A 71,181-nucleotide genomic window follows, 5' to 3' on the forward strand; every position below is an offset into this window, starting at 1 on the left:
TGATGACTTCATGGAGATGCTGTACAACCCCTGAACCACATACTCTAGACTTTATATTACATGAGGAAAATAAACCTTAGTAGGTTACACCACTGTTGTCAGGATGCAGTCACACGCAGCCGATGCAGTCCTGAGTGAATACACTACTGTACAGGGTTCCTGTGAGGATTCAGACAAGATAATGTATGTCAGGCACATAGCCCAGTGCCTGGAACAGAGGCATAACTTAATAAATATTTGTTGATGAGTTCCAATTTTCTTCCTAGTGAGAGGGAATTAGGAATTGAAAATCTGTAACAGAGCATGGACTGTAACAACAATGTTAGAAACTTTATTTATTCATTCATTGTAAAGTTCTTAGAATCATGCCCAGCACACAAGCACTTTACTATCTGATAAATAAATATAATCCTAACACATGTTTACTGAAGGCCTACAATGTGCCAGGCGCTCTTCTAGATGCTTGGGAATACAGTAGTAAAGAAGACAGGGTTCCTGCTCTTACAGTACTTTCATTTTAGAAAGAGCAGGAGGAGATGGACAAAAAGGAAATAAATGAATAAACGAGAAATTGTCATGAAAATTAAAGAGGATGGTGTGATAGAGACCCCAGAACTCCTTAGACTGAGTATACAGGGAAGGCCTCTTGGAGGCAATGACACTGAAGGTAAGACCTGATCCCTAAGAAGGAGCCAACTCTGCAAAGGTCTGGGGGAGAAACCTTGCAGGTAGAGGAGACTCGCCAAAGGCCCTAACGTTGCCGTGAGTTTGGTGTTATGGAGGACGAGCCTTCCTGAAATCACCCAACCTTTGCAACTACAGAGAGGAAAGCATACACAGGGCAAATCCACATTTTATGTGGTCTGAAACTTATACAATTTGGGGCACCCTCTTTAAGAAAAAGAAAACAAAAGTACTGGGGCCAGCCCCATGGCCAAGTGGTTAAGTTTGCATGCTCTACGTTGGCAGCCCAGGGGTTCACCAGTTTGGATCCCTGGCACAGACCTAGTACTGCTCATCAAGCCAGGCTGAGGCAGTGTCCCACATAGAAGAACTAGAATCACTTACAACTAGGATGTACAACTATGCACTGGGGCTTTGGGGAGGAAAAAAAAAGAGGAAGATTAGCAACAGATGTTAGCTCAGGGCCAATCTTAAAACAAAAAAAGTACAAATACAAAATGGGGCTTTGGAAGGGGCCTTTGTGAGTGAGAAACTCTGAAACTTAAGCTTCATGAACTTCATGGAAAATCTATTTCTGCTTAGACCTGAGGTGATAGAAGTAGATTTGAAGTACAAATTATTCAGACTCTTTTGGTAGTCAGAAACACATTTGAGTTAGATGGAGTGAAAAAAGTTGACATTTATGATAAGGATCCAGGATATCTCACAGGACCCAAGGACGGGACTTTAACTGGGGCAAATATGTATTGCAACCAGAAACTCAAACCCCAGCAGGACTCTCCGTGTTTCAGCTCTTCTGCTCTAAGCCTACACATGTGCTTCGTTCTTATCTTTCGCTTTGCAGATCAGCTCCATCTGCTTTTCTGACCCACAGAGCAGAACACCATGGCCACCCATGGTACAGGTTCCATGTTAGAGCTCCAATCATCAGTTCCTGGTCCAACTTCCCAGGGAAGCACTCTGATTGATAGGCTTGAGTCAGGTCTCCATCCTTGGGTCAAAAAACAGCACCATGACAACTGGGAGGCCACTCAACCCTGAGATCGAGACAAAGGCAGTAGTGACCTGAAAAAGAGGAATCATTGTGAGCCAGGGAGCAAACCCAAGAGGAGTGTGCCTCCCCTGTTTGTCTCTGACAGTAGAGCAGCCCTGTCCAATAGAAATATAATGCAAGGCACAAATGGAAACCACATACATCATTTAAAATTTTCTAACAGACACTTTAAGAAGTATAAATAAACAAATGAAGTTAATTTTAATATTTTATTTAACCCAACATATTCAAAATATTATTACTTTAAGATGTACTCAATACAAAAATATTTTACGTTCTTCTTTACATACTGAGCCTTTGAAATCCAGCGTGTGTTTTACACTTCCGGCACATCTCAGTTGGGACTAGCCACATGTGGCTAGTGGCTATCATAGTGGACCATGCAGGTCAGACTTCTTGGCTGAGATCTGGTTGATGCTGCTCCACATGTCCATTGCAGCTGGCCCAAGTCTGCAGTGATCAAACACAATGGTCTCTTTCTTGATGCTGGTCATTATTGTGTGTCTGTTCTTGGGCTCAAATAAATGTGCAGGATCCATCATTACTGGCTTTCAGAGTGCACACAGCACCAGTACATTTACTGCCAAACTGCAATTACAGAGTTCTTTCTTTGATGGATTCAGAGTTAATGTCTTTGTACTTCCTTTATTCCAGAAATGAAATTAAAGCCACTCACACACACACACACACACAAAAGGCCCACAGAAACCTGCCGTTCCATCAGCAAATCGTTCAGCCTCGGTAGGAAGGTCATTAGACTGGTTTTATATAGAGCCCATAAAGCATCGGGAAAACAGATAAATGTCAAAATCCTGGCTGCTCAGCTGCACTTCAGCTCAGCCTCCCAAAGGTAATAAATGCCTCTCTCCAAAGTGTGTCTGCTTTCTCTTCAATTTGCTGCAGCCAGGTAAATAAGTTCTACAAGGCATATTCCTTTTTCAGTACATATACATTTTCCCTCGAGTTTTAGCCAACATAGATGTATACAGGTCAGATCTGCTCCATCTCACTTTGAGAGGCTGGTTTCTATTCTGGCTATAGAATTTTCAGATGAGTTTAGTTGAAAAGACCAGATGAGACTGGTTTAGAAGTCTCTTATTTTTCTGTCTGGAGGCAATTTGTAATGGCCGTCTAATAATTTGATAGCCACTGCCCATCAAGCTCTTATTATGTGCTAGTCAACATGTTAAGCGCTTACAGACATTATGACATTTAATATTTGCAACAACGCCATAGGTAAGTACTATTATTAACACTCCCATCTTACAGAAGAGGAAACTGAGGTTTGAGAAAGATTAAGTGACTTGCCCGAGGTCACGCCATTACTAGGCAATAAAACCAAGATTTGAACCCAAGTTGCCTGACTCCAAAGCTTTAGTTGCTGAGGTCTGCAAAACAATTTTGGACAATTTCTGAAATAGAGGGCCATTAAGTCCCTTCCAGGGGCCAGCACTTTTACCAGAGGGCTTCTTGGGGCAGAGTGTCTAAGAAGAGGGGACAGTCGGAATGAGGTCTCCAGTGGGCAGGTCTGGAAGGCGGCAAAATGGAGCTCTTCTCATAGGGTAGAAATAAGGACAGATGTGCACACCCCTGGGGAGGAGGCAGTTGACAATCTTGGCAAAGAAGGGCTGGATCCCAGTGTGCCACCATCGTAAAGGAGCTCTGACCTTACTCAGCAGCCTCGAACAAGCCACCTGGCTTTCAGTAATGTAAAGATAATGGCTCTGCCAGGCCTCCCTGAGGGCCTATTTGAATTAACTAGTTAATGGTTATATACTAGTTTGAATAGGCAAAGAGCCCAATAAAATCTCTACCCAGGTCTTTTTAGTACAGCACTGAGCCCCTGTTGATGATAAATGTTAAAGGGAGATCAAGCCCTCTTCAGTTTTATTGCCTTAATTGGGCCATTTGGCAGTACTAGGCCAGACAAGAAAATAATAGCATGCCCACACAAAGAGCCAACTTGACTGTGAGAGACAACACCAGTAATGTCCTTAGAACCTGAATTTAATGTTAGTAACCTCAGGTGGGAGGCAGGCATTGGATAAACATTTGTTGAATGATGAAATGCAAGAATTTGACGTTTACTCAAGCACCTACTATGTGCCAGACAGTGGATTACAAATGTCAGGCTTTAAAAAGCCATCTCTCCGATGTCAACCTTCTGCCTGGAGATGAGGAATGTTACCACATCACTCTGAATGTGGATTTCTCCACCAGTGAGCGCACAGCCAGCAGTAAAGCGAACGACCAAACTATCGGACAATCCTGCTGGAGAGCAAACTATCAGTTTCTCCTAGCAAAGAGCAACTGAAAATCCGACAGTAGCTTTTTTGGCAGGATGGCCGTGAAAGACAGAAATCTTCATTTGCCAAACACAGCATAAATAACAGAATTTTCAGGAGCTATTTTTTTCTTCAGGAGCTATTTTGATAACAAACATAAATGGAAAAATATGCAGACCATGTTCATCCTTAAAGGCCCACATCTACTCAGATTTCCACAAGGCAAGAGGAAGGAAATTCCCAGTTAGAACTGAAAGTCCATAACCGCCCCTTCTCCCCCCCCAACTCTGAACTGTGTGGAAAAATGTGAAATGTACAAGTTTTCATAGAAATAACCAGAAATTGTCCAACTGGCTTCAAAAATGGCTAGACCCTGTTCATTATTTAACACTTACTCCATGTGAGATAAACACAAGAAAAGCCATTGCCGAGCTACAGTATTTTCTCAAGCTATAATTTATTCATTCATTCTTTTATTTATTCAAATAAAATAAATTGAGGGATTACTGTACACCAGGCACTGTTCTAGCATCAGGAAGCAGGAACAAAACAGAGACTACCTGGGCCGGCCCCGTGGCTGAGTGGTTGTTTGCGCACTCTGCTTCAACAGCCTGGGGTTTCTCCGGTTTGAATCCTGGCTGCAGACACAGCACTGCTCGTCTGGCCACGCTGGGGTGGCATCCCACATGCCACAACTAGAAGGACCCACAACTAAAAATACACAACTATGTACCGGGGGGCTTTGGGGAGAAAAAAGAAAAAAAAGATCTTTAAAAACAAAACAAAAACAAAAACAGAGATTACCTGTCCTCCTAGAAGTCACATTTTAGCAACTGCTTTCAGTTCCCCAATAGAACCCTTCAGTTTGTAGTTTAACAAAATGAAATAGCTTTTCGGGCTAGTACTCGGATCTTCTTGTGTTGATTCATTCTTTCAGCAAATATTTACTGAGCAACTACTGGGCTTCTCTGGAGCAATACAAATGAGTATGAAGATGGGGACTATGCTTTCACAAAGCTCACTGTCTAGACAGAAATATAAAGCACTTATAGAAAAAACAAGGGGCCGGCCTGGTGGCACAGTGGTTGGGTTCGTGCGCTCTGCTTCTGCGGCCTGGAGTTTGCAGGTTCAGATCCTGAATGTAGACCTACACACTGCTTGTCAAGCCATGCTGCAGTGGCATTCCACATATTAAAAAGAAAAAAAAAAAAAGAGGAAGATTGGCATAGATGTTAGCTCAGGGCCAATCTTCTTCACAAAAAAAAAAAAAAGAAAGAAAAAGAAAAACCAATACTACAAGGCATTAAATGCCATGAGCAAAGCAGATAGAATGCTGTGAAAATTCAGAGAAGAAAACTCAGCTTTACAGAGGAGGTAACTGGGTGGTGTATGAATTAGGATTTAAAGGATGAGCATGATTCACAGGTGTAAAATGAGAGGAGGGCGGGGCATACCAGGATGAAGGATGGTCTGTAACTGATCAAAAGTAACATCTTATTTTCTAATATACATGTTGGTAAAACAAGGCTATAAAAGCTGCTATGGACTGACCGTGTCTCCCCCAAATTCATATGCTGAAGCAAGCTTGAATCCCCAGTGAGATGGTATTTGGTGGTAGGGGCTTTGGGAAGTAATTAGGTCATGAGGGTGGAGCCCTGGCGATGGGATTAGTGCCCTTATAAGAAGAGTCTGAGAGACACATCTCTCTCTGCCATGTGAGGACACATAAGAAGGTAAACCAAGAAGAGGGCTCTTAGAGGAAGCTGACCATGGCGCCACCCTCATCTCAGACTTGCAGCCTCCAGAACTGTGAGAAATAAATGCTTGTTGTTTAAGCCTCCCCGTCTGTGGCATTTGTTATAGCAGCCTGAACTAAGACAAGAGCCAAGACTTCAGCCTTGCTTTAAAACTTCTTTGTCCAAATGAAGTTTTAGAGCAGATATTGCCCTCAATTTAACTGAACACTCAAGGTCAACCTACAATGAAAAGTCAAAAGAGTGGAAAATCGGTTTCACCTCACAGGCGTACTGAGGAACAGGCTGCTAGAAGTGTTGCAATTCTGAGGCTTTATTAAAGTTTTGGTAGGAAATGGCCCATGATGGATTAGTGATGTCTGCCACAGGCACAGGATGCAGATGTGGGGTTGATTTATTTGCCATCCCTGGGTTCCAGTCAAATATCTGAATTGCCCAGTGAAGATTGCTCTGTCATAGAGGTTTTTAAACTGTCTTAGCAGCAGAACCCTTTGTTCAAATGAAATCTTACTCAACATTCCTAAATTTTAAAGAATGAGCTATCCTCATTGAAACAGGAAAGTGAAGGGGCCTGCCTGGTGGTGTAGTGGTTAAGTTTGTGGGCTTTACTTCAGCAGCCCAGGTTTGTGGGCCTAGATCCCAGGCAGGGATCTACACACCACTAATCAAGCCATGCTGTGGTGACGTCTCACATACAAAACAGAGGAACATTGGCACAGATGTTAGCTCAGGGACAATCTTCCTCACCAAAAAAAGAAAAAAGAAAAGAAAAAGAAACAGGAAAGTGAGAAGTCTAGAGTCCCACCTACTCACCCTCTTCCTTACTCATCATATTGGTACCCAGAGCACAGCCTGAAAAGTCAATGCTTTATGACACTGCTGTTTTCCACATTACAAGAAAAACAGCAGTTAATAATTTGTTCATATTAAATTCCCCTAGAGGGATGACAATCACCATTTTACAGATGCAGAAACTGAGGTCCAAAGAGGTTAAGTGATAAGCCCCAGGCTCATGACAGGTGGTCAGTGATGAAGTCAAGAGCTAGAAGCCAGGCCTCCTCCCTCCTTCTTGGGCCGGGGTGTCCCATGTCTCTAGCTCTGCAGCCCCATCTGAGCTTGTCATGGGCTGAACAGCAGGGACTTCCAAAGAAGAGAGCTAGGCTGAGTTGAAATAAACGCAAGGACAAAAAGCGGGTAGCCCTGCCCCTCTGTCTGAAGTTGTGCCTCACTCTGCCTTCACCAACATATCACTTCCACAAGCCCCTTTGTCAGTGACACCTTAGAGGCCTGCATCCTGAGCAGCTTGTGGCTCCAGCAGACTCAAGTTTCCTCACTTCCTGCAACTTGCAGAAGCTGCGGCAACCTGAGCATGCCCCCGCCTCCTCTTTCATCAGCTGGTACTTCTCAGGAGAGCCTGTCATCTCTGCCGGGGCTGGAGCCTGGGGTGGAGCTGCAAAGGGCCGATACAGGGTGGTCACAGTGAGTCCCCACGTAAGGCGTTCTACAAATTACAAAGCACTTTTATTGTCACCAAGCCCACCACACACATCATCACTACCCTCCCTTCTAGCCTGGACCCCTGTGGCAGCCTCTTCTCCCCGCTCTTCTCCCCTCATCTACTCTGGCCTCACCACAATCCCTTCCATTTTGCACACTGCAGGCAGAGATCTTTCAATAATGCAAATCTGATTGGGTCACTCTTCTGCTTAAAACCCTTCAACAGCTTCCCGTTGTTCACAGTACCCAGCGGGAAGAGCAGTTACTTGTGAGAAGGTATGTGTGTGTGTGCATGTGTGCACGTACACTCTCGCAAAGGAGGGTGGTTTATGATATTTACACTGCAACATGACATTAGTATAGGCTCCATTTGATACACAGCAGGGTAGATTTATTTATTCATGTATATTTATTTAGGTCCTGCCTCATTCCACAAAGGAATTGGAGTGGCTGGGTATTTAATGTTTCCTGGGCAGGCAAAGACAGGAAGCTTTCTCAGCTATGTTTTAGGAACTTCAATCCTGTGGTATGAACCAACTACAGTGTAAAATAATAATAAATTGCACTTTATTGTCCTAAAAACGCTGAAAGGAAACTAAGGGATGAGATGCCTGCAGTGGTTCTCCGTCACAGCATTGCAGGATGATTTCTGGATCACCGAAAAGGCATTCCGAGGCACATTAGGAGAAACTGAGTCATTACCCAAGACATGCGTGTTAATATCATCTTGGCAGTGGCCCCCAAGTCCCTAAGCCAAGGGGCCTTCTTCCAACCATGTCCTCACAATTTAGAAAAGAGCCCTTTCTGATAGTGTTTCCTTGGTGGCCCAAGATTTTTTTTATTTAAAAAATTGTACGTATTTTAAATTAGGCAACATACAACATTTCAAAATTCCAAAGGTACAAGAGTGCCTATAATAAAGGTTCCTTCCCACCTGTCTTTCAGCCACGCTGTTGCCCTTTCCGGAAGCAATCACTGTTACTAGTTTCTAGAATAGTCTATGCATACATGTCTAAGCCTGCATGTTCACAGTTCTTTTTTTTTTAAGATTGGCACCTGAGCTAACATCTGTTGCCAATCTTCTTTTTTATTCTTTTCCCCAAAGCCACCCCAGCACATAGTTGTATATTTCTAGTTGTGAGTGCCCCTGGTTGTGCTGTGTGGGACGCCACCTCAGCATGGCCTGATGAGTGGTGCTAGGTCTGCGCCCAGGATCCAAACCGGTGAAACCCTGGGCCACTGACTCAGAGTGCACAAACTTAACCACTCGGCCATGGGGCCAGCCCCGGCAGTTCTTATTTTCATTCCAAGAGCAGGAGTCTACTTAAATGTCCCATGCCTGTTTTTTTTCCCCACCTTGGCTTCTCACTCAACAATTCATCTTGAGGCCCAGCCTTCAGTACATGGGACTGTATAAACTGTGATAGACCTGTGTGTTTGGGATTCTTCACGGGCATGAGGGATTTGGTTCCAGTGAAACTGAAACTGTCCAACTCAGGGCTGGGGAGTTTGGCCCATACTTACTCAGAATGACCCTGGAGCTCATCATCTGGAGAAGGGCAGCTCCGGGGCCACAGGGCAGTGCGGGCTGACCTGGAGTCAGACAGTCGGCACCAGCCTTCCTCTGCACATCATTGAGGGACCTTTTTAATCGTTTTAAATTACACGGGAAATATATGAATGTATTCCTGCTGGAAAAAAGGTCAAACAATACAGTAGAAGTAAAAGCCCCTTAGACGCCAAACCCAAGTCCACTCTCTCCCCGGAAGTATCCGTTGCAGCCAATTTGTTATTTTGTGTGTTTTGAGCCTCTTGTTTTGTGGGGAAGGTTGTTTTTGTTCTGTTTTCCTGCATGGGATCATATCTGTGTACTCTACAACGTGCTTTTCTCATGTAACATTTTGTCTTGGCCTTATTTCCATTTCAGGGCATGTAGATCCACTTCACGCTTTGTACCCACCGCATCACGATTCCATCGTATGGGCATACCATAGTATGTAAGAATTGTCCTCCCAATGGACATCTGGGTTGTTCCTAATTTTTTGTTAGTAACCCAATGCTTATGTGAAAACTATGCACAGGTAAAAATAATTTCTCTAAAATAGAGAAGAGGAATTTCTGAGGTAAGGGGTATGCACATTTAAAATGTTAACAGATGCTCCCAAGTGACCCTTCCCAAAGGAGGTGCAGGGGTTTGCCCTGGCAGTGACATGGTAAGTTGTACAGGACTGATGTTTACCCTTGGAAGTTGTGATCTGAAATGGATGCAGTGTTCACAAGGAAAAAGAGGCATGCAAACCCACAGGATAGCGGAAACCCTACACAATAAGTACAGCACCGTTCGCACTGTCACCAAGGATTGGGAGCAGAGAATAGCGAGCATAAAGGACTTGTCAGGGGAGCAGCGCCCTCCTCACTCTTCCCTTCTGCTCTCTGGTTTAATAAAGCAACATGGAAACATCCAAGGGGGAGAGCAGGGCTTCAGACAGAGCGATGTGGAGCAAAAATGGAGATCCGCTCTAACCCAGACCTCAGGAGGAGGCCACTGACAGACCCTTGAGCAAACTGCTGGTGGCCAATTGTACGGACCCAGATGGAAGTTTTCATTCCACTGGGCCTCTTTCTGGAAATGCTCTGCTCCTAGGTTTGGGATGTAATAAAATCACGGGCAGTCTGATTTCCCCAAGTCCTCCAACCTGCAGGCATTACCCTTTGCTTCAGTATCCAAATAAAATGGCTTCCCTCTCTATTTCACAACCTATGGCAAGGCCAGCTCCCTCCCCAGGACTTTTGCGGAGTCCGGGGTTGCTGATGTTTTCCCGGTCACTTCCTGTCCCTGTCCTGCTCTTGAGTGTGCTGTCGGCCTCTCTGTCCTCACCTCTCTGCCATGCCCATCATCACCACTATTCCTTCTTTATTCTCCCAAAGACTGATGACTTTATTGAGGTCTGTGGATAAAGGAGATGGGTCACAGCCCAGTGCTGAACAGGAAACACATTACAGCAGATACCAGGCATGACTCTTCTGGAAAACTCCTTGATCACTGTACCCTGGGAGGAGCTGCTGGCTGACCTTCTCAGGCCCTGGCCTCATGGCAACTTGTCAGGTCACCTCCCATCCTCCAAGGGCCCTCTGCCATCTCCCCAAATCTCATACAATTCCACGGTCCAGGGAACAGCTCTCCAATTCTTACCACTTTACTCTTATTTGGCCCCGCAATGAGCTCCCTTGGCCTTGCAGAGTGGTTATCAGGCTCCCTCTATTCAAATCCAGGCTCTGCTACTTGCCTCCTATGTGACCTTCAGCAAGATACTTGGCCTTTCTCAGCTCCAGTTTCTTCATATGAAGCAGGGGTTACATTAGAATGTATTTAAAGCATTTAGTGCAATGCCTGGTAACTTCTTTCCTATCATGTCCATGAGGATATCACTGTTCAAGCTGGGAAATGACCCATCGAGGTGTTTACCTCTCAGAAGAGCAGTTATTGCTCTAAGTGAGTTCTGCCACCACCCTAAGACATCTAGCAGTTGGCTTTTAAAATAATTATTTTCTTCCTCCTTAGTGTGTTGTAAGGAAGCTTCCTTTCAGCTTAACGCCTTGGAAACGCCACTTACGCAATGCTCTAGTTCTCAGGGGTTTCATGGTGAATACGAAGAGACTCTGGGGCAACTTGAATGGGCTTCATCCAGGCCACAGGGTCGAGATTCAGTGCCACCGCTCCCCTTCACACTCTGCTAACACCCCTCCCTTCACGGATGGCACCTCCACCCGCCAGGGGTTCAGCTCAGATGCTTGAGAGTCATCCTTTAGTCCATCTTTCCCTACCCCCCACCCTCAGATCCCCAGCAAGCCCTGGTGGGGTTACCTGTAAATTCTCTATTTGCCCCCACTCCAGGCCAGGCCAGCATCAGCTCCCAGCTGGGTCTCTGCAGCCATCTCCTCACTGGTCGCCCTGCTTCCACACTTGCTTCCTACGATCGTCAACCTGGTTGGCAGAGTCATTTGAAAACATAAACCATACATCATAAAGTATTGGATACCTGAGTGTACCACCCAAATCCCCCTTCAGGACTGGGACACTCATTCGGCTGCCAGAGCGTCCACTGCTGACGTTCTCTGCTGAGCCCTCCCCAGGTGTTGTCCTTAGGTAAAGGGAGCTGTCTTACCCAAGATTGCATCCTCAACCCAGGGCAGCCCACAAACGATCACTAGTCAAGGCAAGGGTGTGGGGGGGCAATAATAATAAATAAATAAAAAGAGAAATCAGATCACTTCCTTCTTCTGCTTAAAACCTGTCAGTGCTTCCTGTTGCCTTCACAGTAAAACCCAGGCCTCAAGGCAAGGCTGACAAGGCTCTGCCTGACCCTTGCTGCCCCTCTAGCTCCACCTCTGTGGGCCTCACAACTGCCTCCTTTCCCCTCCTCTAAACACCATGCCCTACCCGTCTTCAGCCTTCGCATGGCCTCTTCCCTGGAACCCTTCTCACCCCCTCAACTCCAATGGCTGCTTCTCAGCTTGCCAATTTCAGCACAGAAAGACCCTCCTTGACCAGCCACTCTAAATCGGCCCACTCTCTCCAATTTCTCTGGATCATACTTCCCTGTTTATCACCTGAGTCTATTCATTTGTTTACTGTCTGCTCCCCACAAAATGGTGAGCTCTATGCGGGCAGGTGCCTTGTCCATCTTGCTGCCTTTTCTGCTCCTAGCACCTTGCACAGTAGGAGCACAGTATATCCTTGTGGAATGAATGAACAAATAAGTGAATGAATCCATCAATGAGGAAAATGAAGAGGAAACCTCCCAGGGAAGGTGCGATCTGAGGAGACACTCCAAGGGAGGGATCCCACGGGAGCTGCCTCTTCATACAGGAGCCTGGCTCCTCCCGGTGAGACAGAGGGAGAGGGAGGCAGGAGTGACATCCCTGAAGTCCCAGGGGTCTCCTGTGACCTCCTGAGACAGGAGAGGGAATGTCTCCCCATCACTGAGAAATGCCTCAACTGCCGCAGCAAGAGGGTAGAGCTGCTGGCCCCAATGCTGATTTCCACGCAGCCACTGCCTTCTTCCACCCGCCGGAGCCCTCCGAGTTGCCATGGCAACAGGACTGCCAGAGTCCAAATAGGGATGTCTGCATCTCCCAGCACTTCTTCTGGGGAGGGCGAGCAGAAAGGGGGTCAGCCCACATTGTGGCCTTGCTCTGTCTGCCTCTGGCCAGTCCTGGTCTCTAAGTAAAGCGTCCTCCTCTTCCCCTCCCCCCTCCTCACTCGAAAATCTGAGGAAGCACTCCCCTCAGAGTCTTCTCCTCTGTTTTCTGTCTCCCGCTGGGGAAGGAGAAGGGAGGGACAGCCTCATCTTTGTATCCTGTCCAGGCCCACAGATTGGCCAGAAGAACAAAGGAGAAGGATTCTCTGATAGCTCACAGCTCTCAGGACAGCTTTAAGAATGTTTTCTTTTTAAATACCACTTTGTTAGTCTAACCAGTGACGTCCTGGAGTTTTTGAGTCTCTGTTGGCTGCCTTTTTGGTCCCCCTCAAGAAGCAAAACATGGCTTTTACTCCCCAGAAGCTAAGAGCCCTTTGGGGAAGCTGCTGTGAGGTAGTTTGTGTCATTTGTCAAAAACAATGACCATAGTATCTACCACTCACGAAGTGAACGCGTGACACGATCACGTCTCCCAATCCTTATGACAGCCCTGCTTAAAAGGTATCAGTAGTCCCTCCTCATATGTGAGGAAACAGGCTCTATCATTCCTGGGGTCACACAGCTGCTGAGAACCCAAGCTGCGATCTGAACCTTGTACTCTCAGACTCCGAAATTCAAGCCCTGGGCCACTGCTCTATGTTGGGAGGCATAAACTGTTACAGGGAATGACACTTTTAGCTTCCCTGGCCCCAGCCAGCCCCTTGGGTCCTCACGTGGCCGCCTCCTGGCCACGGTGTCCAGCAGTCGCTGGCTCTGGCCCCAAGCCGCATCACCCCTGCAGAGATCTGACAGCAACTCCCTCAGAGTAAGAACAAAGGCAGCTTTTTTCGCCCCTTCTTTAGAAACCTTGACTCCTTGCCACACAAGCAGCCCCACGGATTGGCTGCTACCATGGCAACGGGTTGCCGATCTCTGTCCAATTATGTCAGCCCAGAGCTGCAGAGCCTGTGCATGTCCATTTCCTGACCAAGCTCCCCAGCCTGCCAGTCCTCTGACCTCCAGGCTGCTTTGAATGCCTACACTTTCTAATTACAGCTGCCTTTCAATTCCTGGGTCCTACAGGAACCTGCATTGAACTGCTCTTCCCAGCAGCCCATTTGTCACACTCGGGGCCCCTGGCTCTTTTTCTGTGATTTATGAAGCACTGATTGTGTATCTAGCCTTGCCCTCAGCAGACTCATGCACTCCGAAGGGCAGATAGCTCGGACACACAAATTTCAAACACCCTGGATTTAGTGTCTGGCAGTGAGATCTTTCTGCTGCAGTTGTGACCTTGTAGAGGGTCTGCAGTGCCCTGATTTCAAGCCTGCTTTCTACATTCATTCATTTATTCGTTCAACAATTCATGAGCACCCACTATGTTCCTGGCACAAGGGATACCATGTTAAACCAGACAGAATGGAACTCTACCCTTTCCTGGGGGAGAGGGGTGATAAAAGTCAACAGGTAAATGACAAATAAATATAATTTTGGATAATGGTAAATATGGTGAAGATAAAGGAGCTGAGGAGCTCCAATCGTAGGACGGACGTTTTCCTCTGTCCTCATCTAAGCTCCCCACTTCCAGAGGAGGGTACACCAGATGAAGGGGATGAGGAGATGGTGCTTGGCGTCCAGTGGGCACTTTGGGATGCAAGTGGCAAAGACCAAATTTAGGAAGAAGGCTTCTTTAGGCAGTGATGCAGCTGGGAGTCTGGGGCCGAAAGTCAGCAGGACTCCATCACCGTCTCTTCCCTCTCTTGGGCCGACAGCTTCCTTCTCCACTTCTCCTGCAGTGGCTTTTCTCACAAGACAGGAAGTGTGGCTGCTGACAGATCCTGTGAGTTTTACTTTTCGCAGCCTCAGGCACGGAAGACAGCCTGACCTCAAGCATTGTCCCATTCTACGACCAAAACTCCAAGGGAAGAGACTCATTGGCCCTGGTCAGAGGTTCCCAGGCCTGGACTTATCAGCAAAGGCCAAGGATGGGATCAGATCACTAACAGGGAGGTTCCCTGGTTCCAGATAGCCTTCTGTGGTTGGGGGAGGCAGACAATCCCAGGGTCCTGATCAGCCTCACAAAGTGAGACCCATCTGGGTGTGTGCCCCTCCACTCCCTCACCGTTACCTCACCCCACCCACCCCACGTCTACTCCTGCGCTTTCTTACTTTTATGGTCTATCTTCTGTTCCTGAGAGGCAACGTTGTCGCCTCTGCCCCAGTTCAGTCCCAACTCTTAAGGTCATCCTCTGCTCTAGGGGCTTCTCTGTCTACCTCACCTGTGTCACCCTCATGTGGAGTCACACCCACTCCATGCATGACCCCAAGTCACTACCAACACCAGCTGTGGTGTATGGCAGGTTTTACTAAAGGTCTGGGGGTGAGAGATAGGGAATACCCCACGGCTTAGAACAAGACCAACTCCCGCTCTACCCACAGAATTGATCCTCATTGTCTGCTTTCCTTAGGGCTCGTTGTCTCCCTCCCTCTCTGAGCTGTCCCCAGAGCTCCCAGCAGGCACCCTGAAATTCCTTGTTACTTTTAATGCAGAGGTATTCAGCTTTCTGTTTTGACTGAAATCACGTTCCTGAGCCCAGCCTGGCACATCCTAAAAACACATTAAGGTGCATTGCTAAACAAAACAATCTTCAATCTGACCCTACAAAGGACAGAAGAACCTTTGGAACTGTAGTTACTGGTTTAACTTATCCACTGTCAAATTCTTAGGGTTCAAACTCCCACCAAGCAGAGCAAGGACAGGAGGTGTGGGTGGAAGGGTTCACATACAGACTCCATTTCGGCCCCAGGATAAAGTGCTGTCCACTTCAATACTGAGCTCCTGTAGGGCTGGCTGGGAACACTGTAGTGGTATATCCCACTATGTCTCCTTTGAGGTTAGATGGGGTTGCATGCTCAGATCCCTGAGACTTCCTTTGAGGGATGGGCTCAGCAGGTCACACACTAGCCCAACACTTTGAGGGTGACACAGAGGAAGAATGAAGGGCTCCCAGATTGTAGAGGTCAGGGATATCTCAGCAAGGGACATAAGGTCCCATTCAGAGAAGAAAAAGAGTAACACAGACCCTCTCTCCCACTGTCAGTTATGTTTTCCAGCTGGAAAAGTTCAAGTGCCTGTTGCATTTCCAATGCCTGCCCTTTTCACTCTCAGTGCTGCGGGGATCAGCAAATGCTAGAATTCTAACTGAATTGCCTCCTGTACATCTCCCTGTGGGATTTGTGAAGACTCAAAGATGACAGCCATCTGGGAAGCTGAGCCCTTACATGTTTCCAGCTGCCTAAAGCTGTTTCTGTAAACAAGCAGGGCCCTCTCTGTGGCCTTGAAAAACCTTTGCAGGAGTAGACTGCCCACATAGGGCACTCATGCACAGTTTTAGTGCCTCGTCTTAGAGGCCATTTTTAATCTTCTGGAGGGAGGAGACGCAGGGATGGGAGGGCGAGCTGCCCATTCCACTTCTGTCCTCTTCTCCCCCAATTATTTCATATGAGGAGAGTTACCAAGATCTTGGTTATCTGGTTCCTTCTCATTAACTCAGATTTCCTGGAGTCTGGACCTATTAATGGACTCCTGACTTTGTGGTCTGAGCAAACGGTAGGCTGTTTCTGCAAATGCATTTGACTTTGAATCTAGGGGCTAGGCTATAAGGTTGTTGAGATGCCTTCCCCTTCTTACAAGAGGGAAGTAACAGGTGGAGTGGAATGAGCCCTGGCCAGGAACCAGGTAACTCTGGGGATCTGGGCCTAGCTCTGGTGAAGTCTAACTTTGAAGAAATGACTCATGTCTCGGGGCCTTGGTTTCCTCATCTGTTAAATGCATGGTTTGACGGGGCAGTTTTCTAAACCCCAGTCACTCATCTCCACCTTCATAACTTTTGTCACACCTGCGTATCACCTGTACTATTACATACTTAATATTTTTCTGAAAATTGATTATCTTTTTAAACTGGCTCCCTACTGAGCAATACATCCATGAAATCACATATTTAATGTGCTAGTTTTATTTTTTCTACGTGTTAAAACAAATACTTATTTTTTTTCAACTGTTGCCAATCTTTTTTTTTTTTTCTGCTTTATCTCCCCAAACTCCCCCTGTACACAGTTGTATATCTTAGTTGCAGGTCCTTCTAGTTGTGGGATGTAGGACGCCACCTCAACATGGCCTGACAAGCGGTGCCATGTCCACGCCCAGGATCCGAACCCTGGGCGGCTGCAGCAGAGCATACAAACTTAACCACTCGGCCACGGAGCCCAGCCCCACAAATACTTATTTTTAATTATACTCATCTGTGTAAGCCCTGAAACCATCCTGAGTACCATACGCATGTACCACCCTTTGGGAAACACTAGATTAGAACATCACTTCAGCTCCCAAATATCTTCACCCGTTTTGTGAAATTCTAATAATCTCAAAAAGGAAAAGCAATTTCAGAAAGAAAAAATATATAATTCCTGGAGCTGGCCTGATGGTGTAGTGGTTAAGTTCATGCACTCCACTTTGGCAGCCAGGGGTTCACGGATTCGGATCCCAGGTGTGGACCTACACATCGCTCATCAAGCCATGCTATGGCGGCATCCCACATACAAAACAGAGGAAGACTGGCATGGATGTTAGCTCAGTGACAATCTTTCTCAAGCGAAAACAGGAAGATTGGCAACAGATGCTAGCTTAGGGCCAATCTTCCTCACCAAAAAAAAAAAAATTATATGCATATTATATTATAAATATAATACATATATATATACACACACACATATATATATATATATAATTCCTGAGTCAACAGCTAGCACGACCCTTAGAACAAAAAATGATTGTGTTTTGACAACTTTTTTTCTTGCCTCACAGATTACAGAACCCAACTCTGACTCCAATTTCCTGACCCTGAGGAGTCTACGGGGCCCTGCCCACTGCTCTTCCCCCAGAGTTCCATGTGTTCTACTGTTGGCCTTAGTCCCAAACCACACCACGCCTGTGCCTGTGTCAGGGGGTGTGATTGCTGTGGCCCAGTGGGAAAGGGCTAAGCCCTCCCCACCCACCTCAGTGACTGGAGGGTTGGCCTTTCATCCTAAGCAAGCAATTCCGAGGTTAGAGCAAGTGTTGCTGGGTTGGCAGCCTCATCTGGTTCCTTCACCCCCCACTGCTTCCTGGAACTCTCTGGATGACATAATCCAAGAGACTCATGGGGATCCTTGGCCGGGAACTCTCTTCTCTGGTAAGAAGTTGACAAGCGAGAGAGGAGTGTTGGGCTCCTCAGCTGAGAGAGAGGGGACAGAAGATGTTTCCCTGGTGAAGGAAGTCGTCTCTGACACCTGCACAATGAAACAAAAACTCAACAAATCATCAGTCGAATCATCAAGGTTGGTTTTTCGCTATCTCAGGGATTCCCAAATCTGCCTGACTATCAGAATCATTTGAAGCATTTAAAAAAATAAAGTTAAACATATCCCTATGTTATTACACAGCAATTCCACTCCTAGGTGTTGCCTTGTGATAAATGAAAACATATTTATAGCAGCTTTATTCATCATAGTGGAAAACAACCCTAAAAAGCCCCTTGACATGTGCAGAGAGAAACAAACTGAGGCACAGCCACATGGTGGTGTGATAGATGACGTGAGTGGAACCAGATTAAAACAGAGCCAGAGCAGCCATTTCAGAGGAATTGCTTTGCACTTCTTGTTTTCTTTATCTTCCAAACTGGACCGAAATGCCAACATTCAAGAAGCCAGTAAAGACAAGAATGTCCTGTTTGTAAGGACTGATTAAATTGGACTTTGCTGTGACTCAATCACTAACCAACAAATGAAATATAAACCCAGCCTTGCCTCATCTAGCACCAATGAACTCTTCTTTAATACAATTTACCTCATCTTCCTCCCTTTTTCCCATAAAAATCCTGAGCCCCTCTCCTGTAATCAGGACACTATTTGGATTTCTACCTGAGTCTGTGCTCCCCGAATTGCAATTCTTTGACCTCAAACTAAACGCCTCTCTGCCTCTCATTTTGGTTCTTTATTTATTTTATTTTATTTTATTTTTAAAGATTGGCACCTGAGCTAACAACTGTTGCCAATCTTCTTTTTTTTTTTCTTCCCAAAGCCCCCCAGTACATAGTTGTATATTCTAGTTGTGAGTGCCTCTGGCTGTGCTATGTGGGACCCGCCTCAGCATGGCCTGATGGGAGGTGCCATGTCCGTGCCCAGGATGTGAACCGGCAAAACTCTGGGCCACTGAAGTGCAGCGCGTGGGCTTAAACACTCGGCCACAGGGCCGGCACTGGCTCTTTATTTTTAGGTTAACAGTGGAATACTACTTAGCAATCAAAAGGAATGAACTGCTGATATGATATGTGCCACAACATGGATGAAGCTCAAAACATTACAAGAAGCAAAAGAAACCAGACACAAAAAAGTGAATCCTGTGTGATTCTATTGACAGGACATTCAAGAACAGGCAAAGTTCATTATGGTGATGGAAATCCGAACAGCGGTGGTCTATGCAGGATGGGGGTTGACGTAACTTTCTGGGGCCATGGAGATGTTCCATATCTATAAATTAGTCAAAAGTCACACAATTACACTCTGAAGACCTGTGTATTTCACTGTAGATAAATTTTACCTTAGTTTAAAAAACAAAACTAAAAAGTATGTCCTCTGGCTCTTCTCATTGCTACTGAATCAGAATCTCCAGAGGTAGAATCTGGAAAGTTATATTTTAAAAAATCTCCCCAGGTGATTCTGATACACAGCCAGGTTTGGTTTGGGGAACCTTTGGCCCCTAAGGAAGCTTTGGCTGACTCATAGTTTGCCAGATTTGGGGGAAGTTATTGGGCTGCTACTGGAAAGAAAGACTATGATAAAAGCTATTGCTTACTGAGCACTTATGTTCTCAGATTCTCCCAGTAACCCAGCAAGGCAGGTAAGATTGTCTCCATATTACAGATAAAGAAACTGAGGGCAATACACTTGCCCACATTACACAACTGGTAAGTCGCAAAACTACTTAGCCCATCTTCCTTATACCTCATCTTTCCACAATTCACTCACTCACTCACTCATTCATTCAAACAATCAGAAACAAGTAAGTACTGTGTCCCTTCTGGGAGCCAGGCACTCTGTTGGGCATTATGCCACACCAACCTCCCTGAGCCAACTGTCAGGAGGAGTGACTGGTAAGCGGGAAGAAGTCTGCAAGGCAGCACTGACCTTTGCTTTGTAGACTTGAGGAGGAAAAAGGATCCCAGGCCTCTTTTGATGTTAATGATTCAGGTGGTTTGGGGAAAGGCAGGAGGTTTATGGTTATATAAGCATAACTAAAGGGAGCCTCTGTGTTGCTTACTTTGGGAACTTTCCAGAAGTTAACACCAATAGCAGGTCATGTTAAAAATTGGGTTAAAACCATTATCAAATTATGAATAATTCACAAGGTAGCCCCTGTTACCCATTACATTTTGTTCTACATAATTGCTTCCTGGAAATCTGTTCCCAGTGTGGGGAATTGGGAGTATCCATGAAATTGAATATTTCTGCCTTTGACAAGTAAATTTAAGCAAAATTGGAAATTAGTTTTGGTCCACTGCTGCCTATCTCCTTTGAGTTGATAAGACTGGTCCTTTCCCCCAGCAAAATAACCAAGCAAGCACAAAAGGGTCTAGGTCCTTGGAAAGGGGAGTCGGCCCCTGTTCCTACTCACCCCTGGCAGTGTCCCAAGGGCTCTAAATATTGAGGAGGATTTGGGATGGGATGGGAGGCTGGAGGAGGGATGTCTGGGGGAGAATCAGAGTCAAACCACAAAATGTATTCTGGATGGTGTGATCTAATGATGGGAATGACCAGAATAACAAGAGTAATCTTTTTTAAAATTGAAATGTAATTTACATACCAAAAATTCACCCTTTTACAAGTCACTTTACCCCAGCCCCTGGGGACCATTAACCTACTTTCTGTGTTTATAGGTTTGCCTGTTCTGAACATTTCATAGAAGCGGAATCATACAATATGTGGCCTTTGTGACTGGCTCCTTTCACTTAGCATAACATTTTCAAAGTTCATCCATGTTGTAGCATGTATCAGAACTTCATTCCTTTTTATTGCTAAATAATATTCTACTGTATGGACATATCACATTTTGTTTATCCATTCATTAGTTAATTGAAATTGGGTTGTTTCTCCTTTGTGGCTACTATTAATAATGCTACTACGAACACTCATCTTCAGGTTTCTGTGTGAATATACGTCTTCAGTTCTCTTGGGTATGCACCTAGGAGTAGGATTACTGGGACATAAGGTAACATCTGTTCTTTTTTTTTGAGGAAGTCACTGTTTTCCACAGTGGCTGCACCATTTTATATTCCTACCAGCCACGTACAAGAGTTTTGCCCCTTTCTAGCAATACCTCCTTTCTCTAGCAATACCCTTGTTTTATCTTCCTTGTCAAAATTTATCTGATCTATGTACCAGTTAGCTTACTTGAAAATCTAATCTACATTCCTCATCTCATGTGTTTTCCCTCTGGATAACACATCCACAATTTAAGAAGAGCTTCCTGGAGATATAATAATACATTATTTAGGACACATCCAAATTCAAACTTACTGAAGCACAAAGAGGATTTATTTGCTTATGTGGCCAAGAAGATAGCGGAACAGCTTACAGACTCTAAGGGGGAGTTACAGGAACCAAGGCTTCAGCTTCAAGGTGAATCTCTCTCTTTCTAGCTCTTATCATCCCCACCCTTCCGAATCTCCCTCTTGTTTCTTGTTGCTTTGGTGCCCTCTTTCCATGATACTGTCTCCATCTCTTATCCCTATAGCCTCTGCTTGGCCCCATTCCACATCAGGCTCTCTCCACGTGCAAGAATGATGGCCACCAGCAGCTCAGACTTACATCCTCTCAGCGTAGAGGCCCGGGATAGTTTTAGAGGTAGCGACAGGGACTCTCTCTCTCCCAGCATCATTATGTCATGCCCATCCTTGGATCAATCATGTGTCCAGGAAAATGAAGTCTAATGTTTGGCCCCCACTGGCTCCCACACCCACATCTGTGGCCAGATCAGAAGAAGGGGGATAGATGTATGAGGGTAGGTGGTGGGAGGGACATGCTGGGTAACCAGAAAGAATTGCTGCCAAAGACCTTAATTCAAAGGGGAAATGCGAGTGTTAGAAATTTCCAATATCATAGACAGATAGAAGGATATTGTGGGGCAGGAAGGACCTGAAAACAAACTCATAGCTTATTCTGTCTGTGTCTGGAGCCAGCCCTGGTCTGGATAGTGCCCTGGGGTAACAGAGGATACTGAGTCCCTAGAAACCCAACTGGCACTCTTCAAATTATAGGGCAACATGCATCGCCACAGCACTCATGGAGACCAGGGCAGCCCCGTCACCTAATCTGATTACTGCCTCTTTAGTCATTTCACTCTGTTGCAATTTTACTTTTTCCAAGTGAGTGGAATGAAATCTTTTTTAGAAAATGGAGGAACAACTTCAGTAATTGAAAGCACTTTCTATTCTACTCTCAGTGGGTTCCAAAATCCAAGAAGGACTCTCAAAGGATTTCCAAAACTTGTCAAATAAGGTTAAATGGCTATTAAAGCCCACACATTAAAAAGAAAAAGTGAGCTGAATCCTCAGATGTTAGAGCTGGAGGACCCTGGGGGGACCACCTAGCCCCCGACGGGTTTTATAGAGGGAAAAACTAAACCCAGAGGGGGAAGGGGTGTGTCTGGTCAGCAGATGAAAAGCAGCAGAGCTAGCACTAAATCCAGACCTCCCAGCCCAGGCCCTTTCTTCTTGACCAGGCCTCTTCTTATCTGCACTCTCCCTTAGGAGCACAAACTTAGCTTTAAGAAATACGGCCCCAGATACATACTAAGGGCATAAGAAGGAGGTGCTGAACGGATGCAAGGACTTTCTAGTTTTAATTCACTCTTCGGGCACTGCAGGAACGCAGTCTACGCCTTGGGGACTATTTCTTGCTGAAATCAGCAGTGCTTGTGCCATAATCTAGCTCTGAGTCACACACTGCACAGGAAGCATCTTAATGAGATTCCTCTGCGTGAGAGAGAAGAGCACTTGAGGGTGAGGAACAGAAAGAGGTGCAGACATTTTTGGAACTGCAATAAAGAGCTGAAATCAACAGACGTGATCTGAGCACTGACGATGTATAATGTTCTGTGGGCAGTACAAAGACGATTCGGACAATCCTCACCTTGAACATTTACAATCCAGTCACTCAGGAGAGGAGACACGTTTCTGGGACATATTTTGCGTGTGTGTGTGTGTGTGTGTGCATGAATTTGTAAGAACTCTTTATAATAAGAGTTTAGTTCTTGTCTGTCTTACAAGTTGAAAATATTTCTCTCTAGCTTTCATTTGTCTTTTAACTTGTTTTCCTCTTCTGAAGTATTCAATATTCATATGTGATCATATCTATCAATCATTTCTTTTTCTTTTTAAGATTTTTTTTTTTAATTTTCCTTTTTCTCCCAAAGCCCCCTGGTACACAGTTGTGTATTTTTAGTTGTGGGTCTTTCTAGTTGTGGCATGTGGGATGCCACCTCAGCATGGCCTAACGAGTGATGCCATGTCCTCGCCCAGGATTCGAACCAGTGAAACACTGGGCCGCCAAAGCAGAGCGCACAAACTTAACCACCCAGCCATGGAGCCAGCCCCAATCATTTCTTTTGTGTTGCCTAAGCTTTGGTGTCATAATTCAATATCCTTCTTTTTTTTTTTTTTTTAAAGATTTTATTTTTTCTTTCTCTCCCCAAAGCCCCCCGGTACACCATTGTATATTTTTAGTTGTGGGTCCTTCTAGTCATGGCATGTGGGATGCCGCCTCAGCATTGCTTGATGAGTGGTGCCATGTCCACACCCGGGATCCAAATTGGTGAAAGCCTGGGCCGCCAAAGCGAAGTGTACGAACTTAACCACTTGGGCAGGGGGCCGGCCCCTCAATATCCTTCTTGACTTCAATTTTCTTTATCTGAATTTTCTTCCAATACTTTTGTACACTTAAATATTTAAACTATCTGGAATTTATTTAATGTGGTGTAAAATGTCAGGTAGGGATCCAAGTTTTTGTTGCTGTCTTTCTCCCAAATGGTTAATCGGTTATCACTTACACATCAATAACACTTATTAACTATTAATTCTCTTTACTCCCAGTAATGTTTTATAGAGGTCCCGACTGGGAGGATGTATACTTGCTTGTTGTTTTCAAATACATGTGCAAATCCATGATACTTTTCCCTTCAAAAGTTGGAGTTCGATTTCCCTCCCCTTGAGTGTCCAGTGGCCTTCATAACTTCTAGTGAGTAAAGTACCTTTCTTTTTAATCTTTGACCCCACTTCTTCAGGCGTCTGACCCCTGAACCCCCTTGCAGGAGCATCGTCTCTGCGCGAACCATCATGAGGGGTCGGTAGCTCTTCCTAGCCCCAGAGCAGAGTGTTTCCTGGGGGTGGAATAGCTGCTTCTGAGCTATATCAGGTCACCTGGGCCCTCAGGCAGCTCTGATTTGCCCTGAATCTTGGGAAGTCCATTTTGAATAGTTCCATCAGCGTCTTGCTATAAGCCCCCCTCTCTGTAAAGTGCTCAAGTCCAGTTCAAAGAAGGGGAAGGGGGCACAAGTCCTTCTGTCTACTTCCAGTCCTTGCTTCACCCTCTCACAGAGTAAACATCCCACATCAATGGATGGAGACCAGTGGGGCTGTTGGGGATATGGATTATCAGCACTAATACCAGCCAAGTCACAATGCTCTGCTCTTCCCCCATCCCTTTTTATAGACCCCACCTGAGGCCCCCTCTGGTCTCTCTGGCTCATCCAGTTAGCACTTGCCCTCTCACAGATACACTTTTCCCTTTCTTGTTCTAAATATCTCCTTGGGAAACCCAACAGCTCCCTCTCTGCCCCAGAGGAACATGACCTGCCTGTGCTTTTGGATTATAGATGACCTAGCATTCTCATGGAGCTAGTGTCTCCTGCACTTTAGATCTAGGAAGGAGAAACTCTGTGTTCTAGAGAGAATTCTCTTTCGCTCTTGGCTTCCAATCGGCATTCATTGATAAGAGAGAGGTTTTTGTTGTCAAAGGTGGGAAGGGAACCGCTCAGCAGGAGAGCTTGGCAGCCTTAAATCATGCGTATCATCCTTTTAACTAGCAACTCCACCACTAGAAAAATCGTAAGGATCTAAGCAAAGATTTAACGGCTAGAGTGCTCATTATAACATTGTTTAAATAGTGAAAAATTGTCAATAGCCTAAATGCTCAAGAAGGGAGTTGATTAAATCATAGCACATCCATAAAATGGAACATTATTTAGCTTTTGAAAACTGCTCTAGATGAATACTCTTAGACATGGACAGATGGTCATGATAAATTGTTAGAAAAAATATTATTGTAGCAGGATGCCATTTTTATCAGTATATAGACTGATAAATGTATGTATGGATACATATCAAATGTTAACAGTAGCTGATTTGAGAAGATGGGTATTTTTATCGTCTTCATTTTGCCTATGTGTATGTTTTACACATTGTCTAGGTGGGTGTTATTACCTTGCAAAGAGAATAAAATGGTAAGAATTATTTTCACATCAAAACTCGACTGCCTCTCTACCACACTGGCTAAAAACAAAAGGACTGACATTACCAAGCATTGGTGACGATGTGGAGCAACTGGGACTCTCCTCCACGGCTGATGGGAATGTAAATAGTCACAAACACTTTGGAAAACTGTTTGGGAGTATTACTAAAGCAAAATATACATCTACCCCATGGCCCAGTTCCTTTCCTGGCTATACACCAATAGCAATGAGTGTTTATGTACACCAAAGTGCATGTACAGAATCATTCATTATAGCTTTATTAACAATAGCCCAGGGCCAGCCCGTTTATTAACAATAGCCCGTGGCCAAGTGGTTAAGTTCACGCGCTCTGCTTCGGTGGCCCAGGGTTTCGCAGGTTCTGATCCTGGGTGCGGACGTGGCACCGCTCATCAAGCCATGCTGAGGCGGTGTCCCACATGCCACAACTAGAAGGACCCACAACTAAAAATATACAACTATGTACCAGGGGGCTTTGGGGAGAAAAAGGAAAAATAAAATCTTAAAAAAAAAAAACCACACACAATAGCCCAGTACTGGGACACCACCAACGTGCATCAGCAATAGAATGGGTAAAATAAATTGCTGCCAACTCTACCACAGAACACGACAGAACAGTGAAAAGAACATACTACTTTAACACACAACATGGATGAATTTCACAGATTTAATGTTGAGTGAAAAAAGCCCGGTACTAAAAAGTACATACCATATTATTCCATTGACATAAAGGTCAAGAACAGGCCAAACAAATCTATGATGACAGAGATCAGAATAGGGGTCACCTTTAGGATGGTCTTGATGGGAAGGGAACATGAGGGAGCCTTCTAGGGTGCTGGGAATGTTCCATATCAGTGCTGTCCATAAAAAATATAACGCAAGCTGTATATGTAAGTTAAAATTTTCTACTAGCCATATTAAAAAAGCTAAAAATAAACAGGTGAAATTAATTTTAATGATATATTTTTATACAAAATATTGTCCTTTGGACATTTCATCACTATGTAAAAGTTCTCAATGATATATGTTCCCTTTTTTTGTACTAAGTTGTCAAAAGTGGCACATCTCAGTTCCCACTGGCCACACTTCAACTGCCCCACGGCCGCAGTGGCTGCTAGCTACAGCATTGAAAGCACAAGACTATATCTCCATCCAAGTGGGGGCTTCATGGCTGTATCCTTATATAAAAATTCATCAAGCTGTTTAAGATTAAAAAGTTATACCTCAATAAAATACATAAATAATTTAAAAATAAGCCTTTAAAAAAAGAGGGTTAGGAGACACATCAAGCAAAGAAAAGCTGTGGCTAACCAGCCCCCTCTGGGACGGAGGATACTGTTCAGAGTTCCAAGGCAGGGCCTCAAGTCAGCTGATTTGCCTGCCCAACAGCGGCTGGACCCAGGGTGTGGTGGAGCAGGGTGAAAGCAGCTCCATTAAAAGAAGGAAGAACAGGAACTTGGGGAGAATGCCTTAATGCTACCAGGAGTGTTTCTACACAGCACCTTCTAATTGTTTGCCCCCAGAGTTGAAGAGAATGCTCTGGGTCTCATGCAGGAGAGAAGCAGGTGAGATCCTAACCCACTGGCCAGGAAGATCCCCCCCTGGCCACAGCTGATCCTTGTTCCCTTCAAGCCTGAGAGGACCCACCTCCCACATCTACTTTTAGTACCGTAGTTTAGGCCGGGGCTCCCAAGGTAAGGCACATATAACCGATGATTTTAGTGGTATACCAGTAATTTTTTTTACTGTTTATTTATTTAAAAGTGTGTGTGTGTAAATATGTGTATGTATACAATGAAACATAAAATCCATGACTTCATAGATAATAACTGATTAGGGTAATGCCAAAGTTTAAAAGCTGACTGTAAAGAAAAATATTAAGTAAGTAATACAGAGGGTACATAGATACAGCAACCAAAAAATCATGCAGTGGTATGCAAATTTTTAAATGTTAGAAAACAGTAGTTTATACACCACCCTCCCTCCGTGAAATGATCCTGCAGACCTAGGCTTTTTGGAGTGGGGAAGGCGGAGGTACTCCAGGGACTGATCCACGTGGGTGAAATAGGAAAAAAAGAAGATCAGCAATTTGTTTAGAATCTCTCCAAGAGGCATCAGAAACTGGCTGGTTGGAAAAAAATTATCTATTTGCTGAAAAAACCAAGACCTTAGAGAAAACGAACGGTACAGTTCTCTCCAAAGGAGCTTCTATTGTAGTCACAATAGAGACTCTTCTTTGCTCTCCTGGGGCAAAGGGAAAAGGCCCCCACTCCTCACCCAGGGGACACCCCAGAGCCATGCACTTCCCGGGTTGGCAGACCTCCCCATGTGGGCACTTCCTGTTTGTGAGGCCAAAGACAAAACGACTGCCTACAGGACTGAGCACAGGCGGGGCCATCTGACAGGCTGAAGGACGGACAGAGAGGAAAGCCATGGGGAAGTGCACACCCATGAACACTGCATTGGAGGAACAAATAAAGATGTGGAGCAGCACCCTAACTTTGAGTGGCCGCCCTCTTTCTTAAGTGTATTAGTAGATCATTTGGGGAATTTGTCTTTCCTATCAATATTCCACAAGTCCTTTCTTTTCTTTTTTCCTGTTTCTGACCAGAATGCTTCCCAACTTGCATAGAATTACCTTCGGATACCACAGCTAACCATCAGGGTGTTGCAGACGAAGCAGGAAGTAAGGGCTTTGCCTGGGCGTGAGTTCCTTGGGGCCCACTGTGCCCTCTGGGAAGAGAAGCCCCCGAGTTCAGAAAGCACACGGAGTTTCCCCACTATTCCTCCAGTGCCCTTTAAGCCCAGAGCCCGGTGTGTGGCCGGTGTAGACGGGGACACAAAAACGTCACCTCCTTGTTCTTAATGAAGCTTAGTCCAACCGGGAACAGAGGAACAAAAGCACTAAAATGGCAAAAGGAAGCCAAGAGGGAGGGGAGGCTAGGGGTGGGCTGCGGAAGGAACAAGCCACTCTGATGGCCCACCCTGGCTCACAGGACAGCCTTGGGGGATGCATTTGATATCCCTCCTCAGAGCTCCCCACCATATGGATGGGCCATAATGGTAATGAGAAGTGTTGCTATTTATTGACAATGTACTGTGTGCCAGGCACGATGCTGGGTGCTCTCCATGCATGATCTCATTTGGCAGAGAGGTTGAGAGCACAGGCTCCGGAGTTACTCACTCAGTCAGCATGTTTTATTAAAAGCCTACTACGTGCCAGGTGCTGTTCTAGGCACTGGGAAACAGCAGTGCCAAGATAAGTCCCTACTCTAAGGAGTCACGCCTGAGGCTTCACTTGGACCAGGTTTGGGTTTCAAACCTGTGTCTGCCTTTCACTAGGTGATTGGCCATTAGCCCCTCTGGGCCTCAGTCTCTACATCTATGAAATGGAAAAAAAAAAAAAGAAGAAGAAAAGAAAAAATTTGTCTTCAAAGTTTGTGTGAGGATTACATGAAACATACGTGTTAAAGTTCTTAGAGCAGAGCCCAGCACACAGTAAAGGCTCAGTAAATACTGGCTGTTATTTACAACGCTTAAGGTAGGTACTCTATGGCCTCCATTTTTTAAAATTGTGGTAAAATATACATTTTACCACATTTTAAAGTATTTTAACTGTTTTTAAGTATACAGGTCAGTGGCAGTAAGTACCCTCACATTGCTGTGCAACCATCACAACCGCCCATCTCCAGAACTTTTTCCATCTTCCCAAACTGAAACTTGGTATCCATTAAAAACAACTTTCCATTTTTCCCTTCCTCCAACCCCTGGCAATCACCATTCTATTTTCTGTCTCTATGAATTTGACTACTCTAACTACCTAAGATAAATGGAATCTTACAGTATTTATCCTTTTGTGACTGGCTTATTTCACTTGGCATAATGTCCTCAAGGTTCATCCATATTGCAGCATGTGTCAGAATTTCCTTGCTTTTAAAGGCTGAATAATATTCTATCATATGTATAGACCATATTTGTGTATGCATTCATCTGTCAGTGGACACTTGGGTAGTTTCTACCTTTTGACCATCGTGAACAATGCTGCTATGAACATGCATATACAAATATCTTTTTGAGTCCCTGCTTTTAATTCTTTTGGGTATATACTTAGAAGTGGAATTGTAGGTTCATATGATAAATCCATTTTTAATTTTTTGAGCAAATGCCATACTGTTTCCCATAGCAATGCACCATTTTACATTCCTACCTGTAGTGCTCAAGTGTTCCCATTTCTCCACATCCTTGCCAACACTTATTTTCTGGTTTTTGATAATAGCCATCCTAATGTGCAAAGTGAGATCTCCTTGTGGTTTTGATTTGCATTTCCCTACTGGTTAGCAATGTTGAGCATCTTTTCATGTGCTTATTGGCCTTTTGTATATCTTCCTTGGAGAAATGTGTATCCAAGTCCTTTGCCCATTTTCAAATTTGAGTTGTTTGTTTTTGTTGTTGTTGAGTTGTAGCAAGGTATTTTACATGCATTTATTCCTTTCTTCCCACAACGCCCCTAAAGCCTCCTCTTAATCCCCCTGCCAGGCACAGACTCAGCCCTGCCTCCTATGTCGGCATCACCAAGGCAGACCAGACTGATAAATGAAATCTGCAATGGGAGCTAGAGACAAGAGAGAAACAAATGCAGAAAGGAGGGAGGGGAAGGCCAGGCAAGAGGATAAACACACAAGCTCCAATTCTCTCAATCCAGTCCATGCTAAATTAGGTACAAACCGTCTGTGCCTCAACTGCAAACATGAAGTGATTCACATGAATTTCATCTCTGAACTTCACAAAGGGAATAGGGTCTTCACACATTCTAGGAGCACCAACAATGGAAGAGCAATAGCAAAGACCAGAAGAAATACGAAAAAGAGGGGAGGACCTGGAAAGGTGTTAGGGTCTGTGCAAGCAGCCTTCTAGGAGCAGAAACGTGTCTGGGGAGAGAAGCAGGAAGAGTGATTGCTCCCCCATCACATTCTCCAGACGTGGAGTCTTAGAACAGCAGTGTAATAAGTTGATGTTCATAAGGCAAGCGCTGCATGATGAAAACTGCTGTGAAGACATGTGAGAGCAAAATCAGGAGACTCCTAAAAAGGCAGCCATCCATGAGGCACTATTTAAACATACTTGCTCCCCTGACTGGGACCCCAGCCTTCCCCAGCCTCTTTCCCCTTGATATTAAAGTAAGACTGTAGCTCTTCACCAGGAAACATGCTAAATGCAGGCTCATGGGCACCATATCCAGAGGTAGGGCCTCGGCGGGCCTGGGGTGGGGGTCAGAACCTGCATTTTCACCCAGCTGCCCACCACACGATGTCAATGGCTGGAGCCCACACTTTCAGCCCCTCTGGCTACTCTCAGCGGCAGAGACTCCTCTGCGCTTTCCCCCGTCTGCAGTACAGCCATCACAGTCTCTGTTCCCCTCTCCTTCCCCCAGTCCTGGCGGGGACTCCTGAGATTATGAGCAGAACAATTAGGGGGTGATGACTCATTTATTCCATGAGAACAGGATTCCTCCCTTCCCAAAAGAATTTCCTAAGGGACACTTTTATTTTTTAGGCGCTTGCCCGTAAGTGTTTGTTTGCCACATTAAGAGTGTGAGGGAAAAGTTTGGCAGATGGCATTCAGGGGAGAGATGGAGAGCATTTAAGAGCCACGGCAAACCAAACACCACTGAGCAATAAAGACAAAATGAGAATCATAAGCCAAACCTATAAAGAGAATAGGATTCGGTTCATATACTTGTCAAGAAAACATCCATTTGTAACTGTAATAATAATGACGCATGAGTCTCATCAGCCAGGCACTGTGCTTTATTCATTAATTCATTAAAAGCATATTCACATAGGAACAAGCGCATAAATAAACAAGGACAAAAATATAAACAGAGGCCGCATTTACAGATGGTCGCAGGTCTGTCAAGCCATGTAGCCTTGTGGTTTAGCACAGGAGCTCTAGACAGCCTCAGGTTCAAGTCCTGCTCTGTCGTTCATCAGCTGTGTGACCCTAGTAAGAAACGTCTCCAGGCCTTAGTTTCCTCATCTGTCAAATGAGGAAGCACGTCCCTCACAGGACTGCTCTGAGTAAGTGAGATAATAACATGCAAAGCTCTTAGCATAGGCCCTGGCACGTAGTAAAGCAGCTTACGAGTGTCCTTCATGGTCGTTTTCCTTATCGTTGCTGCCAGAGTAGAGTGAGCCCTCTGTCCTGAAGTAGGGCCAGTTGAGTCTGTAGCCACCTCTGACTTTGCACATCCCCAGGAAGATCCATAGGGATCCAGGGGTGCTGCCAGGCCAGCGTAATCGCTGAGGGAGCACCCAGAGCTGGAAGCGACCTGCGTCCAGCATTTACGCTAGATGACTCTCTCTGCACAGAGAGCATGTCCTAGAAACTGCAGAGACCTATAAAATATTGCTTTAAGAATAAATGAAAAATTGAAAAAAAAGAAACAGAGTAATTCAAAAAAGAATAATGAGATTGTAGACAGACAGTGCCTGCCACACAGCAAATATACAATCATTATTGGGCTTTTTTTTTTTTTTTTATTTAGGAAGATTAGCCCTGAGCTAACATCTGCCACCAATCCTCCTCTTTTTTGCTGAGGAAGATTGGCCCTGAGCTAACATCCGTGCCCATCTTCCTCTATTTTTATATGTGGGATGCCTGCCACAGCATGGCTTGACAAGTCGTGCGTATGTCTGCACCCTGGATACAACTGGCGAACCCTGGGCCACCGAACTGGAACGTGCAAACTTAACTGCTGTGACACTAGGGTCAGCCCCAGGTATTATTATCATCTATAATTTTATAAAATATTTGCTGCAGTGTCTCTAAAAACATGACCTCATTAATAATAATTAGCATTAATTGAGCACCTACTCCTGGAGCCACCTCTTGGGTCCGGATAGCCAAGACTTTCACCTTTTCGTGATGACAGCATTCCATTTTCCTTTGGGGGACCTTCTCCCCTCCATCCCACGGTCCTGGCGGGGCTGCCAATAACAGTCGTCTAATCCAGCCCCTGATAGTCCCCTGAAAGCCTAATTAGCCCAAGGCCACCAGGAAGGAGCCTGCAGGTGGATGCAGTGAGGTGTGGCATTCGAGAGGACCCATGAAAGGAGGGCAGCCCCTTTGTAAGTTTTGGGTTCAGCTCAAGGATTCCAAGGAGGGTGAAAGGGAAGCAGGAATCAGTTCTGACTGGTTGCTCTTCGGACTCAGGACTGAGAGAAGCAGAGATTAACTAGGGACGGAATGCGGTCATGGGGCAGGGTGGCTGAGCGGTTGAGCATTCCCAGAAATAGATGAGAATAGCAAAGCAGGCCTTGCTTTTGCCTTTTATCGTAGGTCAGAAACCGGAGGGGACCCAAAGAGGAGTCCTTTAGCCACCTCACAGCTGCTGCATGACTCTGGGAGCAGCATTTTTTCCTGTTGGCTTTGCAGCTGGCTTTATCTTCTCTGTCCTCCCAGCCGGCTATTTCTTTTTCAGTCTAAGCTGATTTTTACTCAGTCCCAAACGAGGTTTTGCTCTTTTAGCCCCAACTGTGACTTTGTACAAAGACACTCTTCCTCAAAACACCTGACTGTTATTTGCTAGAAAATGGTCACAATGAGAATTCAAACCTCTGATGACTGTGACGTGAAGGAACCCTTTGGAGCTGTGCAAAGCCCAACCTTCAGTTACAAGCAGCACCGTGCCACACACGCCCTGAGCTGGGGCAGTGAGGCCTTGGGAGCTCAGCAGGGAGCTCTCAGGTGGGAGCAGGGTCATGGAAGGCAGAGCCCCAGGGGAGCCAGAGCCACAAGCCGCTGGTGCTGAGATGCATGTCGCTGCCTGGCCTCTTCCTGGCCTCCCAGAGGACTGGCTGTCAGTTTTTCTTTCATCCATTCTGGGTGCTCTCTCAATCTTCTTCCAGTAATCCTTGTTAAACCAAGCCGCTCAGTTTCTGCTGCTTGCCATCCCGGAACCCACAAGGACATATCTCTTTCTGTAGGTCCATGTTGGCTGCTGGGGATGGACAGGAATAAGATGCAGGCCCACCTGGATGAATTCACGGCCTACTCGTGATTAGGGGGTGATTATTCTCATGACAAGAAGATTCTTCCCCTTGTAAAAATAATTTGCTCCTAGGTCTTCCTTTTCTCTCCTTATTCCTCCTTCTGTAAACTCCACGGTGGCTCCTTCTATCCCCAGTGCCTGGCCCACAAGCCCTCAACAGATTCATTGAATGAATGGATGGATGGTGTGATCATCTCCATGTCTACAGATAAGGAAACTGAACTTTAAAGAGGCTTATAACACATGCTATCAACAAATGACAGAGCAGAGATTCAAAACCAGGTCAGGCTGCATCTTCTCTCCACCACACCATGCTGTTTCTCTTATTCACCCTAGAAAGGAGCTCTCTGCTTTTCTTGGATAGGAGAAAGTCAAGGTACTGAGGAAAGACTCTAATATCAAAATATCACATTCTGATTTGGCGGTTCCTTAAAAAGTTAAACACAGAATTATCATATGACCCAGAAATTTCACTCCTAGGTATACTGAAGACAGGCAGACCTGAAAACAGGTACTCAAACGTGTACACAAGTACACACATGTTCACAGCAGCACTATCTGCAACGGCCAAAAGGCAGAAACAGCCCACAGCTCCATCACTGAATGAATGGATAAACAAATTGTGGTATATGCATAAAATGGAACATTATTAACCAGAAAAAGGAATGAAGGGACCGGCAGGTGCCGGGTGTAGCATTTACATTAGCGCTTTGCTTTGGTGGCCTGGGGTTCGCTGGTTCAGATTCTGGGTACAGACCTACCTACCGCTTGTCACGCCATGCCACGGCAGGCGTCCCACATATAAAATAGAGGAAGATGGGCACAGATGTTAACTCAGCGCCAATCTTCCTCAAAAAAAAAAAAAAGGAATGAAGTACTGATACATGTTACAGCATGGGTAAACCTCAAAAACATTATGTTAAGTGAAAGAAGCCAGACACAAAATGGAAATGATTCCTTTTATATGAAATATCCAGAATAGGTAAATCCACAGAGGTGGAATACAGATTTGGTGGTTATCAGGGGTGAGGGGAGGGGAAAATGGAGAGACACTGCTGAATGGGTAGGGGGTTTCTTTTCGGGGTGATGAAAGTTTTGGAGCTAAATAGAAGTGATGGTTATACATCATTGTGAGTGTACTAAATGCCACTGAATTGTTCACTTTAAGATGGTTAATTTTATGTTATGTGAATTTCATCTCAATTTAAAAAATCACATTCCAGGAGCTATGCTGGTACTCAGGAACACCAAATGTTTCCCATGGCACCTTTCTCAGCCCCAGGCATACAGTAGGCGCTCAACGAATGCTTGATGCTTTTAATTGGTGTTTTGGCTGTGCTGAAGAAGCCCTCTTTTGGAGGCAGTATGCTCGAATGGCTAGGAGTACAGACGGCCTGGATTCAAATCAGATCAGCCACTTATGTGACCTTGGGTCAATTTCTAAACCTCTGTATAGTTTTCTCATCAGTAAAACTGGAATAATTGTGCCTACCTCATAGGGTTGTTCGAAGGACTACACAAGATTATAATGCATACAAAACAGTCCCTAGGACATAACAAATGCTCAGTAAATATTAGCTGAAATGATGATGGTGATTATCTGCCACAGTAGGTTCCATTTCTCCCAATCCCTCTATTTTCAAATGTTTTCAGGCTGGCCTAGTGGCGTAGTGGTTAAGTTCGTGCACTCCACTTTGGCAGCCTGGAGTTTGCAGGTTTGGATCCTGGGTGCAGACCCACACACCACTCACCAAGCTGTGCTGTTGCAGCATCCCACATACAAAACAGAGGAAGATTGGCAACAGATGTTAGCTCAGGGCCAATCTTCCTCACCAAAAAAAAAAAGTTTTCGTCATACTATCTGTCATACATTTTGTGCGGCAGAGATCTGGTTTTGCCAGGAAAGCAGCTATTATCCTCAAGGCAGACTGACTCCCAAACGAGAAGCCAGCCAGCGATGAAATTCCAAGGACCTTGCTTGGTTTTTATTTCCATCAGCAGCAGAGAGCTCCCAGGAAATGAACTCTACACAGAATGATTAGAGGGTTCCTGTTCCCTTTGGCCACCTGTGCAATTTAGTGCATTTACTGTGAGCTCTGTTTCTCTGTCATTTACTATGTGGGATGACATCACTTCCCTCCCAGCCCCAGGCTATTTCCTGTGCTCTGTGATGTGGGGAGACTTGCAGACATGGGAAACATCCCACACAGCTGGTCAGCCAGCCTCAGAAGTCCACCCTGGTGCAGAAGGGTCACCAGGCTCAGAAAACATCCTGTCCCATCCCAAACATGTGAAACCTGTGCCTCTTGTTTATGCCCAGGTCATACATTGGATGTTTTAAAAATCATTGTTTTAAAAGTAATTAAAATTGTTTACTAAAGGTAATGCATTCACAAAGGCTAAAGAAATCACAGAGTACCAAAAGGACATGCCATGAAAAGGAAGACTCTTTCTGCTCTCTGCCCTTCAGCCTCTCAGCCTTTCAGTTCCCCTCCCCTGAGGACATCATCACAACTGTTTCTTGAACATCATTCGAGAGATAGTCTATGCATATAGGGACATATATTTATTCCTATTTCCACGACCCCCATGCACACTTTAGCACAAATGATACCATACATGGAGTTCTGCATCTTGCTTTTTTAAAACTTAACTCTCTATTGTGGTGGTCTTCATGTTAGTTCACAGAACTGTGTCTCCTTTTTAATGGCTGCATTGTGTTCCATTTTATAGGTGCTCAAAACTTTACCCAACCAGGTCCTGACCGATGGACATATAGGTTGTTTCCAATATTTTCCTTTAACAAGCAGGGCTGCAATGAATGCCCTTCTACAACGAAATGAGAATTAGATTTCTTTCTGTTGGGGGTTGGGTTTCCTCCTCTTCCCCTCGCACTTTCCCCAAAGAGTTGCCTGCATATACAAGACATGTCCTGTATTATGTCCTGCGTGCTGTATTGGCTGTCAGAACACCCTGAATGTTGTATTCAACTTTTTTTCAATAAATTACAAAAACGCCTCAGAGCTCTTTTTCCTACACAATCACTGGTGCTTAAATCACTTAAATGGCAACACTAACTGAAAAGCATATCTCCACAAATAAAGATCCGGACAATTCCTTATGGTCTCCTGCAGGTTTGACTGAGGGACGCATTAAAGGCGAGATTGATAATTAAAAGCACTTATTTTCATATTCAGGGAAGTCCCTAGTCATGAACAGTAAGCACTGTAAATAAGAGATAACTTACTATTTTGTTCTGAAAATCAGCCAATCAGCAATCCTCTCACCCCAGGAACCATGCTTCTGAAAGCGAGCTAAACCCTGACAGCCCCAGGCTTCGGAAAGTCCGCCAATCAGCGGCAGCCCCCGGCTCCTAGACAACAGCCAATCAGCAGGCCCCTCACTCCAGCGACCGGCCAGAAAGTCAGCCAGTCAGAGGCAGCCTTGTTCCGGGGAGCCGCTAACGCGGGCGGACGTGTTCCATCCCTAAAAGCTTCCTTTTCGCACGGTCAGGCAGACCCTGCGCCAGGCTCCCCGAAACCTTCCGGAAAAGCCGTTCTGGCTTTGTTGAGAGACTTTGCCTCGAAAGCACAGTTCTCAATTCCAGGCAAACAGGAAATTCACCTTTTATCGCATCAAATGTCAAGTTTGATTTAACGTTAGTCCGAAAATTTGCAGCCCTTTTCACAGTTGGACCTCTGTTTGTGGTCAGTTGGACTTGTGAGTGACACGCACAGTCACAGCTGTGAAACTATCAAATTCAATCTCTTTGACTCTTGCAGTAGTTTGTCTTTTTTAAATTTGTGTATGTTTGAAATGCCAAGTACCCAAAAGCAAGCATAAATTTTGTGCTGAACTTTTGGAGCAGTGGATATTTATTAAACGAGGAAAAATTCCTTTCGAAGTTTTCTGCAGTATGCAGTTATTCATTTAATATAGAAAATGGTGGAATGTCAGACATAAACCAACATATATTAACAGCTAAGCATAAGAGATGTATGATTTCTTCAACTAGCACTAGGGTAAGTGATAAACTAACAAATTTTTTTGATTAAGAAAAATTAAGGGGTCGGCCCTGTGGCAAAGTGGTTAAGTTTGCGTGCTCCACTTCCAGGGCCCAGGGTTCGCTGGTTTGGATCCTGGGTGAGGACCCACACGCTGCTCATCAAGCAATGCTGTGGCCGCATGCCACACAGAAGAGCTAGAGTGACACACAATTGTGTAGTGGGGCTTTGGGGAGAAAAAAAGAGGAGGATTGGCAATAGATGTTAGCTGAGGGCCAATCTTCCTCACGAAAAAACAACAACAAAATTCCAATGAAGAAGATGATATAATCGCAGCAGAAATGTACTGGCCATCCACATTGTACATCATCATCATTCATTCAGCTCAAATAACTGTTTGAATGTACTACTACTAGAAGTGCTTTCTGGTTTCCAAATTGCAAGCAAATTTTGAAATTCCAAGATGAAATCTGCCATAATAAAAATGTAATAGCTCCATTTATTATTATCAAAGATCTAAATGTCTCACCTTTTTATGGCATAGCCAGAATGCAAGCAATCACAGCGTGGAAACTTTTTCTTTGTGCAATATTTTTCCTGTGAAAAAAGCTTTGCTTATAAGGCTCTTGCAGGTGGAATCCCTTCCGGATGAAACTGTAGAAACAGTAACAAATTTTTGCAGAGACTGAGTGGAGCTAATGATATACACACACAAACACCAAAAACAAAGGGACACAGGAAACTTTTGGAGGTGATGGGTGTGTCTATTACCTTGACTGTGGTGATGGTTCATAGGTGTATGCATATATCCAAACTCTCCAAATGGTACAGATTAAATGTGTATATATAACTGTTTATATACAGAGAGTTAATAAGACATTTTTTGCTACTTTTGTTGGAGATAATACAAATACAACTTTTGGTAGACGTTTGCATAAAAGCACCAACGGTGTTTCTTCAAAGTTGAAGCAAAGCCTGGGCAGGTCTGTGGAAGGTGTAGGTTATCCTGCCCATACTCTGCATGATGCTGCTCTGTCGTATCTGCTGTCTTTTCTGTTGAGATTGAAGTAACTGTCGTGAAATTGTTCTCCTACTTCAGCATTTATACTGTTCCGAGTGATTTAAGGATTTTTTTGGTGATTTTGTTGGCATTCAGTAGTCTTCTTTTCTCTCATAAAACCCACTGGCTCTCTTTAACAAATGCCACTAAGAACATCCCCCATTTATTTGAAGCACTGACATTATACCTCAGTTCTGAAGAAAAGGACCCCAAAATTCTTGTTGACTTTTAAAATAATGCATTGAATGAAGTCACTTATTTTTTGTTCATAATTTTCAGTATCAACTTAGCAATAGGATTATGCAAGTTGAAAGAAGAGCAAACAATTATTGAAGTACTCTGTGGCTTAAAGGAACTTGTTAAATGTGTTAAAGAAGAATTGATGAAAAATTTATCCCCTTTATTACCAAAGCTGTTCTTAAAAGGGACAACATTATGAACGAACAGGAAAATAAATTTTGTCCCAAACTGGATAATTATTGCAGCACTTGCTGTGACCATCTTTTGAAATGGATTTCATCCATTGAAAAATTCGATTCTTTTACATGAATGTTACTAAATACTCTTTCAGGATGGGAACAAGTGGAATTCATCATGTGTAGCATTGTAGAAAAAAAGGAATAAAAATGGATAACAATGCTCCTTTTTGCTAGTGGACATTTTAAAAAGTTGTTGATCAAGAGATGCAATGTAATCCTGAAGACTGGGAAAGGAAGTGATGCTATGAACGGTGGCATTATGTGCTTCAACCGATCAAACTAAAGAGCAGTTCTCAGAGCTGTGAACTTTATGCCAGTACATGTTCCATATACTGGCTCAGAATGCTAATGCTGAGCACAGTTTCTCATTAATGAATGTTCAATGGCCAAGAACAAAATAAGTTGGATATGACCACTGCAGAAATCATGTCAAAATGTAAATGGAACATAGAACATAGACTATATAACTTCAAGGAATTTTATAAGCAAATTCTGCAAAACAGGGAACTATTAAGGAAAGCCAAAGGAAATATCACCAGGGAAATATAATGAGAGGTCTTTAATTTAGATATTTATAATTTATTTCAGATAAACAACAAATGTTTTTAGAGTATGTCTCATGCAATATTTTTCTTTTATCTCAAAGTACAAATGCATAGGCTATTAGAAATAATTCATTTAACTAGGTGTCCTGTGTTTTTATTTCTTAAATCTGGAAATTCTATTCCTCCGGCCTCTGTGCCTCCATGTCTTGATCATCCCTGTCTGTAATGCCTCCCTCCTTCTCTTCAATGACCAAATCCTAATTCTCTTTCGAAGCCCATCTCAAAACCCTAGTAACAATAACAATCTTTTAGTGACGGCTAACTGTGTGCCAGGCACTGTTGTAAGTGCCTGACATGTATATTAAATCATTTATTCCTCCCTGAGGTAACTATTCTTGGTAATAATAGTACATACTATAAGGAAAATATTATTTTTCCTATTTTATGGATTAAGCAATTAGGGCACAAAGAAATGCAGTGACTTACCAGAAGTTAGCCGATCAGTAAGTGGTAGAGCTGGGATTCAAAGCCAGACAGTGTGGTTCTGGCGTCGGTTTCTGGATATGCCGCCCACGTCCATCCAGCTCCACTCTGCATGGCTCTCTCAGGGCTCTCATCTGCTTTCCCATTTACTATTTGAACCACACAATCATGCAGTTTATTATATTTTTTCCCTTGTGAAGGAGCCTAAAATTACTAAATTTGTTCTCATCCCCCCCTCCCCGCCTTTTCTTTGGTGAGGAAGATTGGCCCTGAGCTAACATCTGTGCCAATCTTCCTCCATTTTTTGCATGTAGGATGCCTGCCACAGCATGGCTTGATGAGCGCTGTATAGGTCCGCACCCCGGATTGGAACCAGTGAATCCCAGGCAGCTGAAGCAGAACATGTGAACCCAACCACTCTGCCGCCAGACCAGCCCTGTTGTTTCCCCCTTTAAAAGGAATTCTGCAATAGCCAAGAGGTAGAAGCAACCCAAGTGGCCATGGACAGATGAGTGGATAAACAGAATGTGGTATATATTCAAGGGAAGAATTTTCAGCCTTTAAAAGGAAGGAAATCCTGACACGCCACAACATGGATGGACTTCAAGGACATATTATGCTAAGTGAAATACACCAGTCACAAAAAGACAGATACTGTATGATTCCATGTATATGAGATATCTAGAGAATCAGATTCACAGAGACAGAAAGTGGAATGGTGGTTGCTGGGGACTGGGGGGAGGGGGAAATGGGGGTTCTTGTTTAACGGGTATAGAGTTTCAGTTTTGCAAGATGAAAAAGTTCTGGGGAGTGGCTGCACAACAATGTGAATGTACTTAATTCTGAACCGTACACTTAAAAATGGTTAAGATGGTAAACTTTATGTTACATGCTTTTTACCACAATTAAAAAATTTTTAAGGGGCCAGCCCGGTGGCACAGTGGTTAAGTGCACACGTTCCACTTTCGGTGGCCCAGGGTTCGCCAGTTCGGATCCCGGGTGCGGACATGGCACCGCTTGGGAAGCCATGCTGTGGCGGGCATCCCACATACAAAATAGAGGAAGATGGACACGGATGTTAGGTCAGGCTGTACTGGCCAGAACTAGGCTACCTGGTCACACCCTAGCTCAGAGAAACTGGGAGAGTAGTTGACTTTCCAGCAGCCACAATGGGAAGCAGCAAGGGAAAGGGGAGGCTGTGAATGGCTGTCGGGTTAGTATCTTCCATGTCTGCCCAACCCTGAACCAATCATGGGCAGGGGCATGGAGGTCTCTGATTGGTTAGATCCGAGGTCAAAGGGTAGGGCCAGCTCCACCAAACCCACAGGAACCCCGTGGACTGAGCAGCATTTTTTGGGCTTGGGGAGAGGGTGTTTGCCCAAAGCAAGGGCATATTAAAGAGTACAAAAACATGGGTCCACACCAGAGCTGCACTGCACGGGATGAATCCACAATTCTTTTAAGTAGCCAATTTTACTTCCAAAACAAGAGGATGGGAGAATGGGTGTGGTACCAGTTCAAACCCAGGATGCAGCGGGAGGAGCAGGAGGGGGCAGGAGGTTAGGGGAGAGAGCATTTCAGCTTATAGAGCGGGCTGTAAGGAGGGCGGAGGAAAGGGGTAATCACGCTGGCCTAACAGTTCATCTAATACCCGCAACAGCCACAGGAGGTCAGTATTACTGACTTTCTGGTCCATTCCCATGTTCCTGGTAAGAAAATGGAGAGCCGGAGAAGTTGAGTCATTAGCTTGAGTCACTCACTCGAGAACCCAGGATTGGCTAGACCAGAAGTCGACCAAGGTCTGTCTCATTAGTCCCCAGGCTGCCTGCCTGACTCCAGAGCCCCCGGCCTAAGGGAGGCCCTGCACTGGTTCCCCGCAGGATGGTTAACTTGGCGAGGGAAACAGGCCCGATTAATGTCAATGAAGTCACTCTTCCTGGAAAGATCCGAATGCAGCTGCTGCAGACCAGGCCCACAGCACCTGATGTGTTTGGAGATTGTGGTTGTTAACTTTATCGTGAAACACCTGCAATCCCCATGCTGAGGTGAGATTTCTGACTGAATTTTTAAAAAATACACCAATGCTGAGGCCAAAGAACAAGTCCCTCAACTGTGAAGGCATCAGCTCCACCACCGTCGTCTGCCTCATCAGGGTCTCACCAGACTAAGCCCACCTCTAGCCAACAGGTGGGCCAAGGGGACAGGTGAGCCAGTCACGGGAACCGCAGAATGCAGCCGCCCAGCTGATTGTGGACGGCAGGTGGGGCGTGTTCCCATTGCTGTAAAATATAACCTAAGTGCATGCACGGAAGAACAATTTAGAATGTAATCTAAACTGTCAGCAATGGTTATCTTGGGGTAGGGAGTTGGGGAGACCAGGGACCTACCTTTTTCTCTAGTACATACTGCTGGAAAGGTTGACCTTTCTTTTAAAAAAGGCATAAAAAATCCAATTATATTTAAAACAAAACGTTGTAATATCTAGGCAAATAAATGACATCTAAGCAGGCAGGGCCAGGCCCAATCCTGGGCGACTCAGGAAGCCTTTCTGCTCCTCCTTCCCCGCCCCCGGCGCCCGGTCCTGCGGGCTGCGTTCCCGGGGCGCCCCGGGGCCCCCCGAGCCCGCCTCCCACGGGCTGTTCCCAGCCGGCACGTCCCGCGGCAGAGATGAGCGGCAGGTGGCCCCGGGCCGGGGAGGGGGCCCAGCGGGAGGCGAGCGGCGCCGCGTGACCCACGGCCACGTGACCCGCGCGGGGCGGGGCCGCCAGCGCCTTCGCCGCAGCCGCAGCGGGAGGTGTCCGCGTAAGTGGGGGTCGAGCGGGGCTGGAGGGGTTCCTCCTTGCGGGCGGGCGCAGGCAGGGGTCCGGTGGCTGCGCCCCGCTCCGGCTCCCTGGGGCCGGGACCCCAGCGAGCCGCTCGAACGCCCTCCCCAGGCGGGGCCGGCGGGGCGATGGGATGGTCGCCATCGGCGTGGGGGAAACGCTGCTGTAGCCCACGGCCGGCCGATCTGGCCCCCTCCGCCTCGGGCCTTCCCACTCTGACTGGCGAGGGCGGGGGGAGCAAACGTCCTCCTTCTGGAGCGAATACTGTGACCCCTTGTGCTTTGGGGAAACTGAGGATTCACAAAGCAAGGCCGGCCTGTGGGAGCACCCCGCTGCAGTACTGAAAGAGCACACACCTCTCCAGGCAAAGCCCATGGCCCCCACCTGCTTTAGTGGACCAAGATGATCACACACACATTGAGGATCCTCTACTGAGGAAGAGTCCATGGGTGGGGAATAGGGGGGTGGGTAGGGCTGGGTCGAGCTACAAGATAATAGCCAACATATTGAATACTGTGTGGTTTACATGCATGCCCTCATTTAATATTCACCATTGTGAAGCTTGTCAGGTAGGTACTATTGCCCCCTTTTTCACGAAGGAGAAAACAGGCTAGAGAACCTGGGTCCTTCGGCCGAGGTCCTGCAGTTGGTAAATGGAGGAACCGAAATGAGAAGCCACGTTCGTCCCCCAGCAGCGCCTCCTGGTGGGTGGTGGAGACGCCTGGCCCAGCCTGTTAATTCCTCTCTGAGCTGAGTTAGGGCTTTCGTCTTCGGCTTCCGGGCTCAGCCAGCCAGGGGAGAGGGTGTTGCTGGGTGAGAAGGGCTTCTTCCCTCTCTCCCAACCATCTTCATCCCTTTCTCCCTGCCCTTACCACTGATTCCTTTTGTCACCGGCCCCCTGCAGGACAAGATGAAGCTCATCATCCTGGACCACTATTCTCAGGCCAGTGAGTGGGCAGCCAAATACATCCGGAACCGCATCATCCAGTTTAACCCGGGGCCAGACAAGTACTTCACCTTGGGGCTCCCTACTGGTGCGTTCTGGGATGGAGAGGGTGCCATGGGTGGGGGAGAGAGTGGGCATTAGTCTAAGGGGTCTGTTAGATGGGCCCACTCAGCCAAGGGACTTTAAGGAGGCCTCTGAGGTACGGGCACTGTGTGTGGACAACTCTTCTGCCCCAGGACATACAAAACAGAGGACCCGGCTTTGTTATGGGTTGGTTTAGCTGCTGCCTGCTCCTGCGGAGTCCTAGAGCAGAGGGGATCTTGGTTAGGCAGGAAGACCTTGCTTTTTAGGCTACATCCTAAGTCTGCCCTATCAGCCCGGGTTCCGTAACAAAATGAAGTCCTGATGCCTTACGGGGTACATTTTATGTAATGAATTTCTCTTCTGTGCGTTTGAGCGCTCCTCACTAAGCAGCATCCTTGGGAGAATTGAAAAGGTCCTTACTCAAAGCATTTTCTGTAAGGCTTAATTAAACACAGGCCGAAGTGAAAAACAGGCCCGGTTTCTTTGGGGAAAAATCAGAATGTTGCCTAGAAGGAGGATATTTTGACCCCAGCTCCTCAAGGCAAATGTCCTGATTATTTCTTTCAGAAGTGGGTGGATTTGTCCCAATGGCCTGTCCACTAGAGCAGGGGTCTTCAAACCTTTTCTGTAAATGGCCAAATAGTCAATATTTTACGTTTCACTGGCCATACAGCCTCTGTTGCAACTATTTAACGCCACCCTTGTAACTCAAAAGCAGCCACAGACAGTGCATACATGAATGAGCATGGCCATCTGCCAGTAAACTTTATTTATGGACACAAGTCTAAATTTATATAATTCGCACATGTGACAAAATGATGGTCTTTTGATTTTTAAAAACTTAAGAAATATAAAAACTGTTCTTAACTCATGAGCTGTCCAAACACAGGCCACAGGATCATGTGGCCAGTGAGGTGGAGGTTGGGGCCTGTGCACTAGAGGTTTGCTGGGGCAGCATCTGCACGTACCTGTGAAACCACCACCACCACTGTCTCAGGCCGCATGGGGGCTGTACTCACATCCTGCTTTCTAACTGTGGAGCAGCCCCGGGTCAGAGTCTGGGCTTCCGCTGAAACCCCTCCCTCGTTCCCCATCATCTGCAAAATCAGATCCAAGCTCCTCAGCGTGGCATCCAGGGCCCTCTAAGGCTGGCCCCTTCCTGACTCATATTTCAACCGGCGTAGCATTTCCATCTGGGTTCCCTGGGACACTCCTTCTGTGAGATGAAGCACCAGTCATGTCTGCTGTGGAAACCACAGAAACCAACTCCACCTAACTTAAGCAGAAAAGGAATCTATTGGCTAGATACTCGGGCGCTCACAGAATTGATGGGAAGGCTAGAAGTTTGGAAGATGGACAAGATGAAGCTCAAGGGGGCAGGGAATGGCGAAGGCCAAGTCACAGGGACAAGCTGATTATTTGGGGGTGCTGCCACTGTCATTCATTCAGCAGATATTTATTGAATGCCTGCTGTGTGCCAAGCTTTTCTAGGAGCTGGGGATGCAACAATGTACAAAAAGGACACAAATTCTCACCTTCCTGAAGATTTAATTGTAGTGGGAGAGACAGATAATTAACTAGCAAAATATGGAGTATATTAGAGGGTGCTAAGAGAGGAGGAAAATGAAGCACTGAAGGGGGATAGGGAGTGTCTGGGCAGGGGTGGGGGTTGCAGTGTTGAATGTCGTGGCAGGGAAGGTTTCTCTGAGGAAGTGACCTTTGAGTAAAGGCCTAAAGAGGCGAGAGTTAGCCAGGCAGATACCTGAAGTAAGAACATTGCTGGCAAAGGTAACAGTATGTGCAAAAGCCCCGAGGTCGAATTGCGTGGAGCAGGATGAGTAAAGGGGAGAGAGGAAGCCAGGGGCCAGGTTATGCAGAGCCTTTGTTAGGACTGGTTGTTACTCAGAGTGAAACGAGAAGCCATTGGTGGGTTGTGAAAAGAGTGATCTGATCTGAGTGAGTCTTTTTTCTTTCCAAGTTTTTATTTTGAAAAATTTCAAATATTCAGAAAAGCTGAAAGAATGGTACAGTGCCATTTACCTAGATTCACCAGTTGGTAACAGTTTGCACCATTCGCCTTCATCTCTTCTGGCTCATGTTCTCTCTGTCTATACACTCACACACACACAAACATTTTTTTTTCTGAACCACCTGAAAGTGAGTTCCAGACGCCCTGACACTAAATCCTTCAGTGCATATTTCCTCAGAGTGAGGACATTCTCTTACATAACCACAATACCCTTATCACACCTAAGAAAATTGAAACTCATTCCACAATATCATCTAATATACAGGCTATATTAAAAATGTTTCCCTAATTGTCCACATTTCTCTCTTACAGCTTTTTAAAGAAAATTAATCCAGTGTCCTGTCAGGCCTGATGCATCTTTAGTCATTTAGTCTCCAGTGGTCCTCCTGCCTTTTTTGTGTTATGACGTTGACTTTTTAATGACACTCAGTTCAAGAGTGCTGCCCTGCGGTGGTGGTGGGGTCTTCCCTGAACCCTGAGCTTACCCCGGTCACAGTCAGCATTACTGCTTCGTGTCGCCACTCCTAGACAGGGAGCTCTTCCAGGACGGCTGCTCTGCCTCTTCTCTGTGTCCCCACCCCGTGGCCCTGTGCCTCGCACCTAGTATTAGTCAGGGAGTATCACGTCAGTAATTAAGTCTGACGGTCACTCAGGTCCTAGTCACAGGCCTTTCAGTTGTCAGTGTGCTGGCGCTGGGCATTCAGCGGTGAATGAGACAAACAGCCTGCCTTCCTGGAGCTTACAGTCGGTGGGGAAAGAGGCTTAAACAAGCAATGCTGGTGGTTAGGATTGCAGCTTTGGGGTAGGACTTCAGATCTGATGTGTTTCTCTCAGATCTGACAGGTTCTTCTTGTGGAGCAGCACTGCCTCATTCCTGGGCACCCTCTGGGCTTCCAGGAGCTGGGGGCTGATGGGCATTCATGGCTGTGGCCTCTCTTGCAGGGAGCACCCCACTTGGCTGCTACAAGAAGTTGATTGAGTACTATAAGAATGGAGACCTGTCCTTCAAATACGTGAAGACCTTCAACATGGATGAGTATGTAGGTGAGTCTTTCTCTTTCAAGGTCCTTGAGTGATTCCAGAAAAGTCCTACTCCTCACCTCATAGGCTCGGCCCTGGAGAGGCATGGGGATGTCTCAGGATGCTTGGTGATATGCAGTTAGCATTGCCTGTCTCTTCCAGGCCTTGGGGCTGCTGAAGCTGACCTCACAGGTTGTAAGCATTACCTGATGTAACAGATGTGGAAGCCTCTCCTGCAGAGCAAGTGGTTAATAAATACTAGAGTATCTCCTTCTCTGCCTCCCCCACAGCTCCATGCAGTTTCTGGAACAAACCATTGCAAATGGGATCATGGCTAGGGTGTCTCCCCCACAGTCCATGTCTGGACTTTCTCTTCAGTGCTCATCCTCCAGTGCCCCTTTCTGCCAGGTGCACTGGGAGGGGTGCTGAGGCTGGTGTCCTTTCCACTGCTGAAAATCGACACCTGGGTCTTCTTGTCACCTCCCCCCTCCCACCGTCATTTGGTAATGGCTTCACTTTAAACATTCTTTTTGTAAAAAAATTGTGGTAAAATACACATAAAATTTACCATCTTAACCCTTTTTACGTGTACAGTTCAGCAGTTTTAAATACCCTCACATTCTTGTGTGACCAGTCTCTAGAATTCATCTTGCAAAACTGAAATTCTCTATGCATTAACACCAGCCCCCCATTCCCTGCTCCCCCACCCCCGGAAACCACTATTTTACTTTCTGTTTTTATGAATTTGATACTTTTGGATGCCTCATATGAGTAGAATCATACAGTATTTGTCTTCTTGTGACTGGCTTATTTCACTTAACAGAATGTCCTCAAGATTCATCCATGTTGTAGCATGTGTCAGAATTTCCTTCCTTTTTAAGGCTGACATTAAACATTCTTAACGTTTAACATTAAACATTCACTTTAAACATTCTTTTTCTTCTTGGCTGAAAAAGATCCATTTTGGGAAGCCCTGAGATAATTCTCTCCAACCACCTGGTGTTCAAGTTTGGGTTCAGGCTGAGCGGGGGTATAACTGGAGGTGAATGGTGGAGTGGGAGGCACAGGGTGAGGGGTATGCTTGCTCCCTTCCCCAGATGGGCCCAGCCCCACCCTCAGGTGACTAGGCCACCTGTGGAGGCCTAGAGTGACCTCGGCCTCCAGCTTATGGGTTATTCCCTTGTGAAAAGGAGATCAGAATGAGGGGATTCCTCGGGCCCCTGGTTTGAAGCTCTCTGCCCCAGTCCCATGGTCATAGGTATTGGTGGTGGATAGATACTTAGGGACATCAGCTTAGCCTGTCCTGAGTGGCTGGGAGTCAGAGGGCTGGTGCCCAAGCCTCCCTGATGAGCATTCTCCTGAGAATGTCTCTGGGGGTCTGTGGCTATCCTGGCATCCTGTTGGAAGGAAGGCCCCGGCTCAGCCTGGGCACGACTGAGTGTGGCCATGGCCCACAGGCCTTCCTCGAGACCACCCGGAGAGTTACCACTCCTTCATGTGGAACAACTTCTTCAAGCACATTGACATTCATCCAGAAAACACCCACATTCTGGATGGGAATGCAGCTGACCTGCAGGCTGAGTGTGACGCCTTTGAAGAGAAGATCAAGGCTGCAGGCGGGATTGAGCTGTTTGTTGGAGGTGAGCTTGACACTGCAGCTCGTGTCCAGGCCAGACCTGGGGTGGTCAGAACACATGGGAAGTAGGACGAGACCCATGTCTGTCTTCAAACCACTTCCTCTCTCTGTGCTATGACTGTGGTGGCCATTTATTACCCTGGAAAGGCAGAAAGTGAGAACCCTAGCTCCCCGCTCTGCCTCTGTTGCTCAGTAACTGCGTGGCCTTGTACATCTTCTCTTCCTGCACTTTGATGTCTTGTCTATAAATTGAGAGGACGGGATTTGGACTCCGAGGTTCTCTCTGTTCCCCAGTCTTAAGGTTTCAGGGATCATTGTGGAACTTAAAATCACAGACTCACATAGTTCCAGAAGATTCCACACTCACCCCCTGCACACTGTAGATAGCCAGTTGGACCCCAGAGAAGTTTTGCGACTTGCCTAAGGTCAGCAGGCTGGAGCAGTGGAGAGAGGGCAGGGACTTAGGTGTCCCCCTCTTGGATTTGTGCTCTTATTCCTACCTGGTCTGCCCTCTTATGTTTCCATCTGTCACCCCCTCTGGAGTCACTCAGAGGAGGTGAGGTTGGACTCCCTTTTACTGCTCTAGATTTAACTCTTCCTACTTCAAGGTGGAGAGGCGGCAGCTCAGAGCGCTCGTGGTCTGAGGTTTTAGGAACTTAGTAGACCCGTCCAGGCCGTGTGTGTGTGTGTGTTCCTTGCTGCAACTCTATCGCAGCAGCAGGACCCGGATCCAGGCAGGAGAGAGAGAAGTTAGACTTAGATGACCTGGGAAGGCAGAAGCTATTTGGTGGACTCCTTACTTAGCTTTTGCAGGGTGGCAGCAAGTTAGCAATGGGTCTGTGTGCCTCACATAGAAATGGGCAGGTGCGGGAGAGATGGGAAGATCATATGCTCAAAGTGTACCCACCCAGGGGTGAGTGAGAAAAGAGGCACAGTTTTCAAGGATTCTTCAGATCCAGGTGGGGAAGGAGAGATTGTCCATTCTTGAAGTCTTGGACCCCTGGGACTGACAGGGCTGTCCTGGCTGGCTTTCCTGGGCAGGCATCGGCCCTGACGGACACATTGCCTTCAACGAGCCGGGCTCCAGTCTGGTGTCCAGGACCCGTGTGAAGACGCTGGCCATGGACACCATCCTGGCCAATGCCAGGTTCTTCAATGGAGATCTCGCCAAGGTGCCCACCATGGCCCTGACGGTGGGTGTGGGCACTGTCATGGATGCTAGAGAGGTAAGGGCACAAGGGGTCCAAACGCCTTTGGTGGGAGCTTGGACTTTTCTTTTTGTTGTTAATTTTAACTATACAGGTACCACCTGAATACATTTTTATTAAAAATGAAAACACTATAAATAAGGCTAAAATCCCAACTGACCCGTCACTATTCCTCCTTCCTCTTTTGAGGTAACCATTGTCCCCAGTGTGAGATGAATCCTTTGAGCCCCGACTGCCCAGGAGGCCACGGGCACCCTGGCCTCTGCTTACGTACTGCTTTCGAGCTTCTCATAGGCAGAGAGGAGCCCAGTACCACTAATGCTGGAACGTGAATTTGCACCTGCCCAGGTACTGAGAGAGACCCTCTGGTGCCCTGTAGTTGGTAGAGGTCACTGCTTGAAAGGAAGCTCCCCCTGCAGCCCCAGGATGCTTGTGGTTCTAGCCCTGTGCTCAGGGACACACCTATGTGGAGAAGTGTAATTAAATAGAAGTCTCTTGACTGAATTTAGTGAGGTTTTCCCTAGAAAGTTGGGTATCATAAGAATTTTTTGTGGTTCCAATTTCCTTACTTTCATTAGAAGCATTTCCTCTTCCTTTCTGGGGTATATTTAATGGGAAGCAGCTACAGACATTTTAGCTTCAAGTTTCTTTGCCCAGGTCTGTAAACAAATGTCTAAATCAGTGAAAAAGCTTCCCCTTCTACAGTGACCTTTGTGAACTGAGCGACGGCACCAGCTTTCTGTTGGGTAACCTCGGATCAGGACCAGGGAGGCTGCTCTGCTGTCGCTGGCCTTGCAGCTTGGGAACACTAGGGTTCGAGGGCCCTCCCAGTCGTATGAGGGTGTCATGATTTGGGAAAGGACCTGGGCTCGAAATCAGGAAATTCTCTTTACTAGAATGAGTTCTGGGGTCCTGAACAAAGAGTCACATTCTCTCTATGCCTGTTTTCTCATCTTTTAAGAAAAGAACAGTAAATCCTGTTCACAGCTCCATGGTACAAGTGAATTACAGTGAAAGGAAAACTTGAGAGCTGAGTTCTTCATGATCACTTTCCAGCATTATGTTATTGATAATTTTAATTGTTGAATGGAGTGTGTGCCTTTGTTTTATTTAAACAAAAAAGTGTTACCCCAAGTCATATTAGTAGGTTTAATATTCTGAACTGCAAATGACCAGATTATGGGGCAGCCTTGTTGGGGTCGACCTTAGGGGTCACTCAGCTAACTCTCACCATTGCTTCCAAGGCCCCCTTGTAGGTGGTGCAGATTGGGACCCTTCTTTTTCAGATTGTGATTGTGAAAACCCACCCAGCCTAGGACCCTCTGGGACCCAGTGTCAGAACTGTTGGGATAAGAGGTGTGGGCCTTTATATGGCATGTCTGTTCACAGGGCACTTTCACGGTCATCATCAAAAGTGCGGGGAGGCACTATCACGTGGTGGTCAAGAGCATGGACTTTGGGTCAGAAACAATCTGGAGCAAGTTACTTAACCACCCCCTACCCCCACCCCCACCCCACCACACCACTCATTTCCTTATCATAGAACATGGGGATAATCATGCTCACTGCCTCAGGCTATTTGTGTGAGAAAGCACAGGGAGCACGGAGCACAGTGTGTCACATGCTAATGACTTAGAATGCTTATGAAAACAATAGTCCTTACAGTCTTGGGGTGGCCAGACTGGAATTCAAGTGTCTGCACCCTCAGTTCTGCCCCTCATTCCCCTCCATCACGGGCTTGTTTCTGATCCCCAGGTGATGATCCTCATCACAGGCGCTCACAAGGCATTTGCTCTGTACAAGGCCATCGAGGAGGGAGTGAACCATATGTGGACCGTGTCTGCTTTCCAGCAGCATCCCCGCACAGTGTTTGTGTGTGACGAGGATGCCACCCTGGAGCTGAAAGTGAAGACTGTCAAGTATTTCAAAGGTGAGGGAGGGGTGGGAATGGGAGTGGGTGGCAGAGTTCAGGGTGTGCCTTAGTGAGGAGTGGATCTAGCTTTCATGCTCTGGCCATTTTAATAAAATCAAACCCTACTGTCTCAGAACACACAGTCATTTCTCTTCCATCCATGACTGCAAGGTTCCATTTCTAGAAACCTGTTTGTTCTCAGGAAGAGGAGAGAAAATGAAGTGAGGAGTTGTGGTCCAGTGGCTGTGTGGTGATCTTACAGTGATCCTGAGCCCCAGACTTTTTCTTTCCAGGTCTCGGGCAGGCCTTTCCTCTCTGGGCAAGGCACTGAACCATCATGAGGATCTTTTTTCTTCTACTTAAAAAGGACACACTGCTTTAAGTGAACTTACGTGAAAATCCTCACTTACTGAGCAGGCAAATTTGGAATTTATTCTTTGCTGAAAAGATTAACCTTTTAATGGCCAACTCTCCTAGAGACTGACTTTACAAAAGTCTCATGGATTCTAGCATTCCTTGGGAATAACAAATTCTTTTTCTATACTTAGGGTGTTTATCATTTGGGGCCACAGAGAAAAGATGATGAGTATCAGCTCTAGGACAAAATCTGAGAGCTCCTGAATGTTACTGTTGATAATCATGGAACTCTGCCTCTACCTGCATTAACTACTTTTTAATTTTTTGTAGGTTTAATGCTTGTTCATAACAAGTTGGTGGATCCCTTGTACAGTATCAAAGAGAAAGAAACAGAGAAAAGCCAGTCTTCTAAGAAACTATACAGTGATTAGCCTGTGCTAATCCTAGTGTCAGGTACCTCATTGGGACAGGTGTGTCTTTCTGGAAGTTGCCTTTAGGAGGAGAGAGTTGTATTTCTTTAATCCAGTATGGTTACTCCAGATAAACTGGTGTACTTACTGTTCTTGGCTATGCAGCGTGCAGCCTAGTCACAGAGTTTAGCTACAGGAAGAATGGCTTACTCTTAATCAGAAAAACAAAAAACAAAAATCATTCCATAATTTGGATGTCTGCCCCACAGAGATTAGGGGTTTTTAGCTTTTTGTTCTGCCTCTGACACTGTTCACATGTACAACACACTCCCATCAGGAATTTCTATCATTACATGCACTGATTCTCAATTGGGAAGGAGTTAGGGGCTTGTGTATATTGGACAAACCTTTTTTTTGAGGAAGATTAGCCTTGAGCTAAATCTGCCATCAACCCTCCTCTTTTTGCTAAGACTGGCCCTGAGCTGACATCCGTGCCCACCTTCCTCTACTTTGTATGTGGGACGCCTGCCACAGCATGGCTTGATAAGTGGTGCATAGGTCTGCACCTGGATCTGAACTGGTGAACCCTGGGCCGCTGAAGCAGAGCGCAAGAACTTAACTGCTGCGCCACCTGGTGGCCCTTGGACAAAACCTTTTTGGAGGCTTGAGAACCCCACCTTGAGCAGGCCTGCCCCTTATTTGAGAATCACTTTTCCTAATAAGGAACCAGCTCTCTCAATGTCTAAAATCAATGTAAGGGAAGCAGTGCCTCTGGTCAGTAACAAGTGCCATGGAAAGAAAACTGTCCCTTACTTTCTTTTTCCAGTTGTTTTTTCTGCTCCTAGTTGACCTTTCCATGAACTCGGGACTCCCTGGGGGAAGATTTGGGCGGGTGGAGCTAGAGAGAAGGCTTTTGCTGAGCCCCTCTGCACCTCTGGGGCCCTGCCACATCAAACTCCTCTCCCTCAGGGATCCTCTGGCACTGGGAGGAAGGCGGAAACCCTTTTCCCACCAGAGCCCTGTGTTTTTGTTGCAGGGTCTCACTGTGGCTCCTCTCTTGCACATACTCAAGTAGGACCCACTGGGGCAACTGCCACGATTTCAGTGTTGTGTTCAGCCAAGGTGATGGGGGCCAGGGCAGGCAGCTCAGTTATGAGTTTAGTCACAACACACAAGAGATGTGTTCTCCTGCTACCTGACAAGTTAAGTGCCAAGACAACATACCAAATGCTTCTGAAGTTGCCTCATGCCCTTCCCCACTTAAAGTGCCCTGCCTTCTAACCCTCTCAGGTTCACATGGCGTGCTCTGATGTTCCCAGAACATCAGGAAATACGGCCCTTTTGCCCCTTCATCCTTCACCCCTTGTTCACGAGATGAGTCTGTTGCTCTGCCTCCCTTTTACCCTCCTGAGCCTTCATGGAGTGGATGCTGCCTCCTCCCCCCTATTTTTGTGCCTGTTGGAAGCTGCTGCTGCCTCTGTTTCTGGGAAAGATCTTTTGGAGCCTGGCTCAGGCCTCTCTTTAAGTGCTGTTTGGTACCAGTGTTGTGTCTTTAGCTTTTATACACGATTGTGCTGTCATTCTGTTTTAAGCTAATGAATCAATGGACTTGTTTACAATGTGATATTTTCTATTAAATCTAATATTTTGAAATAAAATGTGTCATTTGTGGACTTCCACCCCCAAAGGTCAGAAGTGGTCTGGATTGATATTTATATATTTTGGGAATAGCTAGCGAGCAACGCTTCACACTCCTCATAACAGCTCTGCAGGAAGTCACAATCATAGCAACTGCTGATCTCTTCTTCAATCACCAGGGGAAAAGTGATCAAAATATTTCATAAACATGAAGCGCCCGTGTGGAAATGGTAGGAATAAACAGATGAGCAATAATTTATCTTGGTCTGGCTATACTTGGGATCCAAATGAGGATATGGGTATTAAAAAGAATCATGCAGATTTGTGACCAGGAGGGATATAAAAACTACAAGGTATGGAAAATGTTTAGTTTTTTCTTTTTTAGTTAAAAAAGTCAATATAATGGAACATCTTGGGTCAATGTATCCAATTAAGGTACAAATAGAAGTTGGAAGAAGGGTTTAATTTTTTAACAATTGTATTGATATAATTTACATACCTATCAAATTCACTTATTTTAAATATATACATTCAATGATTTTTTATTAAGTTTATGGAGTTGTGCAAGTCCTGGCCACAATCCATTTCTATCATCCCAAAAAGTTGCCTACTCCTCCCCTAGTCCAGGTGATCACTGATCTGCTACAGTTACCTTTTCTGGACATTTCATATAAATGGGCTCACACAGCATGACGTCTTCTGGGCCTGGCTTTCACTAAGCATGTTTTTGAGGTTAATCCATACAGTATGTAGCAGTAATTCATTCCTTTTTATTGCTGAAGAGTATTCCATTGTATGGATATTCCACATTTTGTCTATCTGGTAAATAAGTGATTAAATTTTAAGTAGGTAATGTTACAGAAAAAAAAATTACTAGAATGAAATGAGAAAGGATTTAGTGAGGACAGCTAAACTGAAAATGTCTGTATGAACTCAGAACCTTAAAAAGATCTGCCTTTCCGAGGACTCTCTTTCCCTGGTGGCCCAACAGCAGGGTTGTCCTGCTACACCAGTTCTTATGTGGATCAAGTGGGATGTGCACTCCTGGCCAACACTGGGCCTCTGCTACCACTCAGGGCTTCCTGGAGAGGAGCTAATTATACACTTTGGGGCAGGGATCACAGTGGGCCTGGAATATCTTGTTGCCAGAAAACAAGGGTGCTTTAAAAAATGTCTGAGGCAGTACTGAGAGGACAAAGTAACCAGTTTAATGGGGCTCCCACTGGCCAGGTTGTGACAATTTGATCAATAAAGAAATATTAAATACAGCCAAGTGGAACAAGTTGAATCTAAAATCTCAAGTCTGATACTCAAAAAGGAAAAAGATTAAGTATACACGGAGTTGTATTTCAGGAAGAGTGGATGGAATGTGCTTAAAATTTTATTACATTTAGTAGAAAGTGGCAGCATGTTGACGTAAATGGGTGTCACCTCTTCTATTAAATATATATCTGTTTATAAAGTAGAGATGGATCCAAGAGCCTGGCCTACCATTCCTCCCACATCTATCTACGGCTTACCTTACTTCCTCAGGTCTCTGCTCAAATGTCATGTAGCAGAGAGTGCTTCCCTGACCCTCCGATATAAAGTAGCAATCCTGATTTGCTATCCCCCTTACCCTGCTCAGTTTTCTCAGAAACATGTAGCATTTGACATGTATTTGTTTCCCACTAAATCTAAGTTTCATAAAGGCAGACTTTAAATACTGCTCTCTCCTTTCCCTATCAGTGCCTTGATATCTAGAAGGTACCTGTTATTTGTTTGACTATAAGCATGATAGATGCCCCCAAGAGGAGTGATCATACACAATAACCAGGGGGAAATAAGAGCATATTATATGATAATGGATTAGCCAATTGGCCTACTGAGGAAATCTAATGTTGCTAATCTGATGCCTCTTTCCTGGGAACCAAAATCCTTACTGTGATGAGATGCTAGTGAAGCATGCATAAGTTTCCAATAAGATATACTGTGATGGAATACTGAGCTATGTAATAAGAGGTAAGTAAAACAGAACATTGTAATTTGGATCTCAAGGGTACCCTTAACAACGACTGGCAATCACACTATATTCCCCTAGTCCACTGAGTCTCCTTAAGGACTGATTTATAAGGTCTCAAGCCTCCAATCCCTCTTCCCCCAGCTTTTTTCTCAGTTGATGGCCTTGAAAATAGAAGCAATCAGGAAGGAAGTTCCACAAGCTCCCATCATCACATGCACCCACCTGCCAGCCCCGCCCTCATTCTCTCTGCCTTCTTCCTGTCACCTGCTCTGTGGCCAGTCCCTCTACTTGTGCACTAGATCCCATCTTCTCTTCCCTCCCTGAGGGTATTCTTCCAGCAAGACTCTCCTCTCTCATCTGTAGCATCAAATTTTCCTGGATCACTCCTATCAGCATACCAAACTAGCTTTAAAAACAAAACTCTTCAGGACATCCACCCCTTCCTGTAATAGCCTCCTTCTCTGATCCCCCTTATAGCAAACTTCTGGAGTTACCTATACTTTGGCTCTAATCTCTCTCATCCTTTCCCCCTCTTTCTTCTGGTATTCCCATTATGCACGTTATATCTTTTGTAATTGTCTCACAGTCCTTGGATATTCTGCACCTTTTCTTTTTATTCCTTTTCTCTTTAAATGTCAGTTTGGGAAGCTTTTATTGATATACCTTCACGCTCACTGATTCTTTCCTTAGCTGTGTTCAGTCTACTGAGGAGCCAATTAAAAGCACTTACTTCTGGGGCCGGCCCGGTGGTGCAGTGGTTAAGCGCGCATATTCGGCTTCAGTGGCCCGGGTTCACCGGTTCAGATCCCGGGTGTGGACATGGCACCGCTTGGCAAGCCATGCTGTGGTAGGCGTCCCACATATAAAGTAGAGGAAGATGGGCGTGGATGTTAGCTCAGGGCCGGTCTTCCTCAGTGAAAAGAGGGGGGATTGGCAGCAATTAGCTCAGGGCTAATCTTCCTCAAAAAAAAAAGCATTTATTTCTGTTACAATGATTTTATATCTAGCATTCTTTGATTCTTTCTTAAGAGTTTCCATCTGTTGCTGACATTACCCACCTGTTCTTGCATGTCATCCACTTTTTCCATCAGAGACCTGAGCATATTAATCATAGTTATTTTAGTTATTTATTTTTTGAGGAAGATTAGCCCTGAGCTAACATCTGCCACCAATCCTCCTCTTTTTGCTGAGGAAGACTGGCCCTGAGCTAACATCCGTGCCCATCTTCCTCTACTTTATATGTGGGACACCTGCCACAGCATGACTTGATAAGTGGTGCGTAGGTCCACACCTGGGATCCAAACCGGCAAACCCCAGGCCACCGAAGAGGAATGTGTGAACTTAACTGTTGCGCCACCAGGCCAGTCCCCATAGTTATTTTATTTTTTTTAAAGATTGGCACCTGAGCTAACATCTGTTGCCAATCTTTTTTTTCCCTCGTTTTCTTCTCCCCAAAGTCCCCCAATACACAGTTGTATATTCTGGTTGTGCTATGTGGGATGCCACCTCAGCATGGCCTGAGGAGCGGTGCCATGTCTGCACCCAGCAACCAAACTAGCAAAACCCTGGGCCACCGAAGCAGAGCGCGCAAACTTAACCACTCAGCCATGGGGCTGGCCCCTCATAGTTATTTTAAATTCCCAGTCTGATAATCTAAAATCTTTGCCACATCTGAGTCTGGTTCTTATGCTTGCTTTGTCTATTCAGACTTTCTCCTGCCTTTTAGCATCCTTGTAATTTTTTTTTTGAAAGCTAGACATTACGTATTGGATAACAGGAACTAAGGTAAACAGGCCTATGGTATGAGGTTTTATGGTTACCTGGCTAGCAGCCAGGCTGTGTTTAACATCTGCTGCAGGTGTCAGAGGCTTCGATTTAACTTCAGTGTCCTTGTTTTTGTCTCCCCTGTTGTCTTTGGGTTTCCCTAGAAACTTCTCTTTAAAACAGTCTGTGTTTTGGAGCTCTCTCAAGAGCTGTAATCCACCGTTATAATCCTGGAGGCCTAGTGATGGTATGGTATTAGGGAGAAGCAGCATTCTATAATCTTATGATTAAATCTGTTTTGTTCTTTTTAGTAGGCTAGAGTCCCTGGGCTGAGACCTTCAGAAGTTTCTTTGCCTTTTTTTCCCCTCTTATGTGAGACAGGAAGGCAGGAGGGGGCTCAAGCCATCCAACTGCCCTTCCCCTAGGTCAGAGAAGGCTCCAGCAAAGTTGTTTTCCCTGAGGGCAGGCTTCTGCCATGGAATAAGAAAGCTCTAGGCGTGTTGCAAAATGGCTACTTTTCCCCTCCCCCTTGCCTGAAGTTCTAGGGAATTTATCCGCCATCCTCACTGTGAGAATCTGGGGGAACTCTTGGAGGTAAAACCCACGAACGTGGGGGCCCCTCAGACTAGCTCCCAGGAGTTTTTAACACTTGAGCTAGTCCACACTAGGCCCCCAGCAACTCATTTCAATTCTGATTACTGGCTCTAGCAACTTCTGCTTTAGTTGAGCTATTCTGTATTTTCTAGTCTCTCTCTAGTTTTTGTGGTGGTTTGCCCTGTGACCTCAATTCTCTGATGGATCTAGATCTAAGAAAAGCAGATTTTCAGTTTGTTCAGCTTTTTCTTGTTGTAACAATGCCCCATTCTTTCTCAAACACACTCCAGATTTTCTCCTCCCCTCCACTGAAAAGGCACTTGTCAAAGTCACCAACGACCTCTACACTGATTGCTACACTGATTCTTAGAGCTCACAGTACTTGACCTATTTGCAGTATCTGACACAGCTGACCACTCCTTCCTTCAGCTTAAGGAGGCTTCCAGGAAGCCTGCTGGTTTACTTACCTTATTGGCCACCCTCTGTTTCCTTTGCTGGTTCCTCCTCATTGCCCTGACCTCTTAGCATTTGAAGCACCCCAAGACTCAGTCTTTGGACCTCTTCTCTCTATACAACACACTCCCTTGGTAATTTCATCCAGTCTCATGGCTTTAAATACCATCTATATGTTGACTCTTATATTTACTCCAGCCTGAGTCTCTCCTTTAAACTCCAGACTAGAATATCCAACTGCCAACCTAACATCTCCAGTGAGATAACTACCAGGCGTCTCAAACTCATCTGTCCATAACTAAATTCCTAATCTTCACCTACAAACCTGTGCTCCTACAGGTTTCTCCATTTCAACTACTCAGACAAAAAGACCTTGAAATCAACTCTGATGCCTCACTTCTCACATTATACATCCAATCTCTCAGCAAGTCCTATTAGGTAAGTAAAGAATCTAACCACTTCTCAAGATTCCAAGTGCTGGCACACTGGCCCAAGCCACCTGCCCTCTTTCGTGAGTTACTACAGTGTCTCCTAACTGGTCTCTTTCTACCCTAGCTCACCCTGCTCCCCTAAAACATAAGTCAGACCTCATCACACTTCTGCTCCAAGCACTCCACAGGCTCCCATCTCAGAGTGGAAGCCAGAGTTCACACAAGGCCCTGGGCAGTCTGCAGTACTGCCCACTCCCATCCACCTCTTACTAGTCTCCCTTCCTTGGTCTGCTTCAGCCCTTACTAGCTACCATGCTGTTCCTGGAGCCCCTACCATGCTCCCATCCCAAGGGCCATTCCCATGCTCTTCCCTCTGCCTGAACTCTCTTCTCCCAGGTGTCCACAAGGTTCATTCCCACATTGTTCAAGCACTATCTTAAAGAAGTCTTCTCCACTCTATAAATTCCAGCATCACTCTGCCTCTCCCACCTCCCTATTCCCTCTCCCAATTTCTCTCCATAGCACTTATCTTCTGATGAACCACATTATTTGCTTAGTGTCTGTCTCCCTTCACCAGAATTTAAGTTCCACAACGGCTGGGAGATTTATGTCTGTTTTATTCACTACTACATTCTCAGCACCTAGATATATAGTAGGGCCCATTGCGAAATGCTCAGTAAACATTTGTTAAATAAGTGAATGAATACTAGAAAATACAATAGGTTGCAAAAAATGGAATGGGATTGAGGGTAAGACATATAATCACCTTCTAAATTTATATGCATTTATGTTGTATTAATATTAGTTTCATTTGTTTGTTGCTTCAATGAAGGAGAAAAAAAAAAGAGCCAAGCAAGGAAATGAAGTAACTGTGCTGACTTTGTACTTAGCAACTTTGTCATCAGAATCTCACTAGGTTTTTAACGTGCACAATCTTCTCCAAAGAATCCTCTGGCTCAGAGAAATACAGGAGGGGACCTGAGTGATTGAGCAGACTAGACTGTGGGTGCTGAAAGTCAGTAACTATCATAAACATTTGTTAAGAACATCCTCAAAGCCAGTTTTCTGACCACAAACCCTCAGCCTGGTCTGCTGGCCCATTTTTTCATTGAGCCAAAGTTCGGGGAGCAAACTATTTGGCCACTCTTACCAGTATCAGAGGTTCCACAGTGTCACAATCCTCTGTCCTACTTAGGGGCTTCAGCTATAACTTAATTTCTTTACTTCAGTGGCTGCAGGTAAGTGCTACTATAAAGAGTGACACTTTCCTACATAGCAATTGGGTGTCAACCATGGTGCAAACAGTTTTAAGTGGCCTTACAGTAGTACTGCTGTTCCTGCCTTGCTGGTATCATTAGATACCATGTTACCTACAAATGTGTATAACAGACTATAATGAAATACAAGGAGGAAAATTAAAATCCCAGAAATCAACCAGCTTCTATAATAAAATACTACTGTTAACCATTAACTGCATTTTTATAACATGGGAACTGCTGCCACCTGCTGGTGATGCTTATGATAGAGTTAATACTTGGGAATCTCCAAAATTCCAGTCAAAATTTTAAAATTCCCTTCCAAAGTAGGCAGCCACATGAATGGCTTTATGATTATCACATCTGATTAACTGTAATTTTCTCAACAACAACAAAAAGTTAATATTAATAGAAAATATTAATAGATTTCTAACGTAAACTAGATGCCTCTACTGCTAAAAAATGACCTTGCTGACAATACTATTAAGTCTGGGAAAATGGTGGCCAAGTCTTTCTCTGTATTTAAAAAAATGAGACAAGATGCACCTCAATGACAAAGACAGGTCCTTGGGTTTGTTCAATCACAAGCTTAGAAAGTCACAAAACCTCTATTTTGACTTAAAAAGTTATTTAGTAGCTTATTCTCATTTATTGGTTCTCAACCCAAACGCTTTACACAAACTCAAGAGACACAGCCTCTTCAAACTCTAGTTTGGGGCAGGATGAATTGGCAGTCTGCAAAGGGACTCCTCTGCTCTCTCACTCTCACCTAAAGGACCTATGAGGTTCACGTCAATTTATGGCAAATTTCAGCCAACTTGTAAAAAAAAGCCTTCATGAAATTAAGTTAGGTACAAAACTCTTTGTTCTATCACATACTTTCTTAATACATCAATCTTCCACAAACTCATTTGTTTCACAGGGCATCTAGGGGTTTACCTCAATCTTTCATTTTACTCAGAGACAAAAGTACTCTACCCAAAACTCTATCATCTTAAAATTAGCTCATAATTCTTGCTTCAAAAATAAGCCTTTACTAGCCCTACTGTCTTTATGAAAATAGAGGGGTGAAGATTTTGTACCTAAGGAAGGAAGAAATACTCAGGTGAACAAACAAGTCTTTGAGACTAACCACCTGTTGCGTTTTTTAAAATCATAAAGACAGAAAATCCTTTCTACTTCTTTCACAAAACTGCATCACTAAGGCTTCTTTCCTACTTCCAATACATCATCAACATAATGTGCAACAGCCTAAAATAATATAATCTAGAGCAAGTATCAACTAGCCCATGAACTAAAGAACTTCTAAATGGCTACTGCTGAAAAAATATGAATGGAACTCCTATTCAATCACAGAGCCACTCTTCTCTGGTATGTACTATAAGATTAATTGTTTTAATTTCCATTTCTTATCTTCAACTTATTCTTTAAATTAACTGCAGTTCTTATATAAAATGTGCTGAATGGAATTCCGTGAAGCTATGTGGTTTAAACAAAAGATAGGCCCTAAAACCTAAGTTCAGTCACAAGCCCAGGTATTCTGCTCACTTTAAGAACATGTGTTATACTCCAAATAAAACTTTTAAATGTGATCAGTTGCCTTGGTGACAGAACACAAAGCAGCAGCAACTCGCTCTAATTATAAGACAATTTTTAAATTATTTTTATTTTTAAGATTAAGCATCCTCATTGACAATCCAGAAACAGTCCTTGCTGACTCTTCAGATATATACACATAAAACAGTTAAAAGTGATTCCCCAATTTTCAATGACAAAGTAGGAAAAAAGAACATGTTCACGGCTGCAGCTGAATTCTTCTGTTCTCTTTTTCAAAAAATCTTATTTTGCTACCAAGCCACTCACCAAACCATAAAAAAAAAGACAATTTTTCAAAAAGTCAACAAAACCCAGAATAGGGATCTAGGCATCAAGGCAAAATTATCCCTCCAAACAGCACTGTTGCAAAAAAAGGTAGTAAGCCAAATTTCCATAGCTCTCTATAGAGAAGACCTTTAAAAAGAATTCAGAAAGCTAGGACTGGAACTACAGTGGTGTGGAGTTCAAAAAAGGGATAATTAAAGAAAGTTCAGCTCACTCAGTTTGGAAATACATTAGGCTTTCTCCTATTCCAGCAGAGGAAATAAAAATATGAGCTGGTGGAGTTAATATTAAAATTGTTCTTACCAGCAGAAGGTAGGGTGAGAGTAAACGGAGAGAATGTAGGACAAAAGGTAGCAAGGACAAGTCCTTCTGAATCTAGGCTCTACTGCCCAGGAAAGTTGAATAGGGCTGAAATTCTCCTGAGCCAGTACTGTCAAATTCTAGACTTGGCTCAAAACCAGAGGACTGTACACCACTAATAAATATCAGGTGACTCACAGTGTTTGTGGTATTAAAAAATACTTTTAAATTTATCTATAAATTTCCATTCTGAAAAGCAGTAGATCAAAATGACACTGGGCCATCCAATCAGTTACAGAGTAAGGGGCTTCCTTAGCAGAAATTTAGGTTGGAAGGAATGTAACATGGAGGAAATGAGATCAGGCTCTTGGTACAATTTTAATAAGGCTTCTACCCACCTCAGTTGTAGAAGTAGCACTGAGGGGGCTCCCATAGAATGTCTAAGAGGGATGCAGCTCAGAGACAAAAAGGTCTGTAAGTTTAACCCTTGACTCCTCACCTCATCTAAAGCTTGGGGAAGAAAATAAATATTTAATGTTTAACTATTCAGAGCTTCGGGCACATTGTAATATTTAATATTCTCTAGTTTTCATTTTCTGAACCTTTGGCTTATAATTTTCTCAATTATGTTACATTGAAAAATGTATGAATGTGCCTTAATCAGTAGTACCACATGAAAACATAAACCTTGTTCTTCCAAATCTCATTACATAGGAAGAGTGAATGAAAAGTACCCTAAATATCCTGCAAAGTTACTTTGTGAACTTGACAAAAGATCAGGGCAAACCATTCCACTTCCATATCTTGAGTAGTAGGAGTTAACTAGTCTTCAATCTCATCTTCCTAAATATCTCCATTAACATCCACAGCATGGAACAACCTGGAAGCATAAAATAAGGTACATTTTTAAGCACTTGGAAGAAATTTCATATAATTTCTTGCCTTCTCTCAAAAATACTTTTTTGCACTCTTCTGATAACATCTTTATATATCATTTCATCTCCTTTAATCATTCCACTGAGGAGGGCTAAAATATGGGTCCCTCTGAAAAAGCTGCCTTAAGTTTATAAGAATAGCCCTTTTAGGATCCAGATAAACTCTCCAGGGCCAAGGATTAATAATAATGGGAAATGGGTATCACAAAACTGATACTCAGTGTATACAATATGTGGAATAAGCCAAAAGCAGGGAAGTCAGGCAATCTAGAAGAAACTGAACTCTGTCAAAACACTCTAATTCTATCATGTGCTAATCACTCCATTCTCTCTATCTTCACCATCCTTGCACTCCCCATTGGTAGAATATATTACAGTTGCTAACTTGTTTTCCTTTCCTTATGTTACTTCAAATTTATGCAGTTTTCAGCACTAGCTTTCCAATGTTTCATGGGCAGAGCTTGTTTCGTCAACTTCTCTTAATTTGATAACACCAGTGATTGTAGGTACTCTACAGATGCTCATCAATAAAGATCATCAACTGACACTGAAATTCGAGCTGCTGGAGAACAGGATATTCACATTTTGCCAAGGAATCACCCCAAAGATTACTTACTAATAACAAAAAGGAAAATTTACCTTTACAATGGAACAAATGATAGAACTGAGCATCACACAAATACGGATCAGTCTGACATTATGGACCTAATGTGATACAATGTGAAGTACACATCATTCCTCATGAAGTATTCTTGTCAAAAATGTTACTCTAAATGGAAAGAGATTCCATGCATATGGATCGGAAGAATAAACATAGTTAAAATGTCCATACTACCCAAAACAATCTACAGATTCAATGCAATCCCAATCAGAATCCCAATGACATTCTTCATGGGGATAGAACAAAGAATCCTAAAATCCATATGGGGCAACCAAAGACCCAGAATTGCTAAAGCAATCCTGAGAAAAAAAGAACAAAGCTGAAGGCATCACAATCCCTTACTTCAAAACGTACTACAAAGCTATAGTAATCACAACAGCATGGTACTGGTACAAAAACAGGCACACAGATCAATGGAACAGAACTGAAAGCCCAGAAATAAAACTGCACATCTATGGACAGCTAATCTTCGACAAAGGTGCCAAGAACATACAATGGAGAAAAGATAGTCTCTTCAATAAATGGTGCTGGGAAATCTGGACAACCACTTGCAAAAGAAGGAAAGTAGACCATTATCTAATGCCATACACAAAAATAAACTCAAAATGGATCAAAGACTTGAAGATAAGTCCTGAAACCATAAAACTCCTGGAAGATAATATAGGCAGTACACTCTTGAACATCAAACTTCAAAGGATCTTTTCGAATACCATGTCTTCTCAGACAAGGGAAACAAAAGAAAAAATAAACAAGTGGGACTTCATCAGACTAAAGAGCTTCTACAAGGCAAAAAAAAACTAGGATCAAAACAAAAAGACAACCCACCAATTAGGAGAAAATATTTGCAAATCATATATCTGACAAGGGGTTAATCTCCATAATATATAAGGAACACACACAACCAAACAACAAAAAAACAAACAGCCCAAACAAAAAATGGACAGAGGATATCAACAGACATTTTTTCCAAAGAAGATATACAGGTGGCCAATAAGTAAATGAAAAGATGTTCAACATCACTAATCATCAGGGAAGTACAAAACTACAGTAAGATACCATCTAACATCCATTAAAATGGCTATAATCACTAAGACTAAAAATAACAAATGTTGGGGGGTGTGGAAAAAAGGGAACACTCATCCACTGCTGGTGGGAATGCAAACTGGCGCAGCCACTATGGAAAACAGTATGGAGTTTCCTCAAAAAACTAAAAATAGAAATACCATATGACCCAGCTATCCCACTACTGGGTATCTACCCAAACAACTTGAAATCAATAATCCAAAGTGACATATGCACCCCTAGATTCATTGCAGCACTATTCACAATAACCAAGACATGGAAGCAATCCAAGTGCCCAATGACAGATGATTGGATAAAGAAGATGTGGTATACGTATACAATGGAATACTACTCAGACATAAAAAAAGCCAAAATCATCCCATTTACAACAACATGAATGGACCTGGAGGGTATTATGCTAAGTGAAATAAGCCAGACAGAGAAAGACAAAAACCATATGATTTCACTCATATGTGGAATATAAACAAACACATGGACAAAGAAAACAGTTCAGTGGTTACCAGGGGAAGGGGGATGGGGAGTGGGCACAGGGAATGAAGGGGAGCACATATATATGACAGACAAGAAAGAATGTACAACTGAAATTTCACAATGATGTAAACTATTATGAACTCAATAAAAAAAAATCACAAAACAAACAAAAATGTTACTCTAAATCTAGTCAAACTTCAGTCTAGATCTAACTTCTAGTTTACAGGAAATAGGATAAAGAAACAAGTTAAAAGACACCACAGAGAAACAAAACTCTAGAAAGTAAGACATTAAATAGGGCAACTCGCCATGACTCTTCAAAAAGCCAGTGTTCCCCTCAACACATACAGAAAACAGTAGGCAAAACTTTTCTATATTAACAGACTAAAGAGACAGAAGCCAGTAAAATGAGTGAACTTGATTAGATCCTGATTCAACAAAACAGCTTTAAAAGATATTTTTAGGGATAATTGGGGAGTTTTAAACATATTTATTAGATGATAGTATGCCATTATCATTCAATTTTTTAAAGCATTGTTATGTAGAAGAATTTTCTTATCTTAGGAGATATATGTGGAAGTATTTAGAGATGAAGCATCATTTCTCCAACTTAGGGTCAAGTACTTCAGAAAAAAAGTTAGAAACAAACATGGAGAAAATATTATCAAATGTTCATTTTGGTGGAAGGTATCTTACTAATCATAGTCCTATCCTTTCAACTTTTCTTTATGTTTGAAAATTTTCACTATAAAAAGTTGACGAGAGGCCAGCCCCAGTGGGCTAGTGGTTAAGTTTGGCGTGCTCTGCTTCAGTGGCCCAGGTTCAGTTCCTGGGCACAGACCTACGCCACTTGTCAGCAACCATGTTGGTACAGCGGCCCACATACAAAATAGAGGAAGACTGGCAACAGATGTTAGCTCAGGGCAAATCTTCCTCAGGGGAAAAGAAAAAGAAAAGAAAATTTGAGGAGGATAAAAAAAAAGAAAATTTCCAGATACTGTATTTTCATCATAAAACTCATTTTCAAGAAAATAGTATGAAAATTCCTATATGTGGGAAAATACATAAGAGAATTCTATAAATAAGCAAAGTACTTAAGTAAAACACTGGACTTGCAATCTACAAATCAAGCACCAAAAACTGTTGCTGAGAGCAGGGGATTATGTATACATACCGGTTAAAACATGGGGAAGCAGGATCATTGAAATGTTTATAAGGGCTTGCTCTGGAGAGAGAACTCATGCAAATCCAGCAGAAATACTGCATACAGCCAGTACATGTCATCTTGTTACATCCATCTAATTTCTGATGAGAAAGATAGAGAAAAATATCAATGCTGTAAAGAAAGAGAAATGCACATGCCAAAAAGATTCAGTACAACATTCTGCTAGTCTTCTCTCTTTTCTCATGCAGGCTTAAGATATACAGGTAACACATTGATAACTACTAAATGCTTACTCTTTTGCTTTACAAGTAAAATCTAGAGAATATTTAGCAAGTGTTCCTACAACTAGATACTTTTCAAAATCTCTTCTGATAAACAGTAGATACAAACCAAACATGTATATTATAAGTGAAACGTAGTCAGATTAATATTAAAATTTTTGGATTTGATATGTGTGATTTTAAACTTTTTACATAAATCTAAGTAAACGTTTGATATCATGTCCTCCACTCTATCATAGGACTGAGACATGTCAGAAGTAGTTAAAGAAAATGCCAGTTTCCTTAAAGGAGTAACAGGGGAATCAACACCAGGTTCAGTTCAGATATAATGGATGGAACAGCAGAATCAAATGCAAAGATATATTTCCATTTTAAAACATATTAAGATTTTGTCAAGAAGCAATAGATTTATCTATTTATTTTGGCCCAGATTAACGGGAAAATGTATCCATTTCTTAAGTATACACTTGTTAAACAGATGTGTTAAATTCCAGGATAAATATTTCTGAGGAGTCAGGCTTAATTTTTTTTATCACATAGATGAGTTAAGAGTTGATTGTAACTCTAGTATGGTCCCCTCATAACCCATTCAATTTTGAGGTGGATTACATAACGTGAGAACAATTGTCACTGTAGGAAAGCACTCTGAAAAGGGAAGTCTACACTCATTTAAGGTCAATAACAATATTTAGTAGTGAATTTGCATCTTCCAAGTAAAAAAGGCTCAATAAATACCAAAACACATCTTCATAAAATTGATAGGCTTCTTGAGGCAATCGTAACATGTTTGCAAGTCTGTCTGCCTCCAAGTCCATCCCAAACCTTTACCTCTATGGGAGTCTCACAACACGGGCAGCTCTTTGAGTTCTTTTCTAGCCACTCCTTACTTTCCATCTCTTCCAGTGCCTTCTGAATCACCCTCTTACCATACCTCTGTTCCAAAAATCTTTTATGGGCCTCATCTGCTTGCAGGTACTCATTTTGTAAGTCTATTAATTTCTCTAGAAAATGAAATGGAAAATTAACTTTTATACAACTTTGCAATGCTAACTAAAACTCATTAAAAATGGCCATAACCTTTGACTACTCAGCAATGGTATTCCTGGGACTTTACATAATGAAATAATCCAAAGTTAAGTTATATTCATGGAGATGCATATAACAACGGTAAACAAATTAAATGTCCAAGGGGAATAATTATGTTGAAAGAGCCATTTAATGATATAATATTCAGTTATTAAAAACATATTAATAGGATGGCTACAATTTAATTAAAATACTCATTATAGAATCCAGAAAAAAGCTACTTAGGTTATAACTAGGTAAAAATTACACATGCAGAAATGACAACAGAAAGGAATCCTCCAACTAGAAAAGATGGACTTGTCAAATGTGGTAAAATAATAAGGTATCCTTTTCCTTTGATTTTCACTTATTAATGTTGATATGTTTGTGTAACTAGGAGTGTACAGTTAAAGACTGACTTATCTAAGACACAAAAGTTGAAACAGATCCAGATTTTCCACTAAGTCAGCACCATTCACTATGTGATAACAACAAGGCCTACCAAAGGAACAAAAAGCACCTTTGGCGCAAGGGCAAAGACTAAACTGTTCAATTCTGCACATAAAAAAAGTCAGTGAATAAAATTTACCACCTATAGGTACTGAAAAGTTCCTCCTGTCAACAGTGCCCCTTGATCCTCTTCAATCTGATTGTTATTGCTCTATCACTTAACTCAAATGGATGAGCAGCCATTCCCAAAGGCTTTACTTATAGACAAAAGGCTTTTGTTCACGTTCTATCACCCTAATTTTTCAACACAATTAAAGACCTCTCTCTACAATGTTCTAGTTACTTTATTAGTTTACTTTCCTCATATTATTTAGAGGTCTGCCTCCCTTTTTATGCAGCGAACATCTTCTGGGGCAGAATGCCACCTGCCCTCCTCTCCTTCACTTGTGAATCCTTTCTCTTCGTTGGGCATTCCCCTGCTCCATCACCTCTACTTAGATGTAGCAGATATGTATCTTTTTATCCTGTCATTTTTATCCCTCTAATAATTCAAAGCATTTTTGTGTTCCTAGACATCTTAAGGACAAAGATTTTTGCTCTAATGTTCTCAAAATGATAGAATTGTTAGTATTTCATATATTTTATATGGTAATATCTAATATATACAGATATAGATAGACATATATATATAGGAGAGATCCCTAATTTTGCTGAAGCCCCCAAGCCTATCTTTGATTTCTTCTACAAATGCTGTGAAACACCTGAAACTCACTTCAGTCTCTCAATGATAAGGTTACAGATGTCTACAGTAAAGGCCTCTATCACACTCTGGTGAGTTCTCCATCCCATCTGCCTTGTACTCACTACAAGATTCTACTCTAGGCAGCTGGAAATACCTACTCAGCCTCCTCTCAGGGTACTTTCTTGGAGATAATGATACTCTGCTAATAGTAGGAATTAATAACTGTGGTAATAACAGCATTAATAATTACCATGTTGCATTTTACATGTATTAGCCTGTTGTTCTAAAACTATCTCTGGTCAAGGACCAGTTTTTTCTCCTCACTCTGTCCAGGACCAAGACGTTTGCAAAATACAATCAAATGAATTATGAGAAAAATGAAAGTAAAAAGACAAAAAATATAAGCCTAAATTTTTTAGATTTGACTGACATATAATTACTCTGTGAAATGGCTATAAAAGTTTCTAAGCCTGACTCTTAATTTCTATATTAATCTCGTCACAGACAACTATAACAACTTTGAGTAGCACTATACTAGTTCATTCCATCCTTACAATAACCCTACGAAGCAATTATTATCACATCCCTGCCAGTCTGAGAAAGACTAAGCCACCCAAGTCAGTTAAACTGACGTTGAGGGCCTGATTTCCCAACCCCTATCCAGATCAGGAGTGGCAACCAGGCTTCACCTCCTGTGCCTACTTCAACAGAGGGTGGCTTTCTGAAGGGTTGTGTTGAGGAAGATTCCGAGGCCTCCCTGGGCTCAAGGATAAAGTACTTCATGACTGATCAGACATATGTGCCATGGAAACAAGAGTGACAGCTTAAGTGCTCTGCATTTGCCAACTAGGATCTACGTTATTTCATGTTCATAGATAGAAATTACCTTGCCATTCCTTCCCTGGAATGTTCCCCCCTGATATCTGCATGCTTGTTTCCTTACTTCCTTCAAGTCTGGACTCAAACCACTTTGCCAGTGAGGCCTCCCCTGGTTTCCCGAAGTAAAATCCCAAGCCCCTTCCCCTTCAGAACATTTCCGATCCTGTCTCTGCTTTATTTTTTTTCCTCCTTAGCACTTAGCACCATCTAATATCCTTATTTATTTTGTTTGCCAGTTTCTCCCATTAAAATATAAGTTCCACGAGGGGATTTGGTCACTACCACATCCCCATAGCCTAGGACAGTAACTGACACAAAAATATCTGTTGAATGAACACTTTCAAATTAAAGGACTGAAGTGATAAGGCTTTTTGCGGGGTGGGTACAGGAGGATTAAGTTCACACAGTCACAACTTACCTGCAGTCACCTTACATGGAGAGACCCCATGGTAGGTCAATCTGCACAAGGTACAGAAGGCAAAATTGCAGCTGGGGCAGATGCCCATGGTGCACCCAGGCTCCTGCATCACAGGAAACTGGCAGCATGGGCGGGGGCAGTACACCACATCTGCCATCAGGTCCAAGGTGGACTGGAGGAGAAGGCGCTCATAACGGGCAAATAACTCTGCTTCCACTAGCTCTTTGACCTGGGGGGAATTTAAAACACATAAGTTTGATGATTCCCCAACCAGTTCCAATCCAGAAGAGATCCTTAGGATGCTGGTGCAAACCAGATGCACATAAATGAAAACCCTCTATCTCACTTCAAAATCAAACCAAGTATGGCAAGTCTCTATCTTGACTGAGATGGTGGTTATGTGGGTCTACACATTTGCCAAAATTAAGCAAACTGAACACTTTAAATGGGTACACTCATGCCTTAATAAAGTTGATTTTTTAAAAAATCAAACCAAGTGTATTGTCCTTATATTAAAGTCTATACATGATTTGGTTAACCATTCCATGGACTATTCCTTCAGATGCCAACCTCACAGACAGGCTAGTGATT

General features: G+C 44.2%; 2 protein-coding genes and 1 long non-coding RNA gene across 12 annotated transcripts in view; 1 reads left to right on the forward strand and 2 right to left on the reverse strand.

Moving 5' to 3' along the window:
* Positions 1 to 324: 324 nt before the first annotated feature.
* Positions 325 to 42,411, reverse strand: LOC106836972 (uncharacterized). Of its 4 annotated transcripts, XR_011505797.1 has the most exons (7): positions 36,374 to 36,467; positions 17,510 to 17,782; positions 11,140 to 11,259; positions 8,799 to 8,965; positions 7,056 to 7,227; positions 4,584 to 4,763; positions 325 to 1,749 (listed from the first exon to the last, which is right to left on the reverse strand). It is a non-coding gene; the product is annotated as an uncharacterized lncRNA (long non-coding RNA). The 4 variants fall into 4 exon arrangements; XR_011505796.1 differs by lacking the exons at positions 325 to 1,749; positions 4,584 to 4,763 and having other exon boundaries at positions 6,078 to 7,227; XR_006534502.2 differs by lacking the exons at positions 325 to 1,749; positions 4,584 to 4,763; positions 7,056 to 7,227; ... (1 more) ...; positions 11,140 to 11,259; positions 36,374 to 36,467 and adding exons at positions 37,660 to 37,784; positions 39,701 to 39,846; positions 42,085 to 42,411 and having other exon boundaries at positions 17,226 to 17,782.
* On the forward strand, positions 41,456 to 53,779 carry GNPDA1 (glucosamine-6-phosphate deaminase 1). Of its 3 annotated transcripts, none has more exons than XM_044780684.2 (7): positions 41,456 to 41,742; positions 43,424 to 43,553; positions 46,521 to 46,622; positions 48,056 to 48,238; positions 49,276 to 49,460; positions 51,198 to 51,372; positions 52,042 to 53,779. In XM_044780684.2, exons 2-7 carry the CDS (start codon positions 43,430 to 43,432, stop codon positions 52,140 to 52,142), a joined length of 870 nt encoding a protein of 289 aa, XP_044636619.1. In that variant the 5' UTR covers positions 41,456 to 41,742; positions 43,424 to 43,429; the 3' UTR covers positions 52,143 to 53,779. The 3 variants fall into 3 exon arrangements, with proteins under 3 accessions (XP_044636619.1, XP_014705752.1, XP_070373383.1); XM_014850266.3 differs by lacking the exon at positions 41,456 to 41,742 and adding an exon at positions 42,363 to 42,499; XM_070517282.1 differs by lacking the exon at positions 41,456 to 41,742 and adding an exon at positions 43,233 to 43,332.
* Positions 53,780 to 61,898: 8,119 nt separating this feature from the next.
* RNF14 (ring finger protein 14) overlaps positions 61,899 to 71,181 on the reverse strand; it is a 26,453-nt gene continuing 17,170 nt past the window's right edge. For all 5 annotated transcript variants that reach the window (XM_044780683.2, XM_070517281.1, XM_014850262.3 and 2 more), the window contains 4 exons: positions 70,591 to 70,819; positions 67,865 to 68,037; positions 66,765 to 66,895; positions 61,899 to 63,320 (listed from right to left, as the gene is read on the reverse strand). In XM_044780683.2, coding sequence (XP_044636618.1) covers positions 63,284 to 63,320; positions 66,765 to 66,895; positions 67,865 to 68,037; positions 70,591 to 70,819 — 570 coding nt within the window. In that variant the 3' untranslated portion in view covers positions 61,899 to 63,283. The remainder of the gene's footprint in view (positions 63,321 to 66,764; positions 66,896 to 67,864; positions 68,038 to 70,590; positions 70,820 to 71,181) is intronic.

The sequence above is a fragment of the Equus asinus genome, chromosome 9, assembly GCF_041296235.1.
Source record: "Equus asinus isolate D_3611 breed Donkey chromosome 9, EquAss-T2T_v2, whole genome shotgun sequence".
Lineage (NCBI taxonomy): Eukaryota > Metazoa > Chordata > Mammalia > Perissodactyla > Equidae > Equus > Equus asinus.

What these genes read in the sequence shown, in the direction of transcription:
- GNPDA1 (XM_044780684.2), top strand. Translation starts at nt 43,430, where the DNA reads ATGAAGCTCATCATCCTGGACCACTATTCTCAGGCCAGTGAGTGGGCA. An exon ending in CACCTTGGGGCTCCCTACTG is followed by an intron (nt 43,554 to 46,520) that starts GTGCGTTCTGGG and finishes CCTCTCTTGCAG; the next exon opens with GGAGCACCCCACTTGGCTGC. An exon ending in CAACATGGATGAGTATGTAG is followed by an intron (nt 46,623 to 48,055) that starts GTGAGTCTTTCT and finishes CATGGCCCACAG; the next exon opens with GCCTTCCTCGAGACCACCCG.